Source organism: Nipponia nippon, unplaced genomic scaffold, assembly GCF_047370975.1.
Source record: "Nipponia nippon isolate SJK-2023a ecotype South Korea unplaced genomic scaffold, ASM4737097v1 scaffold_6, whole genome shotgun sequence".
In the NCBI taxonomy this organism is placed as follows: domain Eukaryota; kingdom Metazoa; phylum Chordata; class Aves; order Pelecaniformes; family Threskiornithidae; genus Nipponia; species Nipponia nippon.
In genome coordinates, this window is record NW_028262380.1 from 58,874,455 (window position 1) to 58,946,543 (window position 72,089).

The 72,089-nt window shown below is 41.8% G+C and overlaps 1 protein-coding gene across 1 annotated transcript; it reads left to right on the forward strand.

Moving 5' to 3' along the window:
* The first annotated feature begins 19,913 nt into the window (after positions 1 to 19,913).
* ENPEP (glutamyl aminopeptidase) lies at positions 19,914 to 57,120 on the forward strand. The gene is made up of 20 exons (XM_009474650.2): positions 19,914 to 20,768; positions 25,591 to 25,732; positions 28,367 to 28,498; positions 32,626 to 32,746; positions 34,913 to 35,067; positions 35,698 to 35,811; positions 37,494 to 37,628; positions 41,939 to 42,004; positions 43,422 to 43,487; positions 44,737 to 44,888; positions 48,641 to 48,720; positions 50,398 to 50,525; positions 50,640 to 50,695; positions 51,528 to 51,678; positions 52,435 to 52,508; positions 52,602 to 52,703; positions 52,813 to 52,983; positions 54,905 to 55,045; positions 55,858 to 55,936; positions 56,187 to 57,120. Exons 1-20 carry the CDS (start codon positions 20,155 to 20,157, stop codon positions 56,334 to 56,336), a joined length of 2,829 nt encoding a protein of 942 aa, XP_009472925.1. The 5' UTR covers positions 19,914 to 20,154; the 3' UTR covers positions 56,337 to 57,120.
* Positions 57,121 to 72,089: the final 14,969 nt, after the last annotated feature.

Below are 72,089 nucleotides of genomic sequence, written 5' to 3' on the forward strand. Positions count from 1 at the left end.
CCTTTGGACAGTGACCCGCACCAGCAAGGAGCCTGCCCCAGCCCCATATCAACCACACAAGCAAACGGTACCCAGTGCTCGTCTGCTGCCCCAAGCTCAGATTGCCAGCTGCGGCACATGAAGCCATGTCATCCCACCACAGTTAAGTTTTTCTCCAGCCAAAGAAGAGCTGACAGCTGAATGAAAACGGAATATTTCTTAACATTCAGCTGCATCACACTGACACTTTGGAAATGGAATGGGAAAGCACTGCAGTTAAATGAGTAATTAAAAATTTAAATAATAGAGAGCATGATAGGAAAATAGATACTGTGAATACACAGATATCTACCTAGGAACTTCCTATTTCAAAATCCAAGAATCAAAAGGTGAGGGTTATGTAAAGCTAAGATAATTTTTTCCTTAGATATGGACCAGGAGCCACACTGTTGCAATAATTTTCCCAGGGACTAGGGTACAATTGTAATATCCCAGCACAATTCCAAGGTAGCTGAGCACTAATAACAGTTATTGAGTCTTTGCTGTCAAACGCATTGCAAAGAGAGGACCTGGTAATAAGCTAGCAGAGCAGTTTAAAAGAATAGAAGTGCTCTTACACACACAGAAGCTCATGTGTGCAGACGTGGAATAGCATTTTCCTTGCTCAAACAAGCTTGCATACACAATGCAATTAACTGCACTTATTTGCTACCAAAAAAGTAGTATAGAAAGAGCAATATCTTAACCAACTGCCTGCCGTATCAGCCTGATTACTGGTATCCAAGTCACAAATCTACAATGTGGCAAAACATCACATTACTTGTAGTCACACCTGTAGGTCCCAGTCCAGTTTTTCCATGTATGTTCGTCTGACAGATTTCCATGGAAACTTTAGACATTGTTGAAGTGCTGAAAGCTTGAGATGTTCTGCAATTTGTCCAAGCTCAAAGGAGATCTATGACTGAGCAGTTCACATAACCGAGACTTTTTGTGGGTTCATCCATCACTTTAGCCTTAAGAATGGACAATGCTGTCCCTAACTGTCTGATTTTGCCAGTCACTGGGACTTTCTGTAAGTTCAGCAATAGAGGGTATCCATTAAATGTTAAGGTGCATAGAGTTGATAGTCTAAATCTTGAGGCCATTGAGATATTGTCATTTATTAAGTAAAAATAAAGCTTAATTGTTATTTTGAATATAGGTGTGCCTAATATAGTGGTGCTGTAACAGATTCGTCACTGCAGTATCTAAGAGACTAAGATGGCAGTCATTAAGTTTGCATGGTTATATATTATAACTGTTACATAAAACTCAGTAACCTATAAGCCTGCTTTCAGGCAAAGTGGGGCAAACTTGAGGTGTACTGGGATGTAAGAGCTGCTGCTTCCAGAGGGGAGATGGTAAATACAACTTTCTGTTGGAGGGAGATGAGGATCCCATTGATCCCTAATATTAAATCAGACCAGTTTCAGTGAAGAACCTACACCTCTTCTTTTGAAATCAAGTATCTATGTTAGCTTCCATTCTTGACAGTTCTGCACTTCAACAGGAACTTCAGATTTAGTGTTTGCATCAGTCTTCTACGTCCTCATTATCTTAAGTGGCATAACTGCAGTCATGAGACTGAGAAAATGCTCACATATAAATGTCTGTGAATGTGCACTTCATACAGGTGCCTTTTGATCAAAAATAATTGGCATTGGTAGATTTTATGGCATATAACACATTTATCTATTTTGCAGTGCTGCTGTGCTTTAGAAGAAAGGGAATTAGTCTCAGGGAAGATCATTAAAATCTTGCAATCAGATAACTAATTAAATAGAAGCTTCATTTTCTTTCCTGCAAACATCTTCAAGTTTAGAATGAGAAGGCGGCACAGGTAGAAAATGAGGGCTTCTGTCCACGCTGTTAAGAAAAGGACTTTGCCTCCAGGAACACAACAGGCATCTCCCGATACCAACAGTTTGAGAATAACAAATCCTGCTCTCACTGATGTGACAGAACCCCACTGTTGCTAAAACTTTTTCCTCAGAAGCCCTGAAACCAAAGCAGAGCATCAGCATTTGACTTCCAATGCATCCCTGCCCTTTCAGTAGGAGAGGAACAGGTGCTGAAACAAAAACATTGGTTGCAGACCTAATGAACTGGGCTTGATTATTCCAGCTTATAAAATAATTCTGATGAGGAAAAACAAAAAGCAGGAAAGAAGAGAGAACAAGCACTAATGACTTTAGTAGAAGGGGCTGTATAAACATTTGACGGCAGATTGGGTATAACCCAAAAAACACTTTGGAAGTTTGGAGTCAAGTACTGGAACAAGGGAGTCAAGTACTGGAACAAGGGAAATTTTAGTGACATGAATAATAAAATGGGAAGAGCCTGAAGAATGCAAAAAGTCAAGGAAGTCTAGTGTCCTTGGAAACCAGCTATTTCACTTACTTGATTTCTAATAGTGGGAGTGATGTGAGTAGATAGGCTCCTTTGGAAGAGCTATCTAACAATGGAAAACACATCCAATCTTTTTGTAAAGGTTAGAGCTGACCTAGCTTGTATTCATCCTCACTGTAAGTACTAGTTATACCCTGCTACTTAATAGACAGAAAGGAAGACAGATATAAAAGGCCAAGCTATTCCCAGCTGCCACATGAGTGAGAAAGTGAGGATGCACAGGAAGACTCTCCCCTCCCTTGATGCTTCTGTTCCAATGCCCATTTAGCTAGTCCCAGCACTGAACTCTAGGAAGAACCAGTCCTACATCCAAGGTGGAAATGAAGCACCCAATGTCTGCCTTCACTCTTAGGCAGACAGGCGAGGTCAAATAAGCACCCTTTGGAACATGGAGGATCTGTTTTCCTCCTTTTCCAGCTGCTGCATTTGGGTGTCAGAAATACAGCCCCCACAGAGCTCCTTTGAAAGGAACAATCCATGCAGTCTTTGCTTCCTGCACACACCAAGAGCTGAACAATTCCCTCCTCTCCAAGCCGTGTTGCTAATACAGTGCATGCCATATAGATCCCCCCAAAGGTGTATCCCACACATGGAATTTAACAGGTATACGGTCCTAATGCACCTGTGCACATTTTCTTCCTGTGGCCCTGAAGTCTTAACACACTCTAGAGCTTAAAAAGCTTTTTCTTCCCCAGAACAGATGTCTTAAGTCACTATTTATGTGGTGCACTCACAGAAGCTCTGTGGTGCCTGTGTCTTCCACATGCTTTCAACATCCTCACAACTTCCAAGGCTCCCTGATGAGGCATACCCTGCGAGCAACTATTCTTTCAGCCAATCCAGCCACTTCTGCAGCCCAACAGAAATTGCAATGTTCATCCACATACTCTTTCAGCTCCACTGATAGTCCTGATTTCTCAACTGTTGTACCCAACTCTTTCTAGTTATCCTGCAGTACCAAAGCAAAAGCACACTATGTGGTGATTTCCAGGTCTTCGAAGATCACAAGGCTACAAAAAAGGAATCCTGAATTCTTATTCCCACTCTGACACGTCTCTCCTGGCTGCATTGTTGTGCCACACTGGTGGATAATCAAGGCAGTTCCTTTGAAACAGGAACAATACAGCATATTAGGTAGGTGACTCTGCCTGCCAGGTCATTCAGAACTGGCTTGAGTGTCCCTATGCAGCTCTGTGCAGTGCTGTATAGTCCAACCCACCACAAATTACCTCTAAAGTGGGAATGCTAGGTTCTTGATTCACTGTGTCGTTACAGAGTTGAATCCTTTTGTAATGCTGTTCCACGTATACAATAGCCATGCAGAAATTGCTATAACTATCATACATTTTTCAAATAGTTATCAAAGTCATTCGCTCATCATGCCTTTCACTGACCTTGCCTTTTCTTATCTCTGGTGCATGTCTCATCTGTAATTTAGATCTTGGTAGATTCTGCCTGGCTAAAGGTACTATGAATTTCTTAAGGGAGTCTCCTGCTAAGCACTTCCCTATTTGCTGCTAAACAAGCAACTTCATCTTTTCCTTCCTCTTTTTGAAGTCATTGCTGCTGATCATGGTAATCAGCACTTTGGAAAATCTTCCCTTTTTATTCCTCATCAAAAAAAGTCCTCATCAAAGTCATTGTTCAAGATCTCTCAGCACTGTTAGAAATATTGAATCTCGCCCCCACTCCCCTGCCCCGACACACACTAGCCATTTCAATGCTTTGCAAGAAACAAAAGCCATTTTTGCACCTCTGTGTCAGGTCCTGAGTGGCTAAAGGCCTAACAGGCCTTTATGGCCCTGACCAGCCTCACCTGGGACCCTCACCCACAACCCTACCTATTGGGTTGGGCTTTTACTCCCTTCTTCAAGCTCTGTCAGAGCCTGTGCCTGGCCAAGAACTCTCACACTGTGGACTGACTTCCCAACCAGACCCCAGCCCTGCCTCACCACTGTAGGCATTCATGTGGTGCTCTGTCAGAAATCTCACTTTTAAGGGTGGGGACTTTCCTCAAGGGATGCTGAGATTTTGGTGCTATGACCAGGAAGTCTGCGGCTTTCCTTTTGAGGAAAGACAGCTTCTTCCTTGACACCAAAAGCAGCCTACTCTGAAGTCCAAAATTGGAGCCAAAAAATAATTAGGGTTTGAGGAAAAGATGCCAGTCCTGAAACATGCCAAACATCTGTTTTGTGGCCATGCAAAGTTTTGCAAACCTTCTATTAGAGATGGAGTAGGGAGGGAGGGAGGGAGGATTTCAATCTTAAACCTAAGATGCTTCCAGGTTGAAAAAATGTTTTCAGCAATACTTACCTGTAGTCAAACTCCAAGGCTATGCTGTTATATTCTGTTTTATTGTACAATATAAGATTTTATTGTTTTGTCTTCAGTTAACACTACCTAAGAATTTGGAGCTGTCATTGGTTTGCTTGTTTTTAAGTACCTTGCATAAAAATATCTAACCTCAGCAGAAGCCTTCATATGCTGAGCTGTAAGCTACCAGCAATGGCTGTGACATCTCATGATGCTGCCACACATACGCTGTGGAAAGAAGTATTAATTCAAAAGTCACATCGTTGTACCAATTTTACAAGTGGCTCAAAGGATGTTGGCTCCTTTGTTTATAATGTTAATGGGAGCTCTTGTACACTTCTTTCTGACAGAAAGTTAGGCAGTGAAGGGGCTGGACAGAGGTTAAATACTAATCCAGAAACTTTCTGGTCATGCAGCCCGAAGTCTTGTAACATCTGTCTTGTACCCAGACAGAGTAATAACAGGAGAATATCTTATAGGAGCAATGGATTTGATTTTTCTTAAGAGGTTACTGTATTCAGGTCTCCTGAATTGTGAATGTTTCTTCAATAACTGTCAACATACTCATGGTAAACTGATTTCTTCTTTTTGCACTGAAACTTCCAGAATATGAGAAGTAAGCACTGTACTAATCATCATTAGCATAACATTAGAAAAAATGGTATGTCAAGTAACTTCATTATTTCTTCAAAGCAGTGCAAGACAAGAGGCTGCTCCTAAGAAATGCACATTGCCTTTGTTCACGGCACTCTTCTACTCATTGCTCAGATTATACTCTCATTCAGTATCGTATCAGTTGGTCAATGTGAACATGAATCACAGAATCATAGAATAACAGGTTGGGAAGGACCTCAAGGATCATCTGGTCCAACCTTTCTAGGCAAGAGCACAGTCTAGATGATAGAATCTTTCTTCATTCGACATCCTTCTTCCCCCAGTAAAAATTTAATCTACTTATGATATTTCTGATGTGCTAATCCAGAGTACCAGCATGCTTTGCCAGCTTGGAGCCCAACATTTCATGGCAGGGCAAGCTGTATTACCTGCTGTGTAGTCTGATATGAAAAGCCCGCAGGCTTTTCCTGTTAACTCCTCCCTAAAGAATATGAGTTGTATCATTTTACTGTATGTCATGCAGGAACTGCCACTAAAGATAGTAGTTTATCCCTGTGTATGGAGAAAGGCTTCTAAGCATCTCCAGTAAACATCTCTCTTCTGCAAGTGCTCCCTCCTGAAAGCTCTTTGAAAGAGACATTAACATTGCCTAGTGGAAAATACCAAGAAAGACAAAATTAAGACCTTGACAAGAAGTACTATACAGGTATATTGTTGACCAGGACTCAAAGATGGAACAAAGACAGTCATGGTATAACGGAGTTGAGGAGAACAACTTCAGATGAGATGACAAAGCAACTGACGTGAGTGTACCTCTCACCACTTTGGAAAAATGACTGCAACAGGAATAGTGTCTGCAAAGTGTGAACTGAGATGTCACAGTCATATTCTAGGAAGTACAGCACTTCTCCTGGATGGCACCAGAATAAGTATGAAGGATCTGAACAGCTAAACTTTTGGGTGCCTGTATATTGTCTTGCAAATGAATCCTGTGTATGTCAGTACTTTGAGCATTTTAATGGAGTAGGTTCCTTTTTCATTCCAGAGAAGTAACTTACAGCCATCAGGCGCAAGCAATGGCGCAGTTTAAGTTATGTAGTAATGAAACGTTGGGAGTCTGGCTCTAAAAACAGCTAGGTTGTAAAAAGAAGTAGCACAGTTCACTTCATAAAAAGTACATTTCCGAACCAGAATGACCGAGTGCACCTTAAGTATTAGCAATGTTAAACATCTGACTTCAGAATGGGATGGCAGGGAAACATTATCATTCTGCTGTTTACATGAGTAGAGGGAGGTCACATAGATGCAGTAAGAGCCTGTCCTTTTAGCCTGTCGGTTTCTTCTTAACAAAAACAATCACTGAAGGACGCACCTAAAGCACAGAAGTTAACCATCACGTGCTGGGTAATCTCCCAAACAAAATAGTGTTTGAAACTTAGGGCCTTGTTCATACATCTTTGAGGTTATTTAGCTGAAGGTCACTATTTAAAATCTTTCTGTGGTAATAAACATTCATATCAGTCTATTTTTTGTACTTGCTCGACTTTCCTTATGTGAGAACACTAATGATATCTCTGTGTATTTTGACAACCATTAAAGCCACTCCTGATGAAAGAATAAAGTCCAACTACATGTAATAAGATCATAGAATCGTTTCGGTTGGAAAAGACCTTTAAGATCCTCAAGTTCAACCATAAACCTGGCACTGCCAAGTCCACCACTAAACCATATCCCTAAGCACCACGTCTACCCGTCTTTTAAATACCTCCAGGGATGGGGACTCAACCATTTCCCTGGGCAGCCTCTTCCAGTGCCTGACTACCCTTTCAGTGAAGAAATTTTTCCTGATATCCAATCTAAACCTGCCCTGGCACAGCTTGAGGCCATTTCCTCTTGTCCTATCACTTGTTACTTGGGAGAAGAGACCGACCCCTGCCTCGCTACAACCTCCTTTCAGGTAGTTGTAGAGAGCGATAAGGTCTCCCCTGAGCCTTCTCTTCTCCGGGCTAAACAACCCCAGCTCCCTCAGCCACTCCTCATAGGACTTGCTCTCCAGATCCTTCACCAGCTTCATTGCCCTTCTTTGGAAGTCTCTCACAACATCTTTGTAGTCCTCCTGAGTTGCCTGCACCTTCTTCCAAAGGTCATAAACTCTCTTTTTCTAGCATTTCTACATATATTTCATAGTGTAATATAATATATATAATAATAATATATTATAATATAATATTATTTCATAATATAGTATAATTTCATAATATACTTTCATAATTTCATAAACCTTTTCTAGCATTTCAAAACATACTGGTGAATACTGAGTAAACTATTAACCGGTTTAACTAGAAGACTAATTGCAGTACTATAGTACAGGAATGCCTCTGAAAATGAATACCCAGTTTCCGTTTAAGCAACATGCTGCTCTTAGAGCCAACAGCTGTGCCTACCTATACTCAAAATACTGCAAATCTATCAGCACAAGTCTAAAACAGGACAGTACCTTGACACCATTTGTATGATCAGGCATATTGATTCAGGTTCCCTCACTGCCACCTTCATACAGCTGCAAAAAGTCATCTGTTTTGCACTTCTGGGCATTGAAGAGAACGAGAGTGTTAAATTCAGATGTTCTCAGGGCAGCATGCATGGGAAGGAGCACAGCCTGGCTCTTCCACACCAGCCTGAGTGGCTAGCCAACAGGGGAGTGGATTATCTTCACAGAGAAGCTAGTGTGAAGAAAGGGAAAGAATACTGAATCAGGAGGAAATAATTTTATTCTCCACACCTGTTCTTCATTGGTATGTGAGTGAAACCTCTGTTCCTATTTGTAAATGAACAATGAAGTTGCCACAGGATAATATAATGGAAGCTTGTCCTCACGAGAACAGCAAAAGTACCTTTTCAAGATAGGCAGTTCAGGAAAGCAGCATGGGTTTCGACTTGCTGAAATAAGGAAGTGGATCATAATCTGATAGAAAAATCCCTCAGAGCCACATTTCCACTGCTGCCAGGTCATTTAGCTCACACCTTTTGGAATTTGATTATCTAAAGTATAGAAATAGTCACGCAACTTTGGGGACAGGCATAAATTCAGGTCTGGTCCTTGCTGCTCTTATGCTGATGGGAGATGGACACGAGAGGCTGCGCATGTCACATTAGCACAAGGGAATTGAATCTGAAGTGTTGTGCATTTGTCATTGAGTCACACAGGTGCCAAAACCAAACCAACCAAAATCAACCAGGTTGCCTCATTAACTGCCCATCCAGGGAAATGTTTTTACATCCATCCATCCTCCATAGCAGATACACAGAAATCTCACTCGGTCATCAGGCCTCACCTTAGAAAGCAAGTTCCTTTAGCCACCACCTGCTATGGCCACTCTCTTCCCATCCCTTTTATTCAGAGCAGTTGAGACCATTTCCTCTGCTCCCTGGTCATTGCCTGGCTTCACCCCTTGATTTCTGGGTGAGGTCATAAATCCCATCAGATCAAGGGATTTGGAACTGTATTTAAAAGACTAGTTCATGCTGTTCCCAGGGGGGAGGCAGCTTTAGTGATTTGCTGCATAAAAGCACTTTCTTTCCCTTGTTACAATGATTTCTGACACTCCTAAAGCTGTGAACGTGTGCTGGGAAACACCCAGGAAACCGAACTTTAGAATTTTCCACTGGCAAAAAGCATTGATGGGTGAGGGTCTTTACTGACCCCAAAAGAGGAATGCAAAGGTTTTGAGGAGACACTGTATTTACTATTGCAGAAATGAATCAGAGACCGTAGAAATGATAGTCTGTCGATTGAACTAGTTCCCAAGGACTTGGTTAGCAGACAGTACGGTCAGACAGTATCCCTTGTTGGGACAGACAGTATCCCACTTGGCTACTCAGAGGGGCTGTGATACAGGGCTGAATGTGGGATCAGCACCGCTCAGGAGAATCGCTCTAATCCCTGCTACGCTGGGTGCTCTGCTCTGGGCTAGGCTGCGGGATTAGTGCTGAATTTTATTTCCTGCTGGAATGACAGAGCCAGATATCAGAGTCCTCCCCTGAGTCCTGCACTTACAGTCATCAGATAACAGGCACTAATAGGCCATAGTGAGAATTTGCTTGGACACCAGTGCTGGTCATGTCCATGACCAGAAATAATATAACAACTTTCCTCTCTGCAGGGGACTTTTGCAGTATATTGCAGGACACAGAAAGTCCTGAGCCTTACTGTACTGCAGGGAAGGGCTGGCACAACATGAGTGCAGACACCCAGCTCATTGTGGAGACTGCAATAATCCAAATGCTCAGACAGGCATAACCAGAACTCATCGTTTTGTTAAAATGAGGCTGTATTTCTGCCTGCAAGTCTAGATATAGTCAGGGGTATAACACTGGTTTTGACAGGATTCCAGGAGCACAGAGCTGCAGCATGTAATACATATAAGCTTTCAGGATAACCTTGGGAAGCAGGTCCTGATTTTTTTTTTTTTTACTACTTATCTTCTTTCTTGCTTTTTCTTCACAAAAATATTAAATTAAATTACAATTTTGGTCATTCTTTTTTTATTTATTTAATTTTTCTGAACATTCAGAGTTAAACTGGATGCTTAAGTTCACTAGGAAGCACTTGAAAAACTGGGCTGCTTGTTTAAATGCTTCCTGTGAATCTGGGAGTCTCAGCCCAGTGTGTGCCAAACTATTGCCACCGGACAATAGGGAACAGCTTGTGCAGCATGTTAAACTGTAGTGAGTCTGCCTGAAGGCAAGGCTATGAACTCTGCTTTCTCTCCAGCACTAAACGTGCAGCTACCTCTTAGAGGAAGAGTTAAGAAAACAAAACCCCACCTTGACAAAGCAGAAAAAGCCCTTTCTATTTCTCTGTCTAGAACATTTAGTGGTTTTTACCTGGTATTGTTAAAACAGCATCGTTAAAATATTCCACATAGAAGCATTCCTTTGCAATCTAGGCAAAATATTCCCAGAATATCAGCAATTCAGGTATCTATCTGTCCTGGTCTCAGATAATGGACAATTAGAACAGTAAGCAGGAAGGACAGGGGGATAGAAATAGGTTTCAGTGTCCTTTTACATTAACAGCTTTGTAGTTGACTACAAAGACAGTATTGTTTTGAGCTTCTCCATAACTTCTGATTAACTTTAGCTCCTTTGCCAATTTTTTCCCTCCTACGGGCCAAGTCTGAAGTTTTGAACATCTCTGTCAATAATAGAGATATTACAGACCAAACTAGATGGAATGAAGAGGGTGGTATAGCTTTTGGAAAAAAACGGCTGACCCTCCAACTGGAGTAGACAGACTCAGATCTTGTGCAAAGATGCCCTTATGTCATAGTCAGCTTGATGCACAATTTATATATAAACTTAAAAATAATTATTAAAGGACTGTCTCCAAGAGAGCTTTTTGTTGCTGTGTATCACTGTAGTAGTGTATCTTCCTCAAAAAACTTTATTTCTGTTCTAAAAATCACATGGAACTTAAAGGTATGAGGAGGAGTTAAGTAGATTGTACCTTGCTTTATTGTTATCCTAAGTATATGCTTCAGAAACAACTTTCTTTTCTTGGAAACGTAAGGTACAATCATTGTAAAACTATGCTGAACAATTTGTCCTTTGACTTTTTAATCTTTAGACTGACTCACCAGTCACTGTTGATTGCACCATAGATGAGTTCTGATAGTTCAGCTGGCGATTGCTTTGTCTGAGAGTCCAATAAGTGCTCTTCTCGGCTAAGCAGATATTTTAATGAAATTATTTAATTTAAAATAACTTAATTTAAAGTCCTGTGTCATCATGAGAAGCAAGCCAACAGAATGAGAGCCTGTCATGTAATATGAATTACATATGTTGAATTACGAGTAATCAAGATGAATAGCATATACCTACCTGCCTACATGGCCATGCTCATATAATTGTCCTATCACTTCATTTCATTCTCCCTTTCCATTTCTTAGTGCCCTACTTTTTTCTCGTGTCTAATACCAGCAGGTGCACTCTCTAGGCAAGGACCAAGCCTCTACTCCATCTAAAAACTGCTGCTCTTGAATGTAAGTATATAAATAGAAAAAAGTTCTGTGAGGAAGAAGCATCAAACATCCTATGTCTAAACATTCCCCTCAGATGTCGTAAAAAATGTAGGCCGGCACTTCTCTGCTCTACTTCTTGGTCTCTCTGCAATGAATGGAAACATTATTATTGACTTCAGAAAGAACCAGAAATAGCCTGAAAACAGCATATACAAGTAGCAGTATGTGTTTCTAAAAGACTTTAGGACAGAAGCTGAAAAGTTGTCTTTTATATCCATTTTTGTTTATTAGGTTTGTTGGTATTTTTTGTGGCTTCTATTGCCAGAAGCTCTTGGAAGGAAGTTCTTTTTAGTAAAGGAAGATTCCTGCTAAAGTCTGTCATCGGGGTTTGAGGAAAAGGAAAAGAAAAAAATGAATTAAAGTGAGAAGGGAAAGAAGGCTCTGCAGGAAATGCCTGGCTGTACAACAATATCCCATCCGGTAGATTATCCTGTAAAATACCAGTGCTTAAACTACTCCAGGGACAACAGAGGCAGCCATCCTACAAACTTAAAAGTGAATTGGTGCATAAAATCCAATCTCATTTGACATCTGATTATCAGTGGAGAAGGTCTTGTTCAAGGGGTTAAAACTTTGAATTGGATCCAGATAGCCCAAGACACTATTTGATTATTTCCCCAACTCTAAGCCTCCATTTGGTGTTGGATATAAAGGATGCAACTCCTTAGCTGGTTTTAAAAGGAAGATGAAATATTGCTTTGATCATCTGTAGGATCTGAAATTTCTGGGTTTCTTTGATTTTGCTTGTGCTGCTTTTTCTTCAGTGCAATCTTTACCGAGTGCTAGATTTTCCTCCTCTGTTCATTTATGCTCTTGCCAACCTGTACTGCTGCATGCAAGCTCAAAAGAACATGTTATATGCCTGAAGAATAAAGATGTCCTCATCCTTGTGTAGAAACACCTACTATTTTGGTTGCTGCTGCTCATAATAAAAATTAATTTAGATATGAGGACTTACTGTTGGCCAATAAAATTGTACTCCCAGATCAGCTTGGGTTTGCTAAAAGAGAACAAAATATTTTATAGTATTCTTTCTGTGGGAAAACATTTGGCTGGTTGTTGCTCTGAAGGACATGACTCCCAAATAACATCAAATAAATATTACTCATGTCAGAGCCCTCCTCCTAATGCGACATCCCCTTTCAGGCAAACTTGCTAACTGATACGCCAGTGCACATACCTCACCACCCCTCACATGCACACCTGTTTGTGCAGTGAGTGATTTAGGAACTTTCCTGGGAATCAGTCAACTGATCTCTGTCTATCTCTGCTCTATCCAGCCACTGCAGCAGCTGTTGGCAGTGCCTGTGGGGACGTAAGGACTAATGAAAACAGAGCAAGTCCTTGAGAGAGAGAGAGATTCCATGCAGGGCAAAACAGATGAAGTACATGTGGTTGAAGTCCCAAAGACATAGCCTGTTCTATCTCCATTTTGCAGGCCAATAGATTTAACTGGAGGGGAGGAAGGGAAGGAAGCCAGATCTATAATTGTGGACTTTCTTTCATCCCTGTCCTGGTTTCAGTTGGGATAGAGTTAATTTGCTTCCTAGTAGCTGGTATAGTGCTGTGTTTTGGATTTAGGATGAGAATAATGTTGATAACACACTGATGTTTTTGTTGTTGCTGAGCAGTGCTTACACTAATTCAAGGACTTTTCAGCTTCTCATATTGCCCTGCCAGCGAGGAGGCTGGAGGTGCACAAGAAGCTGGGATGGGACACAGCCAGGACAGCTGACCCAAACTGGCCAAAGAGATATTCCATACCATATGATGTCATGCTGAACAAAAAACTGGGGAGGTTGGCTGCGGGGGGCGGGGCTGCTGCTCGGGAACTGGCTGGGCATTGGTCAGTGGCGGTGAGCAATTGCATTGTGCATCACTTTTTTTGTATATTCTTTCATCATTATTATTATTTTCCCTTCCTTTTCTGTCCTATTAAATTGTCTTTATCTCAACCCACGAGTTTTACCTTTTTTTCAGATTCTGTCCCCCATCCCACTGTGGGGGGACTGAGTGAATGGCTGTGTGGTGTTTAGCTGCCTGCTGGGTTAAACCACAACAATCCCCCAATCTCTTGATTCATTTTCAAATTCCTTAATATAACTACAATCCTGTTTACAAAGGGGGGGAAAAGGGATTTTATTTTTTCTTAATGTAACAGTAAATTAAACAGTTTATGCCACTGCATTTGTTTTCTCTTTTATCAGCTTCATCACCCTAGCCAAGAAAATGAAACAGGTAACAGACTTGGAAGTAACCTAAATACATGTTGACAGACAATTCCCCTGAGATTACATCTCCAACCGAGCAAAAAGATTTAACTGTCGTCTCCTCTTCCATTAACTTGATTTCATTTACGAGACTTTTCTGGTGCTGGAAATCATGCAAGCAATTATTTTTCTGTGACTTGGCATGATTTCTGATGCACCTTCAGCAGCAAAGGACCGCATGAATTTATGTAGCAGAACAGATCAGAAATCTTCTGGGTCCACTGTTCTGCTTCTCAGTGGCTTGCATTAGATGCTTTATAAACAGCATCTATGGCCCCTCACTATGAATGCCACTATGAATGAGATATATGTGAGATTAACAGGAAAGGTTTTCTTCTAATCTGTGTCAAAATTACTGCCTTTGAAAGCTCTATGAGTTTCCTTGCTATTATACTATGGGATGGGTAAACTATCGTAATCTAAGCTACCCATTATTTTTACACTGTTATCATATCGTATTGCTCTTTTTTCAGATTCTCAAGCACTTTGCTATTGACTGTTGTGGAATTGCTTCCAGTGCACACAGTTGTAAGAGAGCAAGATTCAGTGTCTTAATCTCTTCTAGTGATTAAAAGGATGATTGATCCTTCCATTCTGCTTGTCTTGCCAGTTAGTTCGATGCCTTCTTTTATTTCAACTATATCTTTTTCAGTAAGATGAGAAACCCACAATTTACTGTAAGTGAAAACATGCCTTCAACTGAAAATACTGGTTTCCACAGTAATCTCCATTACCTGCTCAATGAAGCTAATATCATACTTGGATTTAGTACTGTCACTGCATGCTGAGCAGAATCATTACTGGGCTGACTAATACTTCCTTTTCATTTATTTGGCCTCTGAACTTCCCCCTGCTTCTCAAGGAGAAAGCAGTACAAATAAACCTGCCCTGAAGGTTAACAGTTTCAGGCTGGGCCCAGTCAAGGTAGGAAGGAAATTTTACACCTCTCCTCCATCAAAATGCTTTTCTTCTTATGCCCTGCTATCTAGATATACAAACGGATCAATATAACTGCGTACCGAATGACACAGCAGTGCTCAAGGACAGAGGTGGCACCTCAGGGAACTGCAACTCATATCAGAGATTAAAAGTAGTGCCCTGAATTGTAAGTGGAGAGAGGAGGTCTTCTAAGGTATCACCCTCACCCACAAAAAAAAGTGAAGAGAGTGGAAAGCAAGTTTTTCATTCTAAGAGGATAAAATGCCTTCAGAAGTTCATCAAGGAATTTCCTACTGAATTTCTAAACTGCAGTATTTGGTTTTCCTGTGGGCCTTCTGGTGTCCCAACATATCCTAGAGGTTACACTGTAAAAACTTGTTGCTTTTCTCACTTTTGCTTAGGAAGTTGTTAAACAAGATGTATGTTGAGTGAGTTTGAAAAAATGTCCGTACAAATTAAATTGTATTTTGTTGCTACAGTAGAACTCTCCTAAGGTATGTTTTTAAAGACAAAAAGGAAATCTCATATTGGAAGCTAGACTTTGAAGTGCAGAGCCATAAACTGTAACTATTTTAACGACCAGTGTTGACAAGAAATAGGGTACTAAAATGTAAAAATAATAAAACACATTAGAATTGGAAAGTTGGAACTGTATTCATCATGGTCCAGACTATTATTCTGGTTTTGTATTAAAGGTTAATGATTAGAATGAAAGAACCCAAGCAAGCTTATCTTGGTAGCAATGCAGTGGAAGACAATAGGATAGGATAGGATAGGATAGGATAGGATAGGATAGGATAGGATAGGATAGGATAGGATAGGATAGGATAGGATAGGATAGGATACGATACGATACGATACGATATGATACGATATAGCGAAGCAAATGAATACAGTTTGACTTGCTTTGCTTACACAAATAGGACAAGAGATGACATTCACATTTCGAGGCACAGAATTTACATCCAGGAATTTGAAACAGGAAAAAAGGAAAGAAAGGAAATAAAGACTCTACTAAAGGTAACTCACAGTACTTCCTTATGAAGATGCATTGAGGTAACTCCCTTCAGCCTTGACCCTAGTGATAAAGAAAACATCCAGCACTGACCTGCTGGGGGAACACAGCAGAACCCAGAATAGGTGGTGGGACTGCACTGCACTTCAACCTATGTGTTATATATGGAGCTTGTCAGTCTACAGCAGGAAATAACACAGTCTTCCCGAGGCACCACAGCCAAGAGTACCCCACAGCTGGGGCCAGATTTCAAAGATCTAAATGGGGAAACAATTATGACTGAAGAAATCCTGACTGTCTTTCTCCAATCAGTTCAAAACATTTGCATTTCCAAACAACACAAACCCAAAAGGACTTGTTTTGTAGTTAAAAACTGTCATAAAAAAGCTTGTGAGTGGAACAAGGACCACTGCAAGCCAGTAATTACTAATGCTCATAAACTCTAGGGGATTAATGATTGCTAGAGGGTGTTCAAAGCCAAAGATGGAGACAAAATCAGTCATTACAGACGTAGGAAAACACTGGACTAGGGAATTATTTCTGACACAGTTCATTTGTGACCTGGTGGAACACCACAACCAGTTTCATGTTTCTCAAATTAATGTCCTAAACTTTTTTTTGGTAGAGGACCACAGGGGAGAAGTCTACAAATGCAGCTCTGCCAGAAAGCAGTCACTACAGCAGATTGCTTCATGCCTTCTTTTTTTGCAATGACAAATCTAATGAGGAGTGTTAGTTTAGCATAAAGAGAGCCAAATTCCTCCTGATGGAGGCAGAGAGGCTCTATTTATTACGATATCCCTAAATCTCGTAGCAGGGGCAGCTCAGAGAACAGAAGGAAATCAGAGGTCCTTAGACTCTGCTGCCCTCATGTTGCCTTAATGTCCCTGGACACAGGGAGCCAAAGACCTCCTTGGCATAGGCCCAGTAAGTGTTTCATGTTATTCCAAGGATGGAGTTGGCTCGGAGGAGTTTCATTTGTTGTGAGCTGCAGTGGCGGTTTTTTTCTTTTTTTTTTAATATACTTCATTTATTTCCGTGTCTTTGATGCTTTCCAGAGCAGCTCTTTTCTCATTGTCAGCTTCAATTAAGGATTTCCTGGGCCTATGTGACTTCTCCCTGAATGCCTACAGCAGGCCGGTGCTAGTGCTGATCCTGACTGTCACTTATGGAAATTTTATTCCATTTTCCAAACTTAAAATTGGAAATTATATTGGAAATGAATGGCTGACAATTCGGGGATAAAAAATAGGATTCACTTATACTCCTAGTAGTTGTCTGAAAAGATATCTGGATATTGCTCCTACAGGCACGTACATGTCCCCACCACCAATGACATGACAGAGCAGGGTGACTTCGTACTCCCCTCCATGTTAGGTAGCCGAAGGGGCAGGGTTAAGTTAGTGTGGTAATTCCGGTGCAGACTGAGAACTAAATCCTAACTTAAGGTGAAATTGCTTCAATTAAAAACCAACACCAAACAAACCACAGCAGGTGTTGGCATTGTCCAGGTGACTGAGGAGATTGTTTTAATCTCTTTTCGGTTTTCTAGAAATTAAACTAAAGCAATTTAAACCCCTCCAAGCTTGGCCAACCCTTGCCTGCAGTCATGCTTGTGGTTTATGCTGGAGCAGCTTGGGGTGAGCTTTTCTGCACTTTCCATATAGGGATTCATCATCTTATGCCCGTGGGGAGAGGGCAGAGAAGGTATCTATACCTTGTTGATGAAGGCCACAGTGCTCTCCTCTCTCCTGTTCCCTGCCCCTTTCTACCTGGAGACAGCCAAGCAGGGAGAGCACTGGCATTGCCTTTGGGAGCTCTGCCCTCCTTTATTGCTCCTGTGTAGAGAAATTAATAGTTTGAGCCCTGTCTTATCCTTGGACATGTATATTAGGTCATTGGTCCCTAGCTGTCTTGGCAGCTAGGCAGCTTCTTAGCACTGCTAGCTGACCCCAGTGGTGTCAGCTAGGAATGAAGCATATTTCTGATATGGGAGGGATAAAACTGCTCATAACTACCACTATCCGAAATACATTATATCTATTTTTGGCTGCAGCTAGGCTTGAACATCAGTTTTTATAAAGAGATCAATGCTGGAGCTTGCATGTTACTGCACTACTGCTCTTGACTGGCAGAAGACACCAATAATCTCTGCTACTTGTTGAGCTAATTCGTTTGTCACTCTTCATTAGCGTGTAATGGCTTTTACTGCTGATGTTGTTTTTAAGGCTTAGGATAAGAAATACATATATTTTTGCTGTTTAGGACCAGCTCATCCACATATGTTTTCTAGCTCTTCCTGAAGGAGGTAATTGTTACCAGTGAAGAAATCTGCAAGTCTCTTCATAATTACAGTAAGGAACTTGCTCTGCAGTCTATAAACTTAAACAGCATTTTCCATCTTCAGATTAAAAATGTAACAGAAAACCTCATAGCTAAGGAGAATGAAAATGGGAGTGATGTAAAAAGCATGCCTGAAATCAAGACACATTTACTATCTCATCACTTATGGCCTGCTCTGGCTTAAGATGTCTTATTTAAAATCTGTTCTCACTCTTTTTCCCTGTCCTGTCCAATCAGAACAAAACAAAAGCTGAAATGGTTTTAAATGTTAAGACCATGATCTTCAGTGCTGGCTCTGTTGCTAGAAGTTAAATTCTTACCCAATCCATTAAAGGGCAATGGTTTCCCATGTCATATCTAGTTTTGATCACTGCAGAGAAATGGGAAACAATAAAACCAGACATAATGTGAAACAGATTTTTAGCTTTCTGCCTGATTTTTTTTTTTGCATTGTTTTTTCACTTTTGAAAACATCTGAGTAAGAGTTAACTTGAGGCTCTGCAAAAAAGACCTTTCCTTTCCTCAGTTCCTGTTGGAAAACCTTGTCTTTAAAACAAGATGCTATATAAATAGCAGTGTGCTGTAAGAGTGCTGATGCGGATTGGGTAGCCAAAGTTCCCCGTGGTGGCTGGCGAAATTTCAAAGGGAGACTTATAAAGCTTGTGAGCAGATCCATTTCTAAACAGACTGGATGAAGTCTGTCCTGGAAAAGCTCCTTCCCAGATTCAGTGCATCTCACTCAGAGCATGTGTTGACTGATTCTAGGGGCTAAGTCAACCCATCCAGGTGAAAATTCATCCATCTCAAAAAAAAAAAAAAGTAAAAAAAGAGGCTAACTAGTCAGAGAGTTGTAACTGATGTGAAGAGTGATGTTAATCTGTCTCCTAATAAACTAAAACAGGAGGCATGAAGCCAAACTGATGTGCCTGATTAAAAATCTGCTCAAGTGAGCTCCACAAGTGGAGAAAAAAGGTTAAGAGATCTGGGGACTGAGGTTTCTATTCTACACTGTTTTCCTTTAGTTCAGCATCAAACAAGGTCAAGACTACTGCTGTACTTAGTTTCATACTGCATTAGCAACATCTTGCTTGCAGGCTTAACAAGGCTTTACTTACAATAAGTTCCCCCAAGCAGAATCAGGCTTTATTCAATTAATTTGTTTCAATGAAGCACCACATCGTGATGACATGCAGTAAATGCTAAATTAGATCTTTAGTACATAAATCATATAACTGCATATTTAGAAGTGTCCCTCACAGCAAGAGTTCACAGGCAGCACTGTAATTGCACTGACCAACAAGGCAATGCTATCCCAGGCTACCAGCTTGCATGCATGGTTATGAGCAATCTCCTGGAAAATTGACCCTATGAGAAGGGGAGAGGAATTAGACATGTTTTAAAGTTTGGAGTCAGTGATCAGAATTTATTGTTCCACTGTGCATTCTTCTGCCCGTGACTGCCTCGAATTACTCAGCAAAGGTAAATGAGCCTAGAAAAGAGGGGAAACAGTTGAAAAGGCCTTGAAAGATGTATGTGAATTTTGTTGGATTTTTGAGACTTTGGAGATGTCATTTCACAAACTATAGGGTGGAAGTTCAAGGAAATCTTTTCTAGTAAGAGGAAAAAGTAAAAAAAAAAAACAAACCTCAAAAACCCAAACAAGATACAGCAGGGGAAAAGAAGGAAGGGTAGTGGCAAAGGTTGAGGGTTTGGAGCAGTTACACCTCTATCTGCAAACTCTTTCTGAAAGCTGCTGACAGAGCTCTGGCATCTGATCATCTCCTAACTGCTGATTAACATAGCACTGTTTTATATTTAACTCAGGCCAGAGCAGGAGGGGCTGGGGGTGGGGTTGTGCTGCTTATAAGGGGAGCACGGCAGGAACAATGTTCTTCTGTGTCGGCTCCCTCCGTCTCCTAGCCCAGCTGCGCTCCTTTTGATCATTCACATTTCCTCCAAATGCATGCTGTCTTTAATTAATTGAGTGTCTCTTGGAAAGCAAGGTGGGGGAGACGGGCAGACAACAGCTATAGCTACACAATTAAAATACAAACCAAGTCTGCTGAGTTTACTGAATGCAAGTGCTGAAGTGACTAATAAGCTTTTTTACGGTTAATGTTTTGCTCTGAGAACAGTCCCGGGAGCAGAGATGGAGGGCATGGATTTTGAGGATAAGAAGCACAAGAGGTATTGTATAAAGGCAAAGCATGTGGCTGTCATCTGTGGCGTCGTGGTCGTTGTAGGTCTTGCCGTGGGGCTTGGCGTGGGATTGAGCAGACCTAAATCTCAGCAACCTTCAGGGACAACAGACCCACCAACAAACCATCCTCCCACAGAGGATTTGGGTCCCTGTCCTCCTAAAAATGATGAGACTGGAGACTGGAGACATTTTAGACTACCCACTTATGTCAAGCCTGTCCACTATGATCTGGAAATGAAGCCTGAAATGGAGAGAGACATTTACAGTGGGACAGTCAGTATTTCTATTGCTTTGGAAAAACCTACCAGGTACCTGTGGCTCCACCTGCGAGAGACCAAGATTACAGAAATGCCCACACTTCAGAAATCCTCAGGACAGCAGATTGCTCTGAACGACTGCTTTGGGTACAAGCCGCAAGAGTACATAGTGATGAAGGCAGAAGCAGAGCTCTCTGTTACTAATGAAAGTAATCCCTATATACTCACCCTGAAGTTTCAAGGCTGGCTGAACGGCTCCCTGGTTGGGTTTTATAGGACCACCTACACTGACAACGGAAAGATCAAGTAAAGCAGTTTTTCTTTTATTTATTAAACTTTCTTCTCTATTTCTACTTGCTCAGGCCTGCTCTATTCCTGTTTCAGCCTCTCAGTCTTGTCTCTCGCCAACCTGCTGACATTTCTGGGCTGTTCTTTAACTTTCTCATTCCTTTAAGGAAGATGCTGTATTCAAAACCCTTTGGCTGTTGACAAGTGAATGTGGGCTGGAGAGATGAGGAGTTTGTTATTATTCTGAAAAACCTTTTCAAATTCTACTGGTCCCAGGTTACCTTTGAGCTTTACAAATGGCTCCCTCAGAGAGCTGGAGGGATCGAGGCCGGTTGCTATCTCTGTAGTACAATAAATAGCATACAGCTCTCACCACTCTCTCCTGTCACTCCTCAAGGTAAAAGTTTCAGTGTAAAATGCTCTTGTGATAGTTTTCCTGACATCGTGCCTCCTTGATGTTGTAAGCCTGAGGAATATCCAAACCAGAACTTCCCTGTTCCTCCTGCAGCTGGTTCAAGTTGTGGGTAGGAAAGTCCAAATGATGAAGGTTATCTTTGACTTGGTTTTTTTGTGCTCCAGCTCTTCTTTTTTAATATATCAATAGTTATTGAAAGATTACAAAGCCTCTGCCAGTTCAGTTAACCCATTCCACTTCCCAGGTTTGCACTACTTCAAAGTGGAAGCTTGAAAAAGCCGTTGCCCACTGCTCAGAGGTATTTCTTTGCAGTTAACATATGGAGAAGACACTCATTCATTTTCCAATATTTACGTTTCTGAAGTGACTCACTCCAGCCTTTACAGCTAGAAGATAAACTTGGCTAGACTTTTCCAAGAACCTGTAGCAGGAACATGGAGACAAGCACTTGTTTGCCCTCCTGGGACAATAGTGTCATGAGTGAGAGTCAGCTCCATTCAGCCAGTGACAGGTAATACCAAGAGTAGCAGCAGCGACACACACCAGCAGCAGCAAATCCAAGAGGCAGAGGAAAAAACAAGCATTGATTTTTCATACTTAAACATAGTTATCTGATCTGGGAAGAAGCCATGTAGAGAACAGGTTGAACCCCAGCCAGCTCTTTCCCTCTTGTTTTCCTCCATCTACCACCTCAGTATTGCTCTGACTCAGAAAATGCTTTGGTTTTATACTTTGAGCAACTGACATCCCCACAGCAGTTTTAAAATGTAACCTCTTAGCATCTTTCTAAATTGAGGTGTGTTACTTCCTTTTTATTGGTGAAAAATACCTAGATATTAAATTAATTGTCCCAGGTCTGTAACAACACCAGAACTGCGGGACCAGAACGCAGGTCTCCTGAGTCACAGAGCAGGAGAGGTGAGTGCCCATCCCTCAGATCCAGACACTGTAGGAAGACAAGGACCAAGCATCTGACGTCAGGAAGACAGGAGAACTTCATAAACTAAAGAAAGCATAAAATGTGAGCTCTCTTTGAGAGGGTTCCTACTTCTTAATTTGGACACTGGAAGCTACAATTGCAAGGATGATCCTAGCCAGCAGTCTGAAAACACTCAATACAGAAAGGAACTTGAGCATGTGAGTTTGTTTGTTAGGCTTGAGAAGGGCTCTAATAAGAACGAGTGAATGGTGATTTCTGAAACGCTTTTCATGTGGTTAAGTTTGGGCAGATTGTTTGCGAAGGTGGAAGAGCCAATGCACGTGATAGTGGTAAGTACAGCTTTGAAATGAAAGCAACCATGAGCCAAGTTGCTGCTATGTGGTATGACGGTAGGTGATACGATGGGGTGAGGAAGGATGGCAAGGGAAGGGTTTTATTACTTATTAAAACTGCATTTTCCCCTGGCTTTCTACTCAAAACCAATGCTGACTGGAATTAGCTTTTTTATTTAGCCTTTGCCTGAGGCAGACATGACCCTTGGAAAATTTCAACCCAAATAGTTCCTTTTTTGTCATGTTGTAAGTAAATACAAATCGGATCAGGTAATAGCAAAAGTGAAGCAAGTCTATTAATAATGGATGTTAGAGAGAAGGGGGCTGAGGTGAAAATGAGCGCCGACATGTAATTAACCTACTCCCCCATCCCTTCTGGGCAGTGTTAGAAGCAGTGGGACCTTTTGAGAGAATTAATAACACTGGAAAGTCAGCTCCCAGGGCTTAGCTGCTCCCCAGCTGTCTGTCTGTCTGTGAAGGCAAAGGTTTGCCAAAGCATTGCTATAATGCCTTTTGTTTACAAACTGGGCACAAGTCCAGGCTCTCCTGTTGCTTAGATTCAAATCTCCCACCACATTTTGTGGAAAACAGGTAGACATGTGCTGAACATGCCTACGAGTCTGGGATCCTTGGGAGGCTTAGGGAGCAGAACGCCTCATTTGGGAATCCTGTTCAGACACATCACACAATCCCCATCAGGACAAAGGTGCTTTTGGACATGCCCAGAAGTGGATCTTGAGATACATTGGGAATGCGACTATATAAATTGACATGCACATGTGGGTAGGGAGCAGGAAAGCAGAAACTTTGAGAATGCAGATTTTAGACATAGACCTCCCTAGATCTTCCTGTGGGTGCCTGAATCCAGCTGCAATCACTGAAGTCCTTTGGGAAGGACTTTCCCCATTTCCCCATTGATGAAAGAGGAATAACAGTCCTTCCCTACTTTGCATGATGCAGTGAGCATGAATACATTGCAATTGTATTATTTTCAGATATTAGGGAAAGGAGCACAAGAGTCCTTGCCCGGTGTAATTGGCTCTTTTAACTCATGAGAAGGTATGGTTTCCCTTATATAGGAATTCTCTCTGTCCTCCATAAGAGGAGAACAAGAGGCTTATAAAAGATACTCAGCTGGGCACATCTCTAACAGGGAGACTTGCATTTAGGATTTTTGATTAGGGAAAGGCAAAATATTCTTTAGTGTACAGGAGTAGCACTCCTGGATTTCTTCCTCAAGGAGAAATTTTTCTCAGAAGCAGCAATGAATCTGAATTTAGGGACGGACTAGAAGAAAAATGCTTTAATTAGCTCAAGGGGAGGGGTTTTTGCACAAAAACTCTGTGCTTTGGGGAAAAAAAAAAAAGTAAATTCATCATGGTTCTAAATGCAGCACTGTTTTATTTTGGGAACAACAGCTGGATGCAGTCTCAGCCAGATCTTCACTTCTTATTACTATGATATTTACAACTGTCACCTCTAAGTTCATATTTAAAGGCCTGGACATCAACAGAAAGTAGAAGGGCAGAAGCCACCAACAGTAAAGAAAATCTTATCTAAAAACTACATTATCCAGTCTGAAAGGAAATTACAACATTCCATGTTTCTAGTGCCATTTCTATGCATGCCATAGCCTGGAGTTCTCATCATCTGCCCCATAGGAATGGTAATGCTAAGGTTTTGCACTGCTGATGTCTGTCTGCCTCCACAAATATATGAGGATAGATGGATTATCACCTTATAAATCAACGGAGATATCACAGTGTTATCAGTCTGTAGGAACAAGATATAAATGTGTCAAAATATATAGCCAATTTTTTAAGCAATAGCTGTGAAGCATTGCCCTGGGGACTTGAAGTTAACTTAATTGTGAAATAGCTTTCAAATCCTACAAAAAGTAGAGAGTGACATCAAACAATTTACCAAGCAAAAGAAACTCTGTTGAGCCTGAAATTATGTTAAGGTGAATGTTCATTGTGCTTTCTGCCCATGAACTTTTGAGTTACTGTTCCAATGAACATGAATGGTAAGAACCCAGACGTATTACCTCCATCAGGCCTGTAAATGACCCTTGCTGCTACAAGTTCCTAATGACCAGTTTAGTATTTAACCGTCACAGGGAAATGCCAAGGGCAACAGAAACATTGAAAAATTGGTTGTCAAGAGAGCTTGTAGGATTGCTGCAGATCTGTAATTTATGATGTACACTTTTAATTACTTTTTGGAAAGAAAAACTACCTTAATATAGTTGGAGCAGCTGTAGAAGTGCTGTCAGAAAATGCTCAACATTCCAGATTAATTGAAGAAGCATCTGTGATCCCTTTCACCATCAATCACTGGATAATACGCTCTGCCACTGTATGGTTCATTAAAGGGGGAGCCCAATGTCACTGTGACAAGCAAGCACATGATATGAAAGTTCACAACCTTCACCTTATTTTTTTTAAAGTGACCCCTATTGACTAGCTCCCCCAGTTGTTTTTGCACAACTGAGATGACTTTCGAAACCCCCCAACATGGCTAGCATAGCATCGGTTAGGTACTAGGATGTTCACCTGAACTTTCCATCCTTTCTCCAGCAGTTTCATCAATGGAGTCAGGGGAGCATAACAACACCAGCAGAAAACTGTACGTGGTAACTGCAGAAAAAGAAATGCACAAGCAGGAGGAGATTTTAGGGGCACTTACGCAATTCCAAGGTGTCTTCTCAGGAGATGTTCAAGACTCCAATCCCAAGATATGCTCTAGTAAACAACACATGGAGCGACTTAAGTAAACATCCCTATACCAGGACCTTAATTTCCTTTCAGGTGATACCATCAGTACTTTATTTTAGGGACAAAAATCAATGGGAAAGCTCATCAGGAATCAATGGACCTCATCCATGAGGGTTCATTGGTATCTTATTGCCTGGCTCCTAAAAATATTTGATGATAAGCAATTGGCTTTAGCTTTTGCTCTGAAACCTACATGCCTATACGATGTCAGCTTGTTCATTTCTGATGTCACCTACTTTTATGAATTGACAAGTACACATAAATATTTGTAGCTGACTTTAGTTTGTGAAATTGCTAAAAAATTATGCTTAGAAATTGCAGATAAGATTTAAAAGGTATATATAATGAAGGCTTGCCAATGTGTTGTTTGTTTAAGGAGCATTGCAGCTACTGATCATGAGCCAACAGATGCACGGAAATCATTTCCTTGCTTTGACGAGCCCAACAAAAAGGCAACTTACAACATATCTATCATCCATCAAGATGAGTACGAAGCACTTTCAAACATGCCGGTACAGGTATGTATTTCCCAACTCTGCTGCCTAAGTGGAATGGTTCTGTAAAGCCACTGGAAAGGTAGCATGGATCGCAGGGTCCTTTGCGCGTTCACAGACTCTACCACCCAGACACTGTAAAGCTAATGGTTAATAAATATTCCATAAAACAGGACTGGTTGGTTGGTTGGTTGGGACTCCCAGTGGTCCACCAGCACACAACATGGCAATACAGAGCCAAATCCAAAGCAGAAATGAAACGTCTCTTCTGTCTTTAGCTAGCTGGCCCTCTATTCAGATATTCTAGATGAGCATCCCCTACAAGCATCCCCTACTAACTATAAATAGGTAATAGCAGGTTCTTCAGTCAAACCAGGTGGACTCGGAGAAGGAATACTCTGGAAGACAGCTGCTTCCCAGATGGGAAGTCTAAAATAATCACTGAAACTACATAATGTTCCAAAGCGAGGGTCTGCTGATCACAATCTAATGGCAAAGGATCCTGCTTGCAAGAAAGTCTAGGATTATTATTTTTAATAATACAGGATCTGAAATCCCATCTGTCAGCTCATGGGTGTGGACACTTGTCAGTTCACCATGACTGTAATTTCCTAAATAATCTACTTCTGGACCTGGTCGGTCAAATTCCAAGTTTTGTACAAAATTCAGTGGCATCAATTATCTACCTCTGGGCCTTCTGGAATATTGAATGGCTTTCAGCTGAGAGAGTTTCTAATGAACAGTTTAACTGAATGTGTGTAGTCCAATGCATAATTTCTAATTAATATGTTCTGAAGTAGGAGATAAAGTGCCAAGATTTTAAAAAAAAAAAAAAAAAAAAGAAAAAAAGAGCTTCCAGCCTCCAGGCTGTTGACATTTGCATCTTCCCAATCACTCCCCCACCCAGAAAACAAAGGTCTGATTTACTGTGAACTGTTTTATTTAAAGAGTCCCCCAGACCTTAACTATCCCCTAGCAATGCAGCTGAGAGAACTGTTACCAATCTGATACAGCTGCCTCCCAGACCCTTTGCAAATTTAAAGCTCTGACCTATTATTATTAAAAATATTCCTATGATACCTAAAAGAGCACCAGACACTTCGATGAACAACACATGAAAGGAGAGTGTTTGCTATACCTTTCCTCACAGACCTCACATAAATGAGGGTACCGGCAAGGAAGGTGAGGGGATGAGACTAGATGTTATCAAGATTTAGTGGGTTTTGAGATTTACTTTACACCTTTACATGTGGACCTTGCCTCTAGTATGGACCTACAAAAATAAGCTTTCAAAGGGCTAGCTACCGCTTGTTAATTAATTTGCTAAAATCCAAGTACAGGCAGGGAAATGTAGATTATGCTGGGTTCATACTCAGGTTTTGACTAACGGACAATAGCAGGGCACTTTTTCATCTGGTGTGCTCACAAGGTCAGTAGCTCCGTTCTTAGTAATGAAAGATGTTTGGGAAATCTTTTCAAGGCATGGAGATGTAATAGTTTGTAAATGCAAGGCACGTTGTGTGTTACACATCCTGTAGTAGTTTTGGTGGTGTGGAGCTTTATAATCAATATGGCAAAATCAGCTCAGCAAAATCAGAAACCTGTACGATCCATTTGCATTTTTCACTGCAGTGAATTTTTTTTTTACTTTTTTTCACTGAAGTTCTTTCTTGAAAGAACAAAACGTATCAAAATAGAGTCAAAATTAGTCAAATAATGGAAAAGTAGATTGTGAATATCTCTGTGAAAAGGAGTTTGTCAAAGTCTCTGTGAAAAGGTTTTTTTGCTCATGGAATCATATTACCGGTAACATTCACTATCTGTGCTTTATTTATATTGTATTTATAACAGACAAATCTCATGAAGTATTGTATCTCTAGTAGAAGGTTTCATATGCTGTTTGCTTGTGTCCTATTTAAGTTAGTCATCCAGTCAGAAGCATAAACAAATTATCAGACAGACAATAACAGATAATGAATAGCAGAAATAAATATTTAGAAAATGAATCACATCATACAACAGGTTGCAAGTCTGGTCATATAGTTCAGTTGAGAATTATGGACATTTGGAAAAATCAGGAATGGTTTTTAATTGATTTACAAAATAAAAACTATGATCAGCACTAAACCTTATGTACATTTAAACAACCCACCAATTAGCAGTGCTAATTTGTATCTGAATGAGTTCAGGATAGATTCATTAGACTTTTCTTTATCCTAAGTAGCATCTCTGCAATCCCGGACTCCTACATGATGTATGTATTTAAGAGAGGAGACAATCCAGTCTCTTCTCTGATCTGTCCAAAGTGATGTTATTTTATGCAACTATTTCAGGAACAAAACACACTAGCATACACTGGAAAACTTCGGTTGGCAAAATTCCTGTGCATGTGAATGATTTCAAATCCTTGATGCAAAATTAGAACCAGGTAAACTTATTTAGTGCAGAAAAACAAGGTCCCATTTCGTGTATTGCAGTATTGCAGAAAAAACATTTTGTCTGTTCTCATGCCATCAGCAATAGGATGCCAGAAGAGGTGAACCTGGAGAGGTGATTTATCATTCCTATGTAGTTGCAGCCTTCATAGAAATATTATACCCTCTTCTGCATGTGTTTGCAATTCCAAAACTCAAATTAATTATTTTTCCATTTCTGCAGCAATCTGTACAGCTGGGCAATGGCTGGACTCGGACAACTTTTGAGAAGTCAGTTCCCATGAGCACTTACTTGGTATGCTTTGCGGTGCACCAGTTTCAGTACGTAGAGAGAACATCCGCTAGTGGAAAACGTGTAAGTCTCGTTGTAGCTTGAACATGAGTCAGATGACAGATGTACTGTGATTTGCATTTAAAAAAAAAATGAATCATCTCTTTCTATAATACAAACAGGAACATATTTTTCCCTTTCCTATAGCCTATTTTATGCAGCCTATTTTATCAGATTAGGTGTTCACAGTGGTTCCTCTGACCTTGACTGCACACTGTGTTTTGTAGTCCTTCCCTGTCTCCCATCTTGGTGAGATCCCAGTCAGTACAGACACAGGGGTGAGGAAGGAGCACTATTTCTCCAACCTCACCCCTGACTTGAAGCCCAGAGTATAAGGGAATGTACAAGTCCAGGGGTACAAGAGATTCACAAGTCATGGATACAAATACTTTACAGTTTTCTGTGGGTTATCTATGTGTGTGTGAATCTATGCGCTTGATGTCTTCCTATTTACAGTGATGGAGACATAGGACTACAATGCTATGTGCCATAACGTATCGGCTCCAATATTCTTTATTTTGCAACAGTGGCTAAAGGCAACTGCCCAGTGTAAGTTCTTTACAAATAAGTGTAGAAGTGATAGTGCCTGCCTAAACAGCTGGATATTTGGTAGGTGCCCTAATGAAGTGAGTATGTTTGAATCTGAATCCATAAAATTAAAATAGCTCCTTTATTTAGATGCAACAGGCAGTCCAATCCAGTGCGCACTTAGATTGAAATCTCCTGAAGGTGCAGTTGATCAGGCATAAGGAGATCACAAGACATTACGCTGAATCACAACCTGAAAGCCTAAATATAATTTGCCCCTCAACATAAACTCCTCATTCAGCCTAAACCTGGTCTGGGATGTGCAACCTACTCTTAATTATTTATTGGTTTACATCTTTTTTACATCTGAGACAGAGGATGATCCCAGAGCTGTATGCTCTTGCTGCTTCCCTTTCCTTTCCCCTTAGGGGTGTAACACATGGTCTTGTGGTTCAGCTGAGCTGGCAGCGCTTTCCTCCTCTTCTGGAGGCAGTGACACCAACGAACAGTGAATCTAGAGCAAAGCCCCAGCTAGACCACTGTTCCCCTAGCAAGTAAGCTCTTCCTGAGCTTCTCTATCCGAAAAAGCTCGGCAAATCCTTCCCTACTTAAGGCTGTCCGCTAATGTGAAAATCTGCCATGTATAAATCTCCAAAGTGCTGATCCAGTTCTTAGCAAAGACTTCCTGGCATAGCGCTGTGCTGAGGCCTCCTTCCTCTACGCCCTCGCTAGCATCATGCTGTACACTTATATTATTTCTTGACAAAGAAATAAGGCTAAATTACACTTAGCCAAGCAAATGGAGCCTGGTTTGAGATAGCAATGCAATGTTCTTAGATCCCTGCTGTTTGGCTGAGTAATTTGCGTAACAGGAGAACGTTTTAGGCCACCCAGCCACACCATTTTGTTAACCAGATGCTCTTCAGCGCGGCTGCTCCATTCATTATCAAGGACAGGACTTTGGTTACTTGGCCTCGATAGATATTCTCTAGAGTTTAGTTATTTTAAGAATCAGAATTTGTGCAGCTTTTGTAGAACATAGTGTGATAGGGAAAAAAAGTGCTGAAGATGTATGTAAAACTCTATTTTCTAGATGCAAAAGTTAACATTCTCTGCTTGTCCACTCCGGAATATGGCTCTGAGGACAATATTTGTTTTTTTTTTCCCCCAGCAAAACAGTAAAGCCCACAATGTTCCTGACTGGTTGTAGCTTTTCTAAATAGAAGGGAGTGTTCACTGCAATGTGGTAATTAAAGTGTGTGTCTGTAGAAGCAGGGGTATTCATGTCAGTACAGAGGTTGCCTGAAGAAACATCTTCCAGTCCAGGCCTTGATTATTACATATTTTATTAATGCTATTCACTAAACAATTGTCTGAGGACTTGCCTGCACGAGAAAACTTTGTTTTTAAGTGAGGTTAAAATCATAACTGTTCCCTTTCTCTTAGTATGGACAGAGTTTTACCAATATAAAGTACAGCTGTAAGATTGTTTTTAATTAAGGGAGCCACATAAACTCCATCACTAAAAATTACCTTTTCCCTAGGAAAGCCAGGCTATCTTAGAGCTTTTAATCGGACATTTAGAAAGTCCTTCTCCTAACCAAACTTTGAAGCCCAGCTGCACAATGAGGTATTTAGGTTCACCAACTGCTGAAAAGAACATTCCATAGTTTTCTGTATAAATTGCTAGCAATAAATCCCTCATCCAACAGAAAGTATCCATGTGATCCATATATTGCTTTCATAAACAACAGCAACAGCATAGAGCACACATGACACAGTACATTATTTAAAAACTCTGCTGTTTGCTTGGAAAACTGTTGCCCTAACAAAGACATAATGGCATCAATGGTGGGAAATGTGCCTATAGCTGGAAAAGATGCTCCTGAGCGGATTACCTGTCAGGTACCAAATGTCTGGTTTGGAAAATCACAGAAGCAATTGTACAAATGAAACCCGAAGTCAGTTCTAGTGCATGCTGAAGGTTTTGGAAACCATTAATATGGATCAGCTAGGAGACCAAAGACTGCTAAATTGGGTAAAGAGCTTACTGAAGTGGAAATTGCAGACTGTGATTGCAAACTGACCCTGAGGGAAATCCCCTGGCTGGAGTGGATTCCCAATTGAATTTCATAAGCTTTTTTTGGTTTTGTTTTTTCATTCCAGCTTTATTTCTGACCACTTTCCCATCCTCCCCTCTCGTTGGAGGAAGTGTAATTTCATGGTATTGAAATCAATGTGTTGTCAGGCTCCAAGAGGGCTCCTAGCGTAGGCCAGCTCCTTTGCTCAGTTTGGACCCTAAATTCCTGGCTGAAGGCAGGACTGAGGAGTAAACAAGCCACACCAATGCACCCAGAAGAATGTGGCCCATTCATAAGGGATGCAGAGCCTGCAAAATGAGATCGACTGGTTTTCCCAAAGCCAGAAACTTCAGTCTGTATGAAGATCTCTTACTTTCCACAGTGGACATTTTGGGGGACAGTGAAGAGGACAGCCTACAGCTCCTGCCAGTGGACGCTGCAGTGCTATGGCTCTGCTCTGGGGCAGAGATCTGTGTGAGCTTTGGGACAAAGAGATCGAGGGAAAGACTCCATAAATTCTGAAGTCAAATTTTGTGGAGATAACATCCCAAAAAGCTTTTTCAAGCTCTGGGCCTCTTCATCATGGTTATGGGTGCCTCTAGACCTCCAGGGCTTGAGGCTTCCTATTGCTTGACATCAATAGCCAAAGCAGTCCCTGGCACCAAGCCTCAGGGATGGAAAGGTCAGCACTCAACACACCGTATTTTGCATTCAGGAAAAAAAGCATGCTCAGATATGCAAGAGGAGCACAGAAATGGTCACTCATCACACACAGGGCTACCAAACGTGCCGGTTTTCCTCGACCTGCCTGGTGGGGAGAGAGAGAAATTATTTTTGTCTAGGATTTCCAGAGGGGCAGCAGCCCAGCAGGCACCATAGCTGTGACTGGGTAGCTGTATGGCCTGAAGTCCTGGGCAAACAGCCACTCAACCTGCATGGGCCAGCATGACTGGGAAGATTTACAGACCTGCTAAAGGCACTGTCTTCAAAGGATCCGAGATCTTCAAACATACAAGGACAAGAGGAAATTATGATGATAGTAGGTAGGAAAGGTAGAAAGAAATTGAAGAAAATAAGGTGTTATGGGCTTCAGACATATTTCAGGGCAGATGTGCTCCTAAAGATTGGTTTGATGGGGTCAGTCCAGATCAATGAACTGCTCAGAACAAGTAGATTCCCTTCAGTTGGCCTTGCCCAGGCTTCCTTTTTGAGAAAACCAGGCCTTGGGGAAGGAGGGACTGGTATGCACCCAGGCCCTGCTCCAAGCTTGGCCACTGCAAGCTTCTGGACATGGGTCTTGCCAGTTTTACAGTTTAGGCATACAGCATGCACAGATCATGCTGACTTGATCTTTCTTATGTACAACATTTCAAAAACTTTGTTAAATAAATATGTTAGAAAACTGAATTCAGTGTTCAGGACAGTCTCTTAGAGAAAACCTGCAGTGTTATAGGTATGTATGTTAAATGGCTTTTCAATGCTTGCCAGGTCCTAATTTCTTTTAACTGAAGATTGTTCTAATTGTCTCTCTGTATTTTACAGCTGAGAGTTTACGCCCAGCCACTGCAAATACACACAGCAGAATATGCAGCAAACGTAACAAAAATTATATTCGATTTCTTTGAAGAGTACTTTAATTTGAGCTATTCTCTTCCGAAACTAGGTGATTATTAATATTTATATTTTTCATGTTGTTAATTCACTGTCATGGTTATGTTTCTCCTACAGGTCTCTCTGCTTTGGTGGAAAACAGAGCATGAAAGCATTTGGTTGCTAACTGCTGATATGGTGTCAGGATGTTTTAAAACTGTACCCATGTAGTTCAAGATGTTCTTAAATGTCACGAGGGAGGGTTGGTCTCAGTAACAGTTTAGTTACAAGTTCTCACAGTTCAGTTTGCTGAACTGAAGCACTGGTCCTGGCATGGTTATTTTAAAGTGTCTTGTGGAAAATCCGGGGAAGCTTTGGTGTCATCAGTAAAGGAACATCATGAGCTAAAATAGAGCCAGAAGAAGTTTGAGAAAAACATGTACCACTTCCATGGCAACTTCTGGACAAAAGTCAGCAGTGAGATAAGCGAAGATGTAAACTGCCAGAGAGTATGTCATACTATTTATTAACCTTAGTGCAAAGTGGGTATGTATCCACTTCTTAGAAAGATGAATGTGGTCGAGCGTATAATTTGTAGTTTCTACTGCTGGCCTAAATGAAGATCCAGAGCTAAACAAGAGTAGCACACTATCAAACTTTGCCCATGGTTACAAAATAAGCAAAGAAAAAGTAGTGCAGCTGGGCATCCTTTAGCTTGGGCTATCTAGACTCTGGATCTGATTTGCACAGTTTGAACTAATAAAGCTGCGAATGTAATCAGAGTTTTGGAAATGCCCCTTCCTCACACCTCCAAAGAGGTAATTCAGTTAGGTTCATGAACTTAAAAGGATGGAAAAACATTAACTACAAATAAGTTAAGGCAATGTAAGGCGGGGGGGGGGGGGGGGGGGAGGGCAGAATTTTGAAGACAACAATGCTATGCAAACCTTTTATTGGCTATTCATACCTGTTCCTACCAGGCTAACTTGCATTATTTTAACAACAGATTTTTACCTCCTCCTTTCAACACATCATCTGCATTTACTGTAAATATCTCCTTGCATTTCAATTAAAACTGAATTAAGGAAACGAGTACCATAGGTTGTTCTTCTGCATACTGGTCCCCGTTAATAATTGGGACTATATCTCACCTATGCTTCATATTCAAAGTTTCATTTCCATAAAAGCCTCATGATTTTGCCACATCAGCATATGGATAGGGGCCTGTCTGCACTACAGGGTGGACTGGTAAGCCCAGGACAGCAGTATCAGAGGGTAGATGTTCTTGTAGATTCTATACTGTTTTTCTCAGAATGTCTATTTGTTGGATCACAAATCTTGACTTACTATGTTGCTCCCTCAGTGTTAGAAGTCATCTAGATCAAACCTGATGAATCAAATATGTTTCTGCATAATGGTTTATTTAAATATTGTATTTCACATTGATTTATGGCTTCTGGTATTGCCATTCTCATTGCGATCCTCATTTTGACTGTCAGTGAAGCCTTGCCAGATTATCAGCTTTGATTCTGTAATCAAGTTGTTTAAATTAAAATAAGTAATTCCTATCTTCTGCTAGGGTGGAGTGAGGGTTGTTCGTTCTATTCAGTTTTAAATCCATCTATACCTTTTCACTAACCCACATAGAAAGGCTGTGGTCATTATTTGCTGAAGAAAATGCCAGTCCAATTGAGTCCGTAATTCTCATTTAAACCTGTATTGATTACTGACCGTAAATGAGTGACCCCCACAAATTGCCAGGAGCAGAAGCAGATGCTGTTCACTACATGGGGGATTTACTTCAGTTAACATGTCAATAAATATTTTTAATACAACAGTGTGACAAACAATGACATGCCTCATTATGCTACAGATAGATAGTTTCAGGAGGTTTACTGCCTACAGCACATCCCCAGACAATACTATTAATTTCTGGAGCCAAAATTAAGTAATGTGTGATATGCACGCTCCCAGGAGGTGGCATAGCATCACCTCACAGGACGGATCCTCAGCTAGTGCAGCTGATCCTAGCTCTGTTAATCTCAGCAGAGGCAGGGCGCTTGCTATCAGCTGCTGTAGGCCAGTCCCCTGCTTCTTAAACACAGGTTATAGGCTGCAGTCCACACCAGTAAGCCAGAACCACAAATGGTAAGCAAAACAGACTGTGAATATGCAGACAGGACAAGGTAAGTGGCTTAAAGGATACAGTGGTAATCATGTTCTCTTTCTTTCAATGTAGATAAAATAGCTATTCCAGATTTTGGGACAGGTGCTATGGAGAACTGGGGGCTGATCACATACAGAGAAACAAACCTGCTGTATGATCCCAACGAGTCAGCCACTTCCAACAAACAGAGAGTAGCTGCTGTGGTAGCCCATGAGCTCGTTCATCAGGTACATTTTAGGACATGATTAAGTTTTACAGTGCTTCAAATGTGTAGTCGCAACATTTTAATCTTGAAAATACTGTCATTAACTCCATGTCAGGATCTTCTACATGTGCTCACAATTTGATTGCAGAATACCGTGTTAAAACAGTTCCCTGTTAGAGCTTTAAAGTACCATAACTACTGCCTTTGAATTTTTCTCAGGAAGTTAGATGCTTGGGTCCAGACTGTGAGCCAGCTTATGAAAATCTGTCTGAAATGTCTTAAAGGAACTAATTTGCATGTGCAGATGTCTCTTTTGGGCAAGCAAATAGGGACAACTACACACTGTAGAGGCTGTCTGAAAACATATCCTTACAAGCACAAATCATCAAATCAAGAGGAAGAAACTAAAAATATTTTCAGTGGCACATGAATCATTAGCAATCTCCCCAGTAATATGTAATTTTATAATAAAAGTGGTGTTTTAACACAAGGCGAGGCCTGCATTCCCATTTAAACCTCAGAATTATGATAATTTTCATCTGGCAACAGAAAAAAATGGGAACAAATGAATGTTTTATGTGGAGATGTGAGATACTGAAATGTACTTTTACCATTTAGCTAACACTACATCTTTCAATGTTTATAATTGTAGTGGTTTGGAAATATTGTGACCATGGACTGGTGGGATGACTTGTGGTTAAATGAAGGATTTGCCAGTTATTTTGAGTTCCTGGGAGTAAATGCTGCAGAACCAGATTGGGAAATGGTAATTATCTCTGTCTTGTGGAGGGTTGGTGGGGCTGGGGGGAGCATTTTGGAAGGGAGTAAAAGTTAGACAAGGAGGGCGAAGACTTAAAGCATATTTATAGAAAACTAACATAGTGCAGTGCAACATAAAGAAAAAGTTGGTTTAAGCTTTTCCACCTACCTATGTTATGGTCTGAAACTAGTCAAGATAAACTTTCTAAAGTTTTAGTCTGCAGGGAAGAGTCATTCTTTTTTAACAAGTGAGTCAAGTGTTTGGTTATTATTATGGCAAATAATACCTACGTGGATTCTGGACGGAGCCTTCGCAATTTTGCAAAGTTGTGTAAAGGTATAACCCTGGAAGATGGAGATTCCCCTTTATTTATTTAGTTGGGCTGTAGTGTCTCTTCACGGGACTTGTCTTAGGACCGTTATCAGCCCTGGTGAGTGTTGGGAACCTGGGCCTGTCTCCACAGCTTGGGCTATTCATCAAGGAAAACATCAGATCCCCCATTCAGCTGCTGCCAGCATTTTAAGTGTCATTTCAAATGATCCAACTCGGACAATCTCTACTTCGCACAGCACAAAGCCAGGTAGTGGGAGTGGATGGCCCCTAGCACTAACTGTGCAGTAAAACCAACTCCAGTCACTTTAAGGGGGTTGCAGACAAAGAGGGTAGCCCTAAATATGCATTATACTCTGAGGAATGATAACAGTGTGTGAATAAAGGGAGGTTTCTTGCTCTCCCCTTCCTCCCCTCCCAAACAGATGTGATGGTGCATAGCATGCATATTTCCCCCAGCTGTAATGAGATTCTGGCTACTAGAAAATATATAACATATGCCAGTGGAAGGAAGCAGGTTTTGCATAGGTTGAGCCCATTGTCAAAATCTACCAGCCCCTGAGCCTAGTGACTTTAGAAGGAGGCAGTGCCTACTCGGTGCTTCCCCTGCCTCCCTCCCTGCTCCCCATAAAGATCTCTTCTCATCCATGTTATGTGAGGCTGAGAACAAAATCATTCCTGGGTCACTTCTTCTACACTTTGAAGTAGAGGATCTGTTGTGCTAACTACATAAGAAAAATTTTAATTACTGAGCCTAAAATTTAAAAGGCTTTTTTTATCTAGACACCATGTTCATTTAAGATCCAGAGCCATTTCAGTGTTATCATCCTAGTGAGTATTAAAAGAGAAAAACTATACAGAAATTTAGTCTTTTTTGGTCAATATTGATTAGGAAGTAAGGGGATTTTGACTGCAGGCCACTTAATCTTTTAAAACAATTATAACAACTTTAAAAAATATAAACCTTGGGATAGGGAACCCTGCCTCCTTCCTCCCTCCTTCCCTCCCTCCCAGCTCCGTTTTCACAAGAGGAGCCCATAATGCTTTGCAGATATTTTCACACTGCTGAAACTGGTAATACAGGCTCCTTTTTTTGCCTGCTGTGGGGGTTTTTGTGTTATGATACACATGGGAAAACAGGATTTGCAAAAGGCAATTTATCTTAGTTAAGGAAAAAATGTATCCCTCCCCTCTCAGACGTAATGTAAGAGTTTGCAAGTCCTTCTTTAGAGGAGGTGAAATTTCATTCTATTTCCAACTGCCTCCCCCTAGAGAAGCTTCAGTTCAAGCTACTGATTTTGTGAAGTTAGGTGTATAGTCGTGCCTTTGTTTCTATGCTAACATCTTCTCTTTCTCAGCTTGATCAGGTTTTAATTGATGATGTGCTTCCTGTAATGAAGGATGACTCTTTGCTGTCTTCCCACCCAATAGTGGTTGATGTGTCATCTCCAGCTGAAATCACCTCTGTGTTTGATGGGATATCCTACAGCAAGGTAGGTGGTGGTGCCCAGGTGGTGGTAGAGGACATTCCATTAGGTATTTAACAATTATCCTACAGTAAGGTAAGATATCCTCCTGTTGTGGCTTTGGATGCAAAGAAAGTGGAGGCTTGGGAGAGGAGATAAAAGTCAGGGGAGCTTGTAATCATAACTCCTAACCCACTTGAGCTGTGTCTGTGTGGATCTTTTTTCTGGGACATTCCCAACTGTTGTCAGTGATGATTCAGTCAAAAGCAACTGTGAGAGGAGCAGTGCAGCCAAAGCCTTGGTCAGCCACTGTGCGCCATGCAAACCTGCTCACAGCATGCAGAGGTGCAGGGAAACCACAGTGTCAGCAGCTTCTGCCGCTAGAGTTGTCGGTTTTAAAATTATCCCAAACCAGATACTAAGCACATCCCTTTCCCATCACCTCATGTGCTGATGCAGCCCAGTTATGTCAAGCCTCATAATCTAATGCAAGGGCAGATGATGCAAGGGCAGATATCCAGGTGTCCTCTCTCTCACTTCCCCATCACACCTTTGGGGCAGTATAACTTCTGTTTTGAGGAAGCAAGGCAGGGAACGAAGCAGTGAAAACAAGAAAGTAACTTTGTGTCTCATGTTGCTCACAATATCCCAGCCACCGAAGAAGCCTTAGCAAAGATGGGCTACCCCAGCCTCTACTGGCATTGGCCCTAAACTTGGAGATAAGTTAGCTCCACATTTCACTGAGAGTTGTGGAGCTCAGGACTGACTTGGAGTACAGTAGTCTGTAGCCCAGGTGGTGGTAGAGGACATTCCATTAGGTATTTGACAAGCTTTTTCCTCATGCTGGGGCTGTCCCTGTCAGTGGCAGTGGGGACCTGTGCCTATAAAGGCTTTCTCAGGAGCCAGCTGGAACTGACTGGAGGAATACCCTGCGTCTGTCTGAGCAGCAAGACGCTGGGATGCTGGTGCCGTCCAACCGCTGTTGTGACCAGGGCGCACAGAGGCCTCCCTGAGCGGACGGCCTCTGGTAGTACTAGCTGTGTGGGGTGGCAGCCAGGAGCTCAGCACTTGTGGGAAAGTGCTTTGAGGTCCAGAGCATTAGAGAAGCGCACAGCCGTGCTGAGGGTTGCCACTCTGATATGGTCAGCAGGATCCAGGCTAGGAGGCTGAAGCCGGCTCGTCTCCCTCCGTATCAGATACAGCCAAAGCCTTAGACAGCCCTTAGACACGGAACAAAGCAGGTCTCCCACAGACTCCCTGGTACCTAAGCAGGCAGTCCCTTAACTCAAGTGCCCTGACAGCACCATTGCTTCTAGTTATTTTTTTCAATGCATTAAGAGACAAGTCTGAAGCACAGGAGGAAACACTCCTGTCCCTCTTCCCTCTCACCACCACATATGCCACCAAGGTGAGGAAGGAGCTGGGACTCTGCTCACTCTCTCCTCAACCAGCCATCTCCCATGTTGCTTCTGACCCTGATACACCATGTTTGTGTTGACAGCCTCTTGTATGACTCTGTCAGTGTTTCCTATCTGATGCCATAACAAGTTTCCACTGAACACACAAAATCCACCATTATTAAATCCTACTTGTTGCTTTCCCTCCAAGCTCCCGTTATCAGCTAAACATAAAGTATGTATTGCATTGACTTTAGCTTTAGCTGTTGTAGAGTCTGTAGCTGGAGATATTACTTTTATTAGCTAGACTTGATCCATCCATTTCCATCAGTTTTCTGTTTTCAATTGTTAAATCCTCTATCCAACAATAGAACCAATATTTATTGCATCATAAATGCCTCACAGTCAAATCATAAACTATGTGAAAACCTGCATTGTGTAACACTGTTCTTAAATCAAACTAACAAAAGTCAAGAAACATACAGAGCTAAATCAAATACTCCGGACCAAAATGTATTTCAGTGGTGAGCTAAGCAAGAGACATACTTCTGCACAGTTTGAAAAAACAATGAATGCAGAAAAAAAATCCTAGCTTTTACTCATCTCTCTGTGCCTAGATAATTGCTGCATGAACTCATTTTTTTTTTTAAGCAAAAACACTTGTGGACTCGTGCATTGTTTGGGAACAGTCTGCTTGGGATATAATTTGGCTTGGGATATAATTTGGCTTGAATGAGAAAGTCTTCACGTAGATTTAGCTCAAATTACTGTTGGTATTTATATATAAATGCATGACAAAATTGTTTCTTTTTGGCTTTATTTTGTCTTCTCTTTTGCGCTTTTCTTATAAAAACAATCTCCTCATGATAATATTCATCACTAAACAAATCAAGCATAATTTGGAATGCTCTCTGTTAGTTTTACCACAGCAATTACAGGGCTTATACAATCCTAAAACTCTAATGAATTGCCTAAGGGTCTGTGGAGTCATTGCAGTGTATTCTGTAGGGGAACCTCTAACTGCTGTATGATCAGTAGGGCATTATGTGCCTAGGAAAGCTGGACTAGAGTAGAGCTGGTGACTACACAATTAATGTATATAATCTTTTTAATCTGCTCTTAAAAAGTAATTGCATCTCACTTCTTTTCCAGTTTAATCCTCTCTCTTAGTTTGAAAGATTTTATTAAAGTAACAATGAGATTTTTTGTCTTTGGAGTTCAAACATTGATTACCTTTTCAGAAAACACATACTTAAATAAGTTCTGCTAGAAATTTGTTCTTGGACCCCCACATTTTTTGAACCTCCTAGCTAAAGAAGTTTAGGATTAAACACTCCACCTTTCTGCCACATACAATCTTGTCATATACTTGGCAATTATTACAACTCTCTAGGAGAAGTTATGTGGGTGCTGCTAAAAGACTGCCCCCCACATCCCCATCAGACAAGGTCAGCTATTCAAATCAAGGTCACTTTCCTGAACCTCCCCAAATAGGTGAAAGAAAGGAAAGTTATTAAAACACTGGAGTTCCTATAACCAGTGATTTTGTTACAATGAGTTTTTCTCACATGCACTCCATCACTCCCCAGACAAGAGTAGGGGGAAGAGACTGAAAAGCGGTGGTAGAAGATGGAAGGGGCTAACTATACATTGCAATTTAAAGCAAAAGAAATCTCCACTGTTCCCAAATGCATGCACAAGTGCGTGTTTCTACTCTGACTTTTAATATAAATGGGAGGGGATGTTCTATGAGAGGTGATATCAGATAAGAAGTGGCTGATAGACAAAGTTGAGGAACTGAGGTACCCTAGTGCATACACGTGGCCTTATGATCACCATTAATCATAAGCAGCCTTATGATTACCACTAATGGATATCTGTTCTAAATTTTACTGAATCGTTTTTGAACATATTTCATGGCAAACACATTAAATTACTGTATCAGGAAAGAGTCATCTGTTGACCACCTTGACTCTGCAACAATAGTCTGGAAAGCGGTTTGAGGCATATCTGTTCAAAGAGTCCCTCTGCCGTGACTCATGCATTCAAGTTGTTATTCTCAGACACGTAAATAGGGGAGACAGGATTTACCGAGAATTCAGATAACAGTCTTGTTTTCATGGGACAACGGGATTTTTAAACCATTCATGGCATTACGCTCGCAGCTACCCTTTGATTTAGTTTGGAAAATGAAAACATGCTAATCCTAAAATCGTATTTTGTGTTTTAGATTGGGTTTGCAATGCTTTTGTTTTTCATCATTTTGTGTGCAGTCTGTTATTTGCTCCACATGACTCTTCTGCTTCTCTCTCCTGTCTTCCCTTTGTTTCTTTCTTCTTTCAAGGTCCTAACTCGTTTTTTTCTGTGACACTCAAGTAACTTCTCTGATCCCAAATCTACCATGCTTCAGAGGCCAAAGCTCTTACACCAGTCCTCAGGAAACCTCATTCTGAATCTTGAGATGGCATCCCCAACATGTAAAGCCCCAGACTTGCAGCACTGTTGGAGTTCCCTAGGAGTTGGGAATTCAGCAGAAATCACTTCCTCTACCAGGCTTTGCTGCTGGACAGGGCTAGTTCCCCAGCTGCCCTCACCCCTGTCCTGTTCAAAGTGAAACAGGGAGCCCAACTGTCACAAACTGGTAGAGCAGCAGGACAGTAACCCCCAGCAGCAGGGCTCGGGAGCCCTTCCACTGGCACAGCTGAACTTGGAAACGGGTGTCTGATCACAGCTAAAGACCAACTCTCACATCTAGAATTAAACTCCGGCAAGGAGGCATGCCATGCCATAAAGGAATTGGAAAAACCACTTCCTTAGACAGATGGACGGTTTCTATTTTTGCCTTATAAAATATTCATTCATATGTTGCTTTTTAGATGAACGGAAATCCAGTATTAGAGCGGCGTGGAATGACCTTCTCCCCTTTCTCTTTGTCCTCAGGGTGCATCGATTCTCAGAATGCTTCAAGACTGGATTACACCAGACCTCTTCCAGAAAGGCTGTCAGGTAAGGGCGGCATCACAACATGCCAGAAATGCAGCCCATCCTCATGAGACAGTAGCAAAGCCATTATTCAAAAAGTGAATACCAGAGATCTTGGTATTAGTAGCAAAAGTATTTAATGCATTTCAGTACTGAGTGGACAACGTCAAGGGGAAGAAGTTCCACACTCCCACAAAAGCAGGAATGTGAACTGCAGTAAGATTTGATAGCCTGCCAGTGGGGACCTAAATTCATGACAACTTTTAGTGGAGAAACCTCCTCCACCCCACTGTTATCCTGTTGTCAGCTAGGATCCCTTTGTTCAGCTCTAAATTATGTCTGCAGCTTCATATGGCCATGATCCTCCAACCCACCCAAGCCTGCCGTGCAGGGACATTTTTACAGGCATAAGCTCATCCGTGCCCTGATGCAGGGGCATCCAGCCCTGAAGAGCTGAGGTAACAGGGAGTAGAAGAGGGAGGTATTGCACAGTTCATAGTCCTTTCTCATGGAGGAAAAAACGTGATGCTACAAAATTATGGAAAGAAAAAATGGGAGAAAGGAGCCCTCACAGAAAGAGGAAGGTTATCTGCCCTTTCCTCTGAACTGACATCTGTTGTCTCTGAAGAGTTACAGCCCAGGTTTAGCACATTTGTTCTTACCTCCCTCCTTCCTGGGGAACACATTTATGGGCTGCTAAAAGGCAGTTGTATTTTCCTTTATTTTTTCTTTCATATATTCAGCCAGGACAGTACCACAAGATGGGAAAATACAGCCACCTTGTCCGCAAGAGACTAATAGTTCCTCTCTACTCAGAGCCTTCACAAACCTTAAAGTAGGTAGCTGTGGCTAACAGTGAAACAAACAGCACCATCTACTGACTAAACACCACCAAGATCCAGATAACAGGGTAGGAAAGCACTCGTTAAGCAGCCAGGTAAGACACAGGACAGGAATAGCGTTTAGGAGGTGCAAACAGTTAGCTGAATACCATTATTCCTTGTAATAGTCATTTTGATCACAACTTAGAGGTGACTAGACTTTCCTGCTTCCACTCTGAGTCCACAGCTAGTGAAATCTCCTGAAATAGCTTCCTCCTTCTAAACAACCTCTTACATTAGACAGAAATTTGCAACAGCGTATGCTGGTCTCCATTCAAACAAAATACAAAGAACTCTTCAAGTACAAGTTTATTTCATACTAACAAGTCACACTGGTAAATGCTGACTTTTAGCGTTACAGGTTGCATTGGAAAGCAAAGGAACTTCATCAGCTGGATACTGATCCATTTAACCTCCTACTGACAGTACTACCGCCCATGGATAGACACTCTGTACAACTGACCTGCACTCTCTCTCTGTACAACTGAATATGTGTATTGTTTTCATAGGCAAAGAAGAAAGACCTGATAGTATTTTCACAGTCTTCTACCTCTCTCTAGGCATATTTGAAGAAACACCATTTCCAGAATGCCAAGACAGAACAATTTTGGGAAGCTCTGGAAGCGGTATGTTTTGCAGCAGCCCAAACCCTTGCTAATAAATGATTCGTATCTCACCCACTGATTTCAGTTTCCCAAATTTTTTATATTCTGTAGCTCTTCTGTCAATGAGAGATCACAAGCTAGGCAGCCTCCCAGTATATTCCAACACATCTTATTTCTAGCAAATATATATTATTGCCTCATGTTTTGGTATAAGACTGTGGGAGTGGAATAAGAAACAAGAAAAGAGGCCTTGCTAACAAACAGCTTGCTACTGAAACATCCCCCCTGCAGCTCAAACTCATTTCACGGGTGAAAACCCCCTTCATCCACCACACACGTGCACTCCATACACTCCCTTCTCTCTAACCAGCTGTTCAGCTGTTTGAAAGCTCTCAACAATATCCATTCCCAAGTAATTTTGGTGCTCATTCTCTGTGCCACCATTTTCTGATCTTTCCTTTTCCTTGAGGCTGGCCTGTTTCTTTCCATCTATCTCATTCCCCCCAAAAGCCCACCTGCATACTACCAGGTTCTTTCCCTGCTGATATTTTCTTTCCTTCCACCACTGTGGACACTCACACAGCCCAAATTGCACTTTTGTGTCTTCTTTCAAGTTCCCATCTTCTCCTTGGTCCCAGACTTCTTCCTGCTCAGCAGAACTTCTTCGTGCTCTCCCTCTGGTGCTCTGCATCTTCACATCATCTGCTTCGTCTGAAGAAGGAAACAGTGACGTTAGCTCCCTTCCCTCACAGGTGGCATCCTGGGGAGGCAGTGGCAGCTTTCTTCAGCTCCAGTCTCTAGGACAGAAGTTCACCGTCCACAGAATGGATCAAATTTTACATTAGTGCAGCTAATATTGGTTAATATTGACTCCTCGTTCACACTCAAAACAGGGCGTGCTGCAAGGAGACTTCTGGCTTTGAAATATCTCTTTATGTCCCTTCTGTCCTGTTTGGTTATTTCCTCAGAAAAAATGGAGAGAGTGAGCATGCAAGGGGCCTCAAAGGTTCCTCAGTATTTCTTGTCCATGTTACTGGCCAGTCTCCTGCTCACATACTTCCCATTTCCTCTCTCCATGTTCAAGTTTCCAGCTCATGCCTTCTTTCAATGACAGGCACCATAAAAGGACTTAATGGAGTATTTTTTGTACTGAACCTGCTCTTTCCTCTGTCCCTTTCTCCTCTTCTTCCTCTCAATATCAGAGATTTTTTTTTTTTCCTCTTGGGACTGAATTTGCTTTTTCACTGCAACCTTCTCCCGTCATTCATAGGCAAGTAATAAACCTGTGAAGGAAGTCATGGACACATGGACTAGGCAGATGGGCTACCCTGTTTTGGAGATGGGAAGTAATTCAGTATTTACACAGAAACGTTTTCTCTTGGATCCCAATGCAAATGCTTCTCATCCTCCTTCTGATCTTGGGTAAGTTCCTGCTGTAGATGTCTATCCAAAACAGGTAGAAATACTGTACAGATACTCTCTTCAACTGACAAACACATAGGCAGTCTTATATCCATCCTTGCTAAACTTATTCTGAGCATCTGTTTTTAAAAAGAAACCAGCAGGAAGTTACATACAAATATTTCAAATGTAGAACAGCATCAGCCCTTTGTCTCAGGGTTTCTTTCTCAAACACAGCAGACTAAAATTGGACAGGGTCTCTCAGAAAATCTTATTTCCACACACACAGACAGCTCAGATGATTGCAAGTCATCTGCTCAACGACTGCAAATTATAGTCTGCCAGACTAAGGAAAACAGAAAGAAAATTGTCTCTGTCCAGAAGTCAGATACCATGATCCAGGTGTTTTATACCACAATAGTTTATTCCTTTTCCTATATGATATAGGATCTATAATACATCACAGGGTCTGCACATACAATACAGGATCTTCTCTACATGTCTTAAAAACATGAGTTACTGTGAAATAGCTAGTCATGTATAAATGTTATTAATCCTCAGCAAAAGCTATTTTTTTCCTATTTAACTGAGGGTGGTATTGCTTAATTTTACTCATCTAAAAGACAGTTATCTAGTCAAAGTTAGCCATCTTGGGCTTTTATGTGGCCAGACAGCCAGCTGCAGACATTCATCTACCCTATTCAAGACAGATGGAATACTGTATAGGAGCAGATTTGTTAACTAACAGATGACTAACCTGAGGGGAGATGTACAGAAAAATGGCTCAGCCGCACCATGGCATTAACCAGCTGAATAACTGTTCAGAGCTGGCACTGTGTATATTCTTAGCCAGCCCCAATTTTGAGGCAATCCAACTTTGCTAACATTTCAGTGAAAGTGATTCAAATAAACCCATATTGGGAAGGTTTTGTTCCTTGAACTAGCTCAGTCAACTAAACCAGTAAAACTTGCCTGTATGAACCAGAACTAAATCTACTCAAATGTAATTTTCCATTAGCTTCTACTAGTTATTCTAATACAAAGAGCAAGAACAAGGAGAAAGTGAAGAAACAGTTGTGGCCACTTTATTTCATTCTGATTAAAAAGAAAAAACTTGAGCAATGAGAAGGCCCATGGTATTGGCAGTTTTGGATAGGTATCGAAAGAGTTGGGATGAGATAATTACCCATGTATTTGCAACATTGTATTTCTCCCAACATAAGCAGAAAAGTTTGCAGGCTTTTGAAGCAACTCTAGCTGCAAATTACAGCACTGTGCCTTCTGGAGACTGGTGTTACAGACCATTCAGGCAAAAATACTTCTTTGTGTTAAAAATTTTGACTTATTGCACTATGCTCTGAGGTAGCAGACTCAGGAATCCTACTTTTGCTTGACTTCAAGACTTACAGTATATTGCCGTTTGTCATTTCTTAGTAGAAAGTAGGAGTAGAAATCCCAGCACTGTTCCTACCTTAACCTGTCAAGAAGCTGAACTGTGCACTGCCCCTGCTATTCCCAAAGTGAGAGGGGAATTGGTTTCTGAACACGTAGTTTTTATAAATGACTTAAAAATAAAATGCAGTAATATATATTATAATGCCAATATTATCTATCCTGGGACAGACTTACTCCCTTGCCTAAAAGCCAATCCACTGAAAATCAATACCTCCTCCTTCCAACCTTACAGATGGGGATGAGGAAGCTCCTGAAGAGATCCTACCCCGACGGAACTGGCCTATTTCATGTCTGGATGTGGGGTTTTGATTTAAGCAGTGAAAACTCCAGGCCTTGTGTATGCTTTATTCTCTAAACCCTGCAGAGGGAGTCTCCTGAGCTGCCTGCTTTTTTCAAGCTTGTTTCGCTTGAAAGAGTCCTCTCCTGCATGCTGGCACTCAAAAGAAATGGAAGTTCAAAAACTTGTGCTCTTGAAATAGTGCTGCTGGGAAAATATGTAGCTACAGCATAGCATGTCAGGAACCCATCCTCAATATGCACAGTTAACAGGACACAGTTATTGTATCTTATGCTCAGGAAAAGTATTTATGTATGTAATCTCAGGAACATATACAGAAAACTAAATAAAATCCCCCTCATTAAATGAATTTACAAAAACAGTTTGGTTTTTTTTTAGAAGTCCTTTATGGGCTTTCTCTTGGGGAAACACAATACTGGGGCTTCTGGCCAAACAATAACCTCTCTCAATTCCATGGCAGTAAGCTCCATAAGAGAATCAGTAAAATCTAGAAGTGTATAAATCTGTTAAGATATTTTTGTTTAGAAGATACAAAACAATAGCTGATCTTTCTTCCTGAAGGCAGCAGGAGGTACCATAGCCTTCATTTTGGTATTTTCTGGAAGTTAATGACCGTTCACTTAATCCAGGGTTGTAAAGACAACTCAGGTTTTCCTGTAGCGCTGGTCACCAGAGGGTGTAAGATGGAAGAAAAATCTCCCTGGGACAGACTGCTAACATGGAACAGCAGCTGACTGCTCAAAAGGGTTTAATAATTTTAGCAGCCCTCTGCAGGTGCTTGTGCAGGTATGCTCACAGCATGGTATGCCTACTACTTCCCTGACTGCCTGATCACGGTCTTGGTCAGGCTGTGCCGTGGCTCCCTTCCAGCCCAAATGTCTCAGCTTCGTCCTGGGCATGCCCAGGACTGAAGAGCCTGCACCTACCCACTGAAGGTATTCAAGGAATTGAAGAGTAAGAAGGAAGGTCACATTTGGCTCCTAGTGCTTTCTAATGGAGGAATTAGGGTTGCCTTGGAGAAGGAAAACAGGCTGGAAAAGGCAAGAGGTCCTACTGACTGTATCGCAGTGCTTGCTTAAGCTCTTTAAGTTTTCCCATCTGTAAAAAAAGTTTCATAATACTTAGCCACTTATTTCAAGTCAGTGTTGCAAAGATTAACTGATGTCTACACAAAGCCCCAGGCACATCAACATTAACACTGCCACCAACCATCCACACATAATCATCTTTTACTAAATTAATTGCTTTGTACCCTGCTAGACTATTATCTGACATGACATGAAGATACCGCTTAGCAGGGCTGCATGTTCCGGAGCTGTGGTAATAAGCTACACAGTGTAGCACAACGGAAATTCATTCAGGTGATCTCTCTGATTATGGGTAATTATTACTCTCTCTAGCATAGGGAGTCACCAAGTGGTGAAGATTGCATTCAGAAGGACATGGCCCTAGCAGTTCCACCGATTTTCAAAGAAAAAAAAACAAAAAGAACCAGATAAATTGTGCAGCTTTCAGACTTAACTTTAGGCATGTAATTAACACGGTACCATATTAACTTGACTAATACGTCAACATCGGAAACTGGACAAAATCTTACTCCTCTCCCTTGCTCAGTCCACCACATGAATTTTGAGAACTACTGATAAATACAAAGTATTAAGACAAGCTACTGCTATTCCCCATCTCTAGAGCATGAACATGCTCAGACACTTCATGCTTTTTATTTTGCTTTTCAGGGAATATAACTGCCCCAATCATACCCCACCAATATCTGACATTCTGTTGCCTGATTAGACTATCATAGCACAGAAACATCTTTACAACGTAAACAACAGCTATTGGTAAAATGCTCTGTTTTGTTACAAGGGATATTTAGTAAATGTCTATGTACATAAGCACACAGCTGGCTTCATAAAACAAGATGTAAGCATTAAACCAAATAAAAAGATACACTGGAGTTTTATTTTTAGCCTTTGGTTTCAAATGTCATTTGATTCTCTTTTCCTTTAAATAATTTCAGTTACAAATGGAATATACCAGTGAAATGGAAACTTGAGAATTCAACAAATTATACTTTCTACAACGCATCAGATCCTGCAGGTAAACTTCCCCTTCTCTTTTAAGAATAATGAATGGATAAAGCTTTTCAATGTCCTTAACAAGAAATAAAACACAGAATTAACTTTAATGATTTTCAGTTTTCAGATCCAGGAACAGCTTGGTTGTGCTGAAGTTAGCAGTAATTTCTGCAATAAGATGATTATTTCCCTTATACACACATTATGCCAATTTAGGCCCAATTCAGTAAAGTGCTTAAGCACGTGTTTAAATCCAGTCCTATTCAAGGAAGCATCTAAGCATACTCTTAATTATGATGTACTAAAATCAATGGGACTTAGATATGCCCTTTGTCAAGTCTAAGAAAAGAGGTGAAGTGGGAGGCTGATGAGTGCATCTGTGGCATGGTAAACTGGCAATCTGAGTTCAGTTAAAGAAAAAGAGCTGTAAATGATTAAAAATGTTTTCTAATGCTGATTTCAGGAACGAGGAAATACCTACATGGGTATATTTGATGATTGTTCTATTATGCAGTCAAATCTGAATTTCTCCTTCTGCAACTCCTAGTGGCCAAAAATGAGGAAAAAATGGGGAAAAAAAAAGAAAAAAAAATTACTGACTTTTTGAGTTTTTATATTTCATCACATGTTGGAATTTCAGAAATATCACGATCACCTCTTCTCTTCTTGTATTTGTTTGAATGTTACCTATTTAAAATGTGATTTGTCTTTTTTTCTGCCTTTTTTTTTACGTGGTTGCTATTAGTATCCATGCAAAAGCAAACAAAAAAGTCTTATGTCATGATACAAGTCCGAGATTAACACAAAGAAATTTTCCTTCTCTAATTTCCACATGACATTACAGTGGGCTGCAAGGGGCTATTAACTTGACAAAGCCTGCAAAGGCATGATTAGGTGCTTACTTCTACATCTGTAAAAACCTTGGCTAGTAGGAGAAACAGCAATTGTAGGGAAAAAATGCCTTTTGAAATATCTGGTATGGATCATCTAAACAGAAAAGTGCTTTTAACTCCAGCCACCCTCAAACTACAGATTAAAGACCACTGCTTTCAATGGGCAATAGAAAAACTTCCATAACTAGCAGAACCAACTGGACCAGGCCAAGGTTCTGAGAAAGGAACATTTTTCAAGGATTCATTTTAAATGGGAAATTCCTTAAATATGAGTGCTTGAGTAAAGTCTCAGCCTATTTTGCAATTCCTTTATCTATAGCTACAAAAATTGAATCAAAGAGTACAGGAAAGAAAACCCTTGAAAAGTTAGTTGAAATAAACTGAAAAATTAAATGAATGGAGGATAAAATATGAGAACTTTAAAACTAACAATAATCATGAGAGTGAAAAACCTTTTAAAAGCGGTGTTTGCAGGAACTGTTTCTTTGCAATTTTTTACTTTTTACAATGACACTAATTTTCACCATCCTCACCCTAATCACAATGATCTCCATTTTAAATTTAAAAATCTGGCCCAAGTAATTACTACAATTTACTATTCTGAGGCAAGTGCTGGTATTCATTAAAGTCTATAATAACTCATCTTTACTCGTAGGCATTTAAAAAACAAATAAATAAAATTAAGGTTTGGATATTATTTTGATATTCATTAAAATCAAATATTATTTTTGGAGTCAAGGAATCTCCAGGGAGTTCTGTGTCATATACGACACAGATGCACAAACTGATCACTGTTTGTTTTGTAGGAATTACAATAGCATCGCCTCCTAATACTTTTGCGAACATTAATCCAGACCACATTGGATTCTATCGTGTGAATTATGATAGTCAAAACTGGGCCAGGATAAGCACTCTTCTGGTCAGCAACCACACAGTGAGTGTCATAACACTAACCTGTCTGGTGGGTCTCTTATAGAGGTTCCCAGAGGCTGTTTTTTCTGCAAATAATCTATATATTCTTGATCACTCTTTTCCTCTTTTCACACAGGATTTTTCACCTGCTGCCCGCGCAGGGATTTTGGATGATGCCTTTTCTTTAGCAAGGTAAGCTAATTCCCTGCAGAGATTTTAACACAAATTTTTCACTTTCCATTGCCTATTACTTAGGATTAACTCAACACAGGTGGTTGAAAGAAAATTTCTAAATTTGTTACAAGTCTTAATTGTTTACTGGCTTATGTTGTCCTCCAAAAGGGGCAAATTCGAGTATGCACTGGCAACTTGCAGTACCAATGCCGTCAAGAGAAATGCTCCCCTTCGGTTCAGTGGCACAAAAAAAAAAAAGAAAAAAATTGCACAGGTCTTAGAAAGGGGTATTTTTGCCATGTAAGTAACAATAATAGAAGCACTCCAGAAGAAGTTAGGTGTCCAGAAAATCAGAGGCATGCCTACAATGCATAGCATGGCATTAGGAAGTTACCACCTCAGCTATCTTGTTTAGAAACTTGCTTGGAAACCTCTAGCTCTTGCACCCAGCCATGCTGACACAGATAAACTTTAGGCGACCTTCTGTGACAGCCTGTAAGTCTGAATCTCCTCAGCCTTTCAGGATGTCTCCAGAGTTAGCAATTCCCTTTTGTGTGACAGGAGTTAATGTAGTCAGTTGAGTGCTACCCACTTCTGGACAGACTGGGCTGCTGCACAATGTGAGCAGCCTCCTCACGGCAGTGAGAGCTCCTGCGGTTAGGTGTTGACCGACAGTGATCCTCAGTGGTCTCTTTGGAAGACACCTCCCAAGTTACATTCCAGACTATTTTCCCCCTCCCAAAATCTATCATTTCAGACCTCCTAAAGTAAATAGTGTTCTAATATCTTTAAAAAAGCAAGTTCTTCAAATTCATTAGAGTAACAGAAGTTATGTTTTCTCCTTCCACAGACCCGGACTCGTGAATTACTCTGTTCCCCTGGAGCTCACAAAATACCTAACAAATGAAACAGACTATTTACCTTGGCACAGAGTTATATCATCTGTAACTTACCTTGCAAACATGCTTGAAGATGATACAAATCTCTATCCCCGGTTTCAGGTGATGAAGCAAAAAAACCATTCCTGCATGGGACCACTGGATCTGACAGTTCAGGATCTGTAACAGCAATAATATTGAAGTTCAAGTGATTCTCAGTGTTGCTGAGCTATCAGTATTTACTTTTTGTTACTGTACTCTTAAAAAAAGTGCTGAAAACTGCTTAGTACTGATCTCTGAATTACCTGGATTCTCACTTCAGGACTATGCGCTTGGAGGAAAGAAATTATGCCTAATTATTCTTATAATCCATCACCATAAGTCACAGTACAGACATTTGTTAGTCAAAGCTGTCTGGAATCCAATGAAGAAGTATGTATAGGGCAGCAAAATCTCTGACACCTGTCCTCAGCACGAAGGATGGCTATATCTCAATGTGGCAGTGAATAGGTTTGTTAGTTGACCTAACATGCTGAACATGATTTAATGGTCACTAAAATAGGTATGTCCTGAACTCAGCATTATTTCTGGAAAACAGTTGTGGCAGTGTGTCCTTGCTGTACCCCAACCTTCATTTGGGAGCACAGACAAGGCTGGAGAGAAGCAGGTTGCCTTTGTCCTATCTGCTCATCAGTATTGCAAGCATTCAGACTGGCATGCTGTTGTGATCTGGAAAGATTGTGCGTGTGCGTGTTTGTGTTACTTTTCGTTTAAGAGATGCTAGTTCTGGGAAAAATGAAGGAGAATAAACTATGAATACAAATATATTATTGTTTAAAGAAATCTACATAAGTAACCAACCCCCTTTTTCTACCTTAGGAATATTTTCGCTTCCTGGTAAAACCCATCGTAGATCAACTGCACTGGAATGATTCTGGAGACCATTTGCAGAGGTTGAACAATCTTTTTTTTCTTTCTCATGTTATTGATGGATTCAAGGAACACTAAGCAGTAGGAGAATATATCTCTCTCTTTCTCTTTTGAAGGCTTCTTCGTCCATCTGTTCTAGACTTTGCCTGCAGTATGGATGACACAGAATCTTTGAACAACGCTTCTCAACTATTCGAGGAATGGCTACAAGGAAAAACGTGAGTGCTCATGGCTTTCATGGCTGGTGAAGAACACAGCATGTGACTTGGTCACAGATCTCAAGCAGGAAAGGGGAAAGAATATTCAAGTACTGTTTCTTTATTTTAGTATTCCTGCAAATCTCCGACTCCTGGTATATCGCTATGGAATGCAGAACTCAGGCAATGAGTCATCATGGAATTACATGTTCAAGAAATACCAAGAAACTTCATTAGCGCAAGAAAAAGAAAAGCTGCTGTATGGCCTGGCATCAGTGAAGAACATCACCCTTTTGGACAGGTGATTTAAACACACAAAGATTTTTCTTTCCCTACAGAAGCAACCGGTCACTGTTTGCTCATTCGCCTCTCCTCTCTCCTGTGCTGTCATTTTTGTCAGATTACAGCATGAGGAATGCAACACATTTTCAAGACCAGTTATCTAACACCCCCCTCTGAGATTGTACTATAGTAGAAAAAAAGCCTTGCTCCTGTAGTGGAAAGATATTGAACACATGGTAGTTTCTGCACACAGTCAACAGCCTTCAGCTCTTCCAACAGTGCCTTCACCCTGTGTAGTTTTAGCTGTCTAATAGTTAAGCATCAGGAGAAAATCAGTCTTCCATGTTTCCTCTATAATCAGTGAAGGCAGGCAGGACCTCCAGAGCACTGTTAATCTCAGACCAGGAAAGGGACTTAAAATCAATGGGAAGAATTGCTTTTGGGTGTTGCCACGCACCCTCCATCAGCTACAGAGGGAGTTTGCTTAGACTAGATGTCTACCTTCTAAGTAGCCAAAATTAGGCAAACAACCTTGAGCAATTGTTACTAGCAGTCCTATGAAGGCATCCGTATGAAGTCGCAAGGCTTCTTGAAGTGCTGTGTAGAGGTACTTGAGCTAGAACCAGAAATGATGTATTCATGCCGCGATGGCAGTGATGAGGAGTCTGGATACTGCCCCTGTCAGACTGGGCAAGCATCTCCCCAGGCTGCCAGTCTGCATAGGCACACCAGCTCCTTTAAGCTTATCTGATAACTTTGCATGTAGTTGTATCATGTAGTAGAGATGCAGGCAAACATCTTTACCAGGGGCATTCACCACTTTGTTGGAGCCCTATCTAAATATCACAATATGGAGCAGTGTCTGCCTGGAAGAGTACCAAGTTTAAACAAGATGAAACGAGGAAGTACAGGAGGTTCAGGAAGGGTAAATTAGTTAGAGTAATTAAAATAGTGGTAGGAGGCCATTCTTGTGACCACAACAGCCATAATCTAAAGCCATTCAATATCTAATCACTGACATGATTAAGACATTAATTAATTAGCTAGATCAGCCTATATTTGCAGAAAATAAAAAAATCCCCACTAAAGCAGGGAGAACTTGTCTCTTAATTTACTACTAAAATAACACGGAAGGGAAAAAGAGCAAACAGATTGAGAAAATTGTCCCTTACATATAGGAAAAAAGTAGACAATCCTTTATCTCAGCACACAACAGCTTAAGGGTGTTCTTCTGCAGCTGCTGCTGTGAAGCCATGACCATGCTACTCATCTCCCTGCAAAAACAGGTGTGCTGAGGGATCCTTCCACTCTGTCAGTCAAAACCATTTTTGCTGTAACTGGAAGTATAACTGCAGCACTTGCAGGCATGCTATGCCCAAATGAATTTTAATTTTGTGTGGATAAGAGTTTCAGAATAAACAGCACAGATTACAGTGTGAGCAAGCCACCTGTGTGTGTAGTCGTGACCCCTATAAGATCTTTATATCTTGCACTACTACTTTTTTGGTGCTTGGCTACCCAAATGGGCTGGTCTACTGACTGATACAATCTTGTTTTCACTACTTGATTAAAATATAAGAATAATAAGGGGTTTGGGCTATTTTCAAGTAACTTAGAGACATAAACCCTACTTACTTTCTAAAGAGATGTCTAACTGCTTGGATTTCTTTCAATACAATTATCTCTTGACACAATTATCAACAGATACTTATATTTTAGATCAGTGTACTTCACCTTTAAAATGCTGTAGACAAAAATAATTTTCCTGCTTGGAAATGGGCTGTAGACTGTGGTGGCAAATACTTGAGAAATGCAGATATTAGCATTGCATTGTTTCTCATCATCATCAATTAAGTCTACACCTAAAGTGTTAACTTGTTATTTGCTTTCCATGGTCTTTCATGAAAGTCTCTCATTGATTCTTATGGCATTTCCCTTAGGTATCTGAAATATATTTACAACACCAGCCTCATCAAAAGCCAGGATGTGTTCACAGTCCTGAGATACATCTCGTACAATACCTATGGGAAAACAATGGCCTGGGACTGGATACGACTTAACTGGCAGTACTTAGTTGACAGGTACGCTAATGAACTCACTGGAAACTTTAGGTCTACATCCTTCTGTATATCTTGTCATATGCTACACTTTTCTATATTTTCACTATACAGCTATAATCACTACTCTTTGCATAATGAAAACTGAAAGCGTATTCAATGCAATTATATCCAAAAAGTACTTTGCTGCCAACTTGAAAACCATTCTTTCCCTAAATGATCGTTACCAATAAATGCTGATTAAAAAGCATAGAAAGTTCTACCACGGCCACAGAAATCTGGTTGTTGCATGGAAATTAGTCAGTCATGTCTCCACTCTTTCTATTGATTCCATAACAAGAAGACAGCGTATAGAATTTTTTTAATTGCTTCTAGTGGTAACAGCAAGCAGCAGACATACAGACGAGCAGGGGAAGTAATAGCAAACCTTTTAGCTCTGTTCCTCCCTATTTGAGTGACTTCTCTCTCCTTCCTTCACCTTTCTAAGGGCTTGCTGAGGGCACAGAAGCAAAGCACACCTGCAAGCCTAGAGCTGTGAACTGGACAGCATTTGTATTGTTGAGCAGCGATACACCTAATCTCCAGCATGACACAATAAGTCATTAATTAAAAAAAAAAAATCCCCCAGAAGAGATCACTCCATTAGTAAATATATTTGAGAACAGCACAGATATTGTATAGGAGTACTATTTTTCAAGTATTTCCAAAAATGCTGAAATCTGAGTGCATCTGTTTTATTGTAGCACAGTTAGAAGCTTAAGCTTCAGATAATTACTTGCGCCTTTTCTTTTTTAATAGTTTTGCATGAAACATCATTTATTAAATTGTTTTTCTAGATTCACTATCAATGACAGAAACCTTGGCCGAATAGTAACTATTACCCAAAACTTCAACACTGAGCTCCAGCTTTGGCAGGTACAGTGACAGCACTTCTCTTCATTTTAAGTCAATGTATTTAACAATCTACTGGCCAGAAAACTTGCCTTTTTATCCTCTAAATGTGTAAAGCAGTATGAGTTACTGTAAAACTACTGCAGTGCTACTAGCCTGAGCTTAAATATCTCTCCCAGCCAAAACTGCCCTTGACCAGGTCCCTGTAAAAAGTCACTTGCCCAATAGCAGCGTTATTTGCTTCATGTCAATTCTTTTTCTCTCTCTTTTACAGATGGAAAATTTCTTTGAGAAATATCCTAATGCTGGGGCAGGAGAATTGCCCAGGAGCCAGTCAATTGAGCAGGTGAAGAACAACATTGAATGGCTAAAAGTAAACAAGGAGGAAATACGAATGTGGCTAGAAGCACTGCCAGGCCCTTAAAATCTTACATTGTTAAAAATACCAGACACTCATTCTGGGCACTCAGATCCTCAGAGATATTTAGCAATGTGGATTTCTCACCTAGGTACCTTAGAGGACCAAGGCTTAATATTTTTTCTACAAACACTCAGGAGACCACTGCCAGAGCAATGCTTGTGTAGTCGCTGATCCCAGATCCTGCCAGCACTTGTGCGCAGGAATAGCTTTATATTTTGAGAGATGAATTTGCCTGAACAAACAGGACGAATGTTTAAAGTAACTCAAGGCAGAAGTGATGGCAGAACTGGGGTCCCCACTGATCAAGCTGGTCTCACTCCTTTCGCATACCACTCTGAAAAGCTACTTCTTGGTTCTCACAGAAGTATATCTACTACACTCAGGGATTCCTTTCCAAGTGCACCTCAGAGGAGCTTTCTCCTGAAGGAAAGGGAATTAAGCAATAATTTTAACGTTGTCTGAAAAATCGTCCCCTATATTTATGGCTGTAAAATTCTACATTTGGGATTTAGCTTTGCATTCTGATACTACAGAAAGGCCAGTTAAGCTTCCCTCTCCATTGATTTTTGAAGTTTAACTACCAGTACACAAGGGATCAATATTATCAGCTTCTGTTTCAATGTTATTAGTTGGGATTCTGTAGCTTGGGGTAGGGGTTGTCTTGGTTATTTTTGTCTTATTTCTAAATCTTCTCAAAAGAAGAACTTGTGGCAGCCGTTACTGCAAACAAGACATGTGGTACTTACTGTCTCTTTTCTTAGGGAAAAAGAAAATTAAAAAATCTACCTGGAAATCTCAGTCTCTTTCTAATAACGTGGTAAAACTGCCCGACATACAGAAAAGCAGCTGTTACATAGCCCAGCTATGCCATGCATATAGCTTCACTGACTTTTGAGGGGGGGAATCTATTATCTCCTCTGAGAAAATATAAAAAAATTGGCAAATTCAGGCAGAGAGGGCAGATGAGTCCCCTTCTACTGCAGAAGTACAGACAGCAAAGAAACAACTCTTGTTCCCAAGTCCCTCTGCCACTATGATGCTGGAGAAGGCAGTGGGGCTGCTCTGCTTGCCTCTCCCAAGCTGGGAGCTGGGGTGCCTTGAACACCATACAGGCAGCAGATGTGAGCACGAGCCCTATCCTCCTTGCCTTCTCCCTGGTCTCCTGAGTGGAAAGGTGCAGCAGAAGGGAACCAGCTAGAGCTGGTCCCTGTCTGGATGCCCTGGGAGCAGGACCACAGAGCATCTCACAGTAGGTAGCCCTCAGAGAGATTAGGCACAGCTGTCGGGGAAACTCTGCAACAAGACGGGAGGACAGAAGCATGGAAAGGCACTTCTCTTCCCTTCATCCTGCAATGCTATTGAAAGGGATAGCTAAAGATGTTGAGGAGATGGCTTTAACATACAGAAATCCTGGGGTACAGGCTCTGCCTGCCTCTGGGCCTTGGTATGGCACAGAGGGCTCCAGAGAAGCTTATATAGTCCCAGACAGAAACACTTCACGCCGCTCCCCCAGGAGATTCAGGGCTGGTACTGTTTTGGGCCTCTCCCTAGATACCCAAATAGCTGTGGCAAGCCCAGACAAATCTGGGTGACCAAGTCAGTTGTCCTGTCAAAGGAAAATGTCAGTCATTTGCCTCCTGCAAACAAAACATGACAGGATTTTGACTAACAGTGGTTACAACTTGCTACAGATACCAGTTGCTCTTTAAGGTAAAGAGATGGCAAAGGGCCAGGCAATTTCTTCCAGTTTTAGTTCTTGGTCAGATTCACACACAGAGGACAGTGACAGTGAAGCTTCTGCCCACACCCAAACTACCAGCAGCTCAGCACACAGGCTGTCCTTGGGCAGCTGCCTGCTCAGTAGGGCACACGTCAACTCGCCTTCACGATTTTACAGCTTTGATGAGTGAATTGAAGGAGCAGAAGCCAGACAACAGCTCTCTTGGTTTCAAGGTCATGAACCGGTTTGGTAGGGCCGCACTGTAATACTACTAGCATGTTGTATCACTTTGACTATACAAGAGTATGATCAGCTCAGAAAAATGTTCTGTGCTCTGCCAGTGCTGTATGTTTTAATTGAAAGTTTTTAACTACAGCTGGCTGTGTAACAATGCAACACCGATATGAAGATGTTCAAGCACATAGCTCAGTTGTTTTCCCTGTCAGAGAAGATTTAATGAAATTTGGCAGAAAAAAATTATCCTCTAACCATTCATAGGCTTCTGCCACAATTTGCTGTAGAGAGAAAAGTACGAGGCATGAGTACTATCAGAATGATACAAGATTAAGTAGTTACTTTAAGAGATTTCTATCCTTTGCTACATGTAGCCCCTACCACCACCGAGTGGGAGCAGACCTGCCAACGTTGTTAGCTACAGTAGTAGGCTTTCATCAAGTAAAACACAAGTAATGAAGATTTTCTATGGTGCTGGAAAGATATAGCAAAAGCAGCCTTCATCCAAATCACACAGATATACCCTGTTCAAGACAAGGCACATATTGGTGGTATTGTGTATCGCTGTAGTAGAAAAAATAAAAAAAGGTCAGTCGGAGGGAAACAACTGAAAAATACCACTGAGGCAAAGAGAGAGCAAGAAGCCAAGGACAAGCCTGAACAACTCCTGGGCTTGTGACCCTGAATGAAGGGAGGAGAGAAGGGGATTTAAAGTAGTGAATGAAGCAATTGCCACCTGTCATTTGATTCTTGCTCTGTTCAGGAAGGGACCATGTGCAGCTTTTGTGCCTGAGCCACGCTGCATCAGAGAGAACTTTTGGCTCATGCTTGGACACTTTTGATGTTACAGAAAGGTTAGCTGGATTTCTACACCGATCTTAAGTGGGTAGGTAAACATAGAAGTAAATCCAAAAGCCCCAGAAGAAGGCTGCTTTTATGGTAGGGTAAAGGTTCTGTCAATTTTAAATAATGTTCTCTAGATTATGCAGTGCGCTTGCTACCTTTAAATGGCTCATGGAGAATGTACTGTATGGCATGTGCCTCTTTCAGACTGTTTGTCCTAGACGGATAACAAATCTGGTACATGCTAAATCTTTCGGGCAGGAACTAGTGCATTTACAAATGGTCTGTGATAAGCTTAAGAATGCCAATTTGAAACTGAATCTAAAGAAATGTGAACTGTTTTAAAAAGAGATAATTTTCCCTCGGTCATTCGATCAGCAAGGAAGGAATTTCCACTGATAAAGCCAAGTGAGGGAGTGCAGAACCGGCTGGCCCCTTAGATCCACACAGCTTTTTGAGGCTCTGCTATTCCTACTGTACCACAGCAAACGCTATTGCATGCAGTGAGGTAGAGAAACGCTTTGAGTAATCAAAGTGCAATGTGGTGGAGTTAAAGAGGGGCCACTGGTGACTGTTGCAGTGTTGCCTTACACTAGCTCTGCAAATCCCTCTCATATCAGCCACAGCTGTCCGTCCTATAGAGCCTGAGCCCATGGGCCCCAGGAGGCTGTAAACCTGATAGGCGCATGAAAATGCTTTATCTTGATGATTCAGGTAAAGAAACAACTGAAAACATTGTATTACTGCACAGAACAAAAAATGAATAGCACCAATGCAAATACCAAGGCGTCTACAACTCCCCGACTGAGTCAGTTCCCAAAAGAGCAGTTAAGATCACTACAAAGCACGCAGACATAAAAAAACCCCATATATGTATGGTATGTCTCACTGTTGAAACATGACATTATTAGGAACTGTCCCTCTAGTCTTCCCACAATGACCAGTGCCATTTCTTGGCTACCATCATTTTGGGTGATGGCGTCTCCCAGCAGCTTTTGGGACTCAAGGTGAAAGGGAAAAAGCTAGCTTGTGATGGGCGCAGGAGAGACTAGCTGAACAGGGTCAGAAGGACAGGACCTCGTCTCGCTGCTGTCAGCGGTAATACCATACTGCCAGATTAAAACGTCATCTTGTGTTATATGTGTCCAATTATGAAAGTTAGTCAAACAAGGTTGTGTTTGCTTTCCCAAGTGTTTAGGCAGAAGCCAGTTGACCTGGAGGTATTCCAGCTTCTCATCCACACCTATGGCAGCTGAACGTATGCCTATATGTGGAAAACTGGTACAGAAAGATATAGCTATATGAGACTAAGGAAACATTCTCCAGCTCACAGGTACTACGGTGGCTCATATGGCTGCCCAGATATCTGAACTTTTCCAAGGTGCACTTCGGAAAAAAACACAATTCTATTTATAAAAGCATCTGAAATGTATTTGGTTCAGATAAGTCTGAGAGTTTCTGGCTTCCCAGCATATATTCTAAGAGTTGTGAGGGAAGAGCAAATCCTGAAAAAACATGACTACGACATAGTATCTGAAGGACAGCGTTCTTAAGTAGCACTCACTAGTTGTTTCAGTAATCCCTCACCCACAGAAAAGCTGTCCATATCAACCCTCTCTTCTTCACAAATTGCTGTCCAGAGATTGCTATCAAGCCGTTATGTGCTTGCTGGTGGCTTAATGATGCTGAAGCAATGTGTACGGATGGTCTCAAGAACGAGGCAGTCAGGGAAAGGAAGAGATCCAGGCCTGAGAGAGGACTGGAGCCTAACTCTTCAAAAGGAAGGCTGGGTCTACAGGGTCATTATTCTTAGCAAGAATCAGAAGTTAATTTGAAATAGATGTCGCAGTTATATATGTGATATCCACCATGCAACCTCCATCCTAGCTTAAACCATCAATGTTAAGTTTTCCTTTGGAGATGGATGAAAAGGCCAGGTAACCTCTAAACATCCTTTCCAGCAATTTTGACTTTGTAAAGTTGTTTGCAATGAACAAGAGACTGGTCACTGATATGGTTTCTTCCAAAGAGTGCAAGGTCAAGCACAGATCATGAGGTTCTGCCATTCCAGAGCTCCCCTTCCATATTGCCTGCCGTCAAATGCATTCACACACCGTAGGTCGGCGAAGAAGCCTCTCCAACCAGGAACTGCATACCACAGACCTACAGAGCTCATACCTCTAGCAGGTCTGCAACTCGGGGGTATTTTTTACATCTTTCACAAAGAGGGAGCCTGAAACCAAACAACTACAGGATGCTCTCTGGAGGGTAGTCAACATAGCCATTAGCCAGAGCAAAAGTTGCACAACATTATGGCAAAAAAAGCGTTAAGCCATAGGTCAAGTTCTTATGAGCCAAAAGAGCTGCTGTAGCAGTCTAAGCAGGAGATTTTCCAGGTGTCTGGTGGGCAGCCAAAAACTGATTTGATTCATTTATTTTAGCAAATAGTCACTTTCAGCAAACCGAAATTATGGCCCACCCAGGTTCATTAAGCAGCTTCAGCTGGAGAAAACACTATGGACCTGAAGTTACAAAATCACTGATGAAAAGTCATCACCCCCCCCTTTTTCTTGGGCTGGAGCACTTGCAAAGAAAGCAAGCAGATCAAGGCTCAGTTCTCCCTCCTCCATAGAAATGCACGTGAACTCTTCCACATGGCAATACACTGGGCCTGGTCTTCCAAATTCTCCCGTGGTACTTAAATAATAGCCAGGATCAAAAGCAAATTAGTAACTTTCTAGTTTGGTGCTTCATGTGAGCACCTGAGAACACAGGATTGCCAGACCCTTAGATTTTATTATTACTTTAAGTAAAGATGGATGTCTTCAACAGAGGCTGCTAATAAGCTCAGATCTGCATTAATAGGCCCTAAGTAACTAGAAATGTAGAGGAGCATCATTCCATAGTGGTTTGAGCAACAGCCTGAAAGGGCAGACATGTGGTTTAAAATTCTCTCCAGCAGAAACAATAATTCACCTCCTGCACAAGGTCTCCAACCACTGCACATAAGGGGCGCCCCTCTCCTCCAGTGCTCTTGTAAATGCAGCCCTTCTTTTACTTTACCACCTCAAGGACTCCAAACCAAAAGTTCCTGTGAAAGGGAACATTTCTGTGTCAGGCGAGACAAGATTTCAGCTTTTCATTTCCTCAGCAGAAAACAAAGGTTCATTCAAGCTGCACAGACTCACTCCCCTCCTCCCTAGTTCAGGAGAAAAACAAACAAACAAAAATGTGCTTCCAAAATAACATGACTGTTGGCTTCACATACGGGCTGCTGAGCTCCCCGGTCAGACTGCAACAGAGGAAAGACAAGCTCCAGGCACGAAAGTGAACCAGCACAAACTGGGAGGTGAACTGGAGCAAACTACACCCTCAGGTACCGCCATAGCCACGAAACAGAAGCACACAATTGCACAATTTGAGAAAGGCTGATGCAAGCAGGGACTGGTTTTAATGAACATTGAGTCAGTCACCACATATTACAAAGACGGAACAGCCAGCAGAGCCAACAACGCCTAATTAGCATTGAAACAACACAATGGAGGGGAAGGTCAGATACTGCTAAGATCAGATTGCAGGAAAGGGAAATCAGGTACGCTGCCAAACAGCATGTCTTAGTTGGCACTAGAGTGGCCCAGTCAGAAAAGTCAGGGCTAGGACGAAGGACATTATTCATGCAAGCATGATGCTACGCTAACATGCTGGTACGATGTCTTCTGCTCTGCTCTGCACCCCAGCCAAACCGCTCCCCATGTCCCCTACTCATGGCTGCAGATGCACGGCTTGAAGAGAACAGAGCATGGCAAGAAATGTTTGGCCATCTTCACTTTTTGAAAGAACAGAGAACACCTCATTTAGCCAAAACAAACTGCTCATTCTGATCTAATGGACGAGTGGGTTTACTGAGGAAAACATTGTTCATTGTTGGTGTACCTTCTGGGCTGCCCAATGAACATGGAAACAATGTGCAGGACAGGGGAACAGAGATGCAGTCAACTTGCCAAAGCAGGTTGACGCGCATGTCCTAGTGACACAGACAACCTGTATTTTCTTTATTTAAATACACCTGGTTTAGGTGTTAACAGTTCTGCAAAAAATATTTAAGAGCTCTTTGCAAAATCCTGAAGGGATTTTTATTATTTTAGCTGGGACTCCTTACATAAGAGATGAATGCAACCTGTCAAAGACAAATCAGATGGGGAAGATTAAGGACAGAAAACAACAAGCATCAGAAAATATATTAGTGAAGTATCATTAAGTGTTTACTATAGGAAATGTATTACTCCAAAAACATATGTTAAAGTAAAACATTTCCTACTATAATTAGGAGCTATTGCTCAAATACTTCTTAAAATGCAACTCAAAAATTTTGATGTATTTTCTGTGCACACTAGAAAAAATGAATATTGGTGGTCTGGGAAATGTGGTTTGTCCATGTACTGCCTAATCTCACAGGGTTGTAACAGCTAGAATGATTTTATGGTTAAACGACTGGTTTAGCAATGGAAATAAATAGGATATCCATGCAGATGCATCATGGTAAAGAACTTTTTTTCTCTCGTAAAAGAAAGAAAAAAATGTCCTTCACGGGAGATGGAGGACGTGCAGTGAAGTTTTTCCCTCTTTTTATTTCTCCACAGTGTATTAAGAGCAGCCTCTAGTGACACTTGGTAGCCATTACAGTTATATATACCGTCTTTAACAGAGTGTGCATGCATACGGAAACACTTCCTTAACCATTTGTAATACATCTCATAAAAAACCAAAGTTGCCTTAGAAATCTTAGGAACAGCACCAGTCATTAAGCACACAGATGCTTCTAAGTAACGTCGCATAAGACTACTTAGCCTAGAATAAATGGCAATCATTAAGGCTAAAATTTGTAGGCATGGGGAAAAAAAAACAACCCATAAAATAAGCTTCTATGTCACTTTTGAAGATGACATTTAACCATTTGAGTCATCAGAAATCGCTGAAAATCCAAGTTATCTTTCAAAAAGCATTTGAAACATAGGAGTGGGCTAAAAAAGCAGTGGGCACTGCTACGAAGGACCAAGAAGCCAAACACTCAGAACTTGAGACAGTCACGATGAGCTTGCATACACAGCAGGCACACTGGACTCTGGCAAGATGGCTATTCTACCTTAAGCAGTTGTTTGCAACTTAGAAAAAAAAAGCTTCCTAGCAAAAACAGGCATGCGTAATTTTCAGCAATCATAAATGCCTATAAACTCCCTTACACCATCCTGAGCCAGGTATTTGTTAGCTTTTTTCACTTAGAGCAACTGAGGCATTGAAAAGATACTACCTCTCCTTGCAAACTTGACTTTATGAACACACATACACTTGTGCTTCGAGGGATTGTGGAAACAAGTGTCTGCCCGTGATCACGCTGGGTAACTCGCTGCGCTCAGCAAAATGCCGAGGGGCCATGACAGGACCCATGCGGCAGCCGGGAAGAAGGTGCAGCAGGGAACGGCAGGGCCGCCTGCCCCCAGAGGCAGTGTCCCCCCAAGGCCTGCCAGTGGCCTGCAACAAAGCCCTCAACATTTCAAAAACAGGCTAGTGTTTGGTTTTTTTAATCCATTGCTTCTGAAAGTTGTATCCCTCTCTGAAAAGAAGTTAGGAAATACTTGTTTAAGAAACCTTAGCACCTGCCTTTAAGTCATTACTTCATTTACAGACGACTGAATCATCCACCGCTGCCATGGTGGCTGCTCTCCCACACACATGGGCCTGCTCGGACCTCCAGAGAACTGCTCTGGCCAGTCAAGCTCTGCTCACAGAAAATGGACCCAGGCTCATGGTCACGACTGTGTCCGTAGCTCAGCAATTCAGTGACGCTTTCACAGCATTAAAAAGGGAGGCTGGAGAGCAAAAGGCCAGGATATGGTGGCCCAGGCTGGAGAGCAGCCAGGCATCGGGCACCTGCCCCCTCAGCACCGGGAGGATGGCGGCTGGCACAGGCCGTGCAGCCCCTCTCCTTCAGGCAGCTGGGCAGGCAGGCCAGGAGGAGAAGCCGCCAGAGGGACGGGCCTCCCTCGCACAGCTGACTTTCCACGGGCTATGGTGAACAAAGCCCTGTGCCCAGCAGCGGGGCAGACGTCTCCCTGAGAGAAAGGAGGGTTTGGAGCACAAAGTCCCTCTATTCAGGCATGACTCCAGCCTCCCCTCACGCCTACCTCATCTGGTGGGGTGGCCTTGCTGTTACGTAGTCTGAGGGGAGCGAGGCCTCTTCCAGATACTCTTCTCATGCCAGTCGAGCAGCCATTTTTCTCTTTTAAAGTGAAAAGCCTCTCCCTGAGAGCATGGGTGGAGGCTTGGCCCTGCTGCTGGGCTCCAGGCAACAGCTGAGTTGGGCCCCCGTGGCATGGCGGCCTGCTGCAGCTGCAACCCGCGAGCGCCCGGGGCAGCTCTGGCTTCACCTCACGCTGGCCATTGGGCGGTGAGGTCCCTTCACAACCCCCAAAGATGCGGCTGCCTCAGCTCCCCCTGCGGGCTCGGCCATCAGGGTCACTCAGAGCCCGCTCTGCCCCCCTCAGCACGGTGGGGGATGGCGGCAGTGCTTGGGGATGAGCGCAGCCCGAGGGAGGGGATGGCCCCTCGCGGCACAACACATCCCTGGCCATCCCGAGGCCGCCATCGTGAGGGAGACCTCTCTCAGGGGGCCGGGACACTGCCAAGTGTTTGTGTCTTCTCCACGTAGCAGGCAGGGCCTCCAGAGGGAGAAAGAAAGGCCCTGCTGCCATACTGCGGGGTCTGCAGCGCTCCGTCCCCCTGCGCGAGGTTGGGCGACACCAAACCTTCGGCAGGTCGCGTCCCCCCACCGCTGGCGCGTGAGGGAGGGCAGGGGCGGGTGGCCGGGGCCGCTCTTGTTACAGGCACTCATCGGACGCTAATCCAATCATCCCGCTAATGAAATCAGGCTGCGCCGCTAATGAAATCACCCTGTGGCGGCCAGCGTTGCTTCGCAGCGCTGCTGCGCTCGGCGTCGAGTCTGCCGTGCTGGTGGGTAACCTCTGCCGAGAGCCCCCCAAACCCGCTCCCGCTGGTGGGGACAGGCAGCGGGTCTGCTGCCAGCCACTCGGGCAGCACAGGCTCCAGCCCTCCGCCAGCCGCAGCCCCGGCCCTGCCCAGCAGACGGCAGGGAGCAGAGAGCGGGATGGCTGATAACGAGACACCAGTTACTGGTTTTCTGCTGCTCCGCTGGCACGGTTGTGCTCAGGGAGCTGCCAGGTGGCCACCTGGGCCGGGCGTCCTCAAGCGATGGCCTCCCCGGGCCGCGTGGCACAGATGCTCAGGGAGGGAGGTGGTGTCTGCAGCACTTGCGCTGACTGCCCAGCCAGCTTCAGGATAATGCTGCTAATGAGTGGCTCACACCAATTAGCAGAGAAGCGTCCCAGCACCCTGGTGCTTGCCTCTCTGGGAGTTATTCCTGAGCGTTCCCAGAGTAGGTCTATTAATCAAAAAGAGAAAAGGCACTCATTTCCTTATGAAATGCTTTACTTCTGATACTACCATACTGACACGGTAGAAGGTGCTGAAAAGAATGCTAATGCTGTTCCTTTTTAATGCCTTTTTGCTCAGGAGCCTTTTGAAGATGCCACAAAATAGATTATATCAATATTTTTTTACCTTAAAAACTGCTGGATGTAGGGGAGCATCCTGAAGCATCCGGCTCACGTTTGGACTGAGGTCTATCTTTAATTGGATTTTTTTTTTTTTCAAACAACTTGGAGCTGAAAGAAATGAAGGAGACAGTGATAACAGTGTTGTTTGTATGAAACCTATTCATAGCACAGGGTTTAGCATTCTGCGAGCTAGTGTGCTTCTCCAAAGGTCTGCTAGTTAATTGGTACATTGTCTAAGGGAAGGTTTTAATGGTGTAGGAGGCATAAGCCTTTGTAAATAATATTATCTTAAATGCAGAGGGCCTTATCATGCACTCCTTGCTCAGGGAAGTCTCCTCTTGAGATCATCTGGAGTTTTGTCTGAGTAAAGAGTGCAGAATCAAATCCATAATGAGCCAAGCGCTTAAGCGAGTGGTACAGAAAAACACATCCAAGCAGTTTTCAGTCACATCTGCTAGACATCAGTACTGCTGTGATCTCACTAGAGGGAGCAATTTATTTTGAAATATTAGTCAATATTAGCTCAGCGCTTAGTCAGGCCACCAGTGGGTCAAAATTAAGATGACTTTTCTGAAGCAAATACATACTTTAAGATAAAAAGACAAACAAGGGGAATAGAGAAATGAAAAGACAGCACTATTTAAAAATACTAACTTCTGAAACAAAGAGTTGTAAACAGAAAAAGGAATCTATGTGACATATGGAGATGATTTTTTTGTGTTGTTTTTCCTTCTGAAACATCCACAGTAGAGGATTTGCCCCTGTTTCCAGTAGAGATTCCTGCTTTCAAGGATTACATTTTGGTTGGCCCTTGATGTGAAGTTTTCCTTTTATTTCAAAACATGGATAGAGCTATTCTCTTTTTTATCATAGGCTGTAAAAGGAAATAAATTCCCAGATGCATCAAGATTCTTAGAAGTATTGCTAGCACTCAGACTCTGTCAACATTTCCATCTTAAATCATTATTTAATGTTGAGTCATAAACATCTTTCTGTAAACATTTATTTAGTGCCTGACAAGGTCTCCCCTCTAAAGGCGGGGGGGGGGGGGGGAGAAGGGGGGCAGGTGTTGGTCAAAAACACTGGGTTTCAAAGTATTTTTAATGGTATCTTTAAAAGCTGTGTTCTAAATCTGTCATGGTTCAATACTGTCCTTATTCAAAGTCTATATCGGGATAAGTTTGTTCTGGACTTGTACAGTGCCTGGCACAGTAAGGTTCTCAGAGACCCGAGGCACTGCAGTGAAAGCAAATAATACAGATTTAATACTGACTGTGTTTATGCAGGCTGACCCTGAGTACCGCTTAGCTCCTGGGTCCTGCTGTCTGCCTCAGCTACATCTTGACTCTGTGTCAGGATGAAATGTGGGAATGCAATCGCTCTGCTTTGCCCGGTCTGGAGGGAGGAAAGGGGGTCTGTGAGCTCGGAGGAAACCAGAGTGACCTCCACGAGGTGCGGTGATATGGAGCACCCCTGTCCCACAGGTGAGACACAGCCACCGGGAATTAATTCCTCCTCACAAAGTCGAACTGATAGGCTTTGTGCATCTACATGAGCGCAGAAGCTAGCTCTTTGTTTCATGTGCTCAGCAGAGTGTCACTGGTTGCAAAATGACCGAGTCTGCTTGCCCTGGTAGGTTTTGGACACAGCCTTTAAAAGCCCTAAACCTGCCATCTGGTCTGCTAAAGAGGAGCCTTCTCTCTATGGAGCACCGTGTGATATAATTTGCAGGACAGGAGCTGAAAGGGTCTACATGTTAGTAAGCATAACATCACTACCCCCCCCGCCCCGATATGTATTAGACTGAAGTTATCGTTACTAGCAGAAATTATCACCATCACAGCTATGTTTGGTGACGATGTTGGCTCTATGCTTTATACAAACAAAAATCAGTTTTTACTTTCCAGATCTGACATACAGAGAGGACAGCTTACGCCCATATCCTTGCTTGCGTTTCAGGAGGCTGGATGGAGGTATGCACTCCGCGCTACCCCAGGCTCCGGCCGCGTGCTGGTACAGAGAGCACAATGTTATCCTTAAGGAAGCCGTGCTTGCGGTACAGCAGAATCCACCTGGATCTAAGTGCCATTTATCACAGGGTAAGAAACTGAAACAGAGCCCAAGGAAGGGAAAAGAAGGGCCGTGCAATCTTGATCTTCATCACAGCCTAGAAGAACAGCCTCTCTTTTACACTGCCGCTGGCATTTTACTGTCAAGAAAATCAAATCTCAATTTTCACTGGAAGATTTTAAAAGAACGGCAAGTGCAAGTGAGTGCAGATTTAAGGCTACCCTCAAATGTGATTGAATAGTGGGAGAAAATAACTTTTTGTAGTTTTAATCTCTACTAATCCACCAGTTTTTTTTATTTTTGGTTCCAGACTGATATTTTCTGGTAATACTTCATACAAAGAAATCAGGTCCTGGTTTATTCTACTTGCCTTACTCTACAGGTGAATGGAGATTTAGTAGATGTGGCGTCAGGCAAGGAGGAAGCGAAATCTGACAGACCGACAGAATGTGACTAATAACCAGCTCATACAGAAAGTCTTTTTGTTAACACCAATGTTAACTCCTTTGCTGAGCGAGCAGGGAAAAATCTGTTTGGTTCTTTCAGCAAAATACTGAAGCACAAGCCTAACTAACTATGTGAATAATGTCACTGACTAGTTCATATACTTATATCCAGTGTTAGAAATTTTAAAATATTTGCATCTTCATTTAATTGCTGAGGGATCTCCCACTGCTTTGAGAACATTTCCAGAAAGAAAATTCTGAATGCTAAAGGAGATTTAAAAAAATTAAACGAACTTGGGTACAAATTGCCTTCATGTGCCTCCCCTCCAGCTTACGATCATTTCTGGTGACACCTGCCAATGTGTATATATGTATATTTCTGTTCTCTTAGAATTATTGCAGCACCTATCTTTATCTCATTAGGTCAAATACTACATAGGAGACTATGTTGTATCTAAAAATTGCTTTAGCAGCCTAGCTCAACTGAGGCAGCAGCAACAGCCTGGATTCTGAATAGCTTGATTTCTATTAGTGAAAGTCCTGAGTGGCCTAAAAACCAATCTAAACAAGTTATATATGTAAAGTGCACTTAATCCTTTACTATTTAATAAATCCATAATATTTAGTTGTCCATCTCATAAGAAACTTCTTTATGGACCAAGGCTCCTTTGGACTAGCACCGATGTTAACCAAACAAAGGTAGCCCTCAGCATAACAAATTTATGATTTTATTTGTTTCCCATTAAAATGTGTTGCCAGTTTAATGGAGATTGAGATTCTTAGCATGACAGACATTTTAGGAAAACTTCAGAGGGCTCTGTATTTCTGTTATTTTAAAATGCTTGGTATTACATGTAAAACCAAAAATGTTGCGTGTAAAAAAAAAATATACAGCTGTTGTATTTTTTACAATCCTAAACTTAAAACAAAAACTCCTTCCTTCCCCACATATGGTTGGAGGAAGGGGGGTTAAGCTTTCGCATTCACCAAACTACGCCTAATTCACACAACCAGAGTGCTGTACAAAACCCACAAAGGCATCCAGTAATCAATTCTTTGGAGGAAAGTGGGTTCATCTGGTTTTGCTACAAGAAAAAGTTGTGCTTTGCAGAAAGCCCTTTGCTCTTTGCCATGCGAATTAGCAGTGCACTGCTGTTAATCTAAGTGGATTAAAAAAGGGTAAAGACTCCTGGTCCATGAAAGCCTGCTCTATAGCTAGATTTTGTGCAAGTGTAACTGTGTCGGTTGTGTGGGAGACCTGGGGGGGGAAGCACGAGGGGGGTCTTTTAACTGCATCTACAGCTCCTGGTATCAATTCACTTACAGTGGCAGGAAGGTGCTTGCAATTCATTCCTTTTCCTGGAGGGGAATAATAATATCGGTATGGGGTCTTTATATTGGTATAATGGCAGCCACGACATGGGGGAGAGGGGAAAGGTTGTGCTGGTGCTCTTATGCCCGAGTGGTCGAAGCGACACAGCTTCTGTGTGCAGACCTGGCTGAAATAATGCGTTTCCCAAGAAAGACCACAGCGCCATTCTGCAGTTATAAAGCACTGGGCTTAAGAATTTTGCTTGTGAGCATATCTAGGAGCTTGGCATGCTGACTAGATAAATGTTTAAAAATAAGTCTAGTGCCCAAGCTGACAAGCTTGTGTCTTTTTGAATATATTCATCTGAAGAAGAAAATGCATTTATCTGAAAGTCTTGTTTCATTTGACCAAGGTTCTCATCAGGCATGTAATGCTTACTTGCCATTTTCCTTACTCACCTGAATATTTTTGGTATCTGGACAAAGAAGATAAAGACGGTTGTACGCTATTAATCACCCTTCTCTTTGTTCTCAAGCTACCTCTCTTCCTTCTATCCCTCCTCCAAACACACCTCCCTTGCCAAATCTTTAGAAAAAAAATAATCGCTGCTATATTCTTTCAGGGACTCTAGCACTTACTGGTACAACATGTAATACTTGTGCCTGATTTGTTTTGTTGGTATCTGAATGGGAGCCAGTAAAAAAAAAAAAATCACATAACAGTGGAATTTTATAAATAACAGATGTGAGCTTTTTTTGTGAAAAATGTTTAGTTTTTAACATGTTCAACATTTTTAAGGAAAAAACCCAATCTAATTCTGTTTGCGTATTTTGTTTTTCCTTTTTTCCTTTTGTTCCTGTCTCTATTTTCCTGATGGTAGAAGGCAAATAAAATTTTCCTAGGGAAGAAAAAAAGGAAAAGTATTGTCTTCATTTTTAACATAGTGAAATGAGCACAGAGAGGCTAAAGTGAAGAAGTTTCAGCAAAACTAGGATACCTCAGAGGTGACATTCTTCGGGTACTCACCGTTACATGGTACAAATCCCACTGGCATTATTTACCTGTAACATGTCTAGCAATTATTCCCATTGGACTAAATGGGGTTTGAAGAAAGGATTTTGCAGAAAAATTTATTGTTCAGTGTTCCCTTAGAGCCACCACTTCTGAAAGCCTCCTGCTCGGTCACATGAGGATCTGGGTGGCACCGATTACAAGCCTCCTCAAACTCCAGCTCCCGACACCTCCCTTCTCTAGCTATTGTTAACAAGAAGTCACACTCTCCATGCATCGGTATAAAACTGCTCACGTATAGATACAAGCTGCTAACTGCCAACGTTGACTTGTGGCAGAGCCACTGCGTGCCCTCAGCTCTCCATCCCAGAGCCTATTGCAGCTCCATGCCACGTGTGGAGAATTTTGCACAGCAAGGTCCTGACCTGGTGTGGGCTGGGGACATTGCCGGGACACGTACGTGTGCTGTGGAAGCCTGAAGTGCTGCCA

Coding starts and splice junctions, on each gene's coding strand:
- ENPEP (XM_009474650.2), top strand. CDS start 20,155: ATGGAGGGCATGGATTTTGAGGATAAGAAGCACAAGAGGTATTGTATA. Junction 25,733..28,366: donor TTTCAAACATGCCGGTACAG/GTATGTATTTCC, acceptor CCATTTCTGCAG/CAATCTGTACAGCTGGGCAA. Junction 48,721..50,397: donor CAACGCATCAGATCCTGCAG/GTAAACTTCCCC, acceptor TTTGTTTTGTAG/GAATTACAATAGCATCGCCT.